Below are 72,089 nucleotides of genomic sequence, written 5' to 3'. Positions count from 1 at the left end.
AGACTACATTTCATAACATGACATAACATACATGTAATAGATGGCATACGTAATGTGACATACTTGAAACAAATAGTAACATGTGATAGAATATATTATGTAATAGATACTTATCAAAAAAAATATATTATGTAATAGATAAGTATTTCGTGACAGAATAATTCGTGTAATAGATTTTTTTTTATAAGTACTAAGCAATTGTATTGATAAAGATAGGCATAGCACAAGTACACCGGAGGTATACATATGAGTAAACTCCAAAAGTCTTCCAATGAGCGTTCATGATCCTCAAAGAATCTACCATTCCTTTCACTCCAAATACACCAGAAAATACAAATAGGCGCTATCTTCCACACTGCTACAATCTGTGGTGTCCCTGTGATCCCTCTCCAGCTAGCTAGTAATTCCACCACCATTCCTAGCATTACCCATGCGACTCCCAAATTGCTGAAAAAGTAAGTCCATATGTCTCTTGCAAAATCACAATGTAATAGTAAATGATCTACCGTTTCTCCACTATTTCTGCACATACAACACCAATCCGTAATTATGAGTCCACGCCTTCTTAAGTTGTCCATGGTTAGTATCTTCCCTAAAGCTGCTGTCCAAACAAAGAACGCAGCCTTGGGAGGTGCCTTACTCCTCCATATGTTCTTCCAAGGAAAATAGAGCCTATCTTGAGCGGTAAGAATGTCATAAAAAGAGTGTACCGAAAATTTCCCATTCTTGGAAAACCTCCATTCCATCATGTCGTCAGCTGGACCTGCGGTAGTGATGTTATATAATAAGCTGAAAAAATCCACCAGCTCACTTACTTCCCAATCTTGTGCCTCCCTAGTGAGATTAATGTTCCACTCCTATGAACCTTGTCTAACCACCCTCACATCAGCCACCATAGCTTCCTTTTCTCTTGCAGTTCTGAAAATGTTAGGATAAGCATTTTTGAAGGCCATATCTCCCACCCACACACCATTCCAAAAGCTGATTCTACTGTCCTCCCCCAAACACAGCCTAGTATTATTCGAGAAAGTCCCCCACCCTTGCCTTATGTGCTTCCACAACCCAACCCCATAAGCCCCCCTCCCCTCATTAGAACACCAACTCCCCCTTGCACACCCATACTTCGCATCAATTACCCATTTTCATAAGGCTTCCCTCTCATGATTATAACACCACAACCATTTTCCTAGTAGAGCCTTGTTAAAGAATCTAACATTGCGAACCCCCAACCCACCAGCGCTCAAGGGAGTACATACCTTATCCCATCCAACTAAGTGAAATTTAAACTCATCCCCTAGTCCACTCCACAAAAAGTCACGTTGGAGTTTCTCAATTCTGGATGCAATACTTACCGGGAGGGGAAAGAAAGAAAAGTATGTGGGAAGCTTAGATAGCGTGCTCTTGATAAGTGTGATCTTTCCCCCTTTCGATAAGTATAACCTTTTCCACCCGGCCAGCCTACGCTCTAGTTTCTCTAACAACTCCTCCCAAATTGTGTTGGCTTTAAAATTTGCACCCAACGGAAGACCAAGATACTTTAACGGCAATGAGGAGAGCACACATCCCAATAAGCTGGCCAACCCACTAATATTTCTCACCGCACCCACTGCAACCATCTCTGTTTTAGCAAGATTGATCTTTAACCCGGAAACTGCTTCAAAACAAAGTAAGATAGCTTTTAGAGATTGAATATGTCCTGCATTATCCTCACAAAACAGTAACGTATCATCAGCAAACAAAAGATGAGAAATAGTGATGGAGCCATGGTTAGAAGCCCCCGCTGAAAAACCTGAGAAAAACCCCCCCTCTACAGCCGCCAGCACCATTCTACTAAGTGCCTCCATCACGAGGACAAATAAGAGTGCTGAAAGTGGATCTCCTTGTCGTAGTCCTAGCGAACTATTAAAGAAGCCCACCGGGTCACCATTTACCAAAACTGAAAAGCGAGTCGTCGACACACAATGCATTATCCACCCCTTCCATTTTTCCCCGAATCCACATCTACCTAACAAATAAAATAGAAAATCCCAATTGACATGGTCATAGGCCTTCTCTATGTCCAACTTACATAAAATATCTGGTACCCCCAACTTAAGCCTACTGTCTAGACATTCATTGGCTACAAGAACTGAATCCAGTATTTGTCTACCTCTCACAAAGGCATTTTGAGACTTAGAAATGATCTTATCCATTACTATGCTCATCCTATTGGCAAGTACCATGGCTATTATCTTGTATATGCCGCCCACAAGACTAATCGGCCTGAAATCTTGCACCTCTATGGCACCCACCTTTTTACGGACAAGTGCAATAAAAGTAGCTTTTAAACTTTTCTCAAATTTTCCAAACAAGAAAAATTCCTGAAACACCTGCATGACATCTCCTCCCATCACCTCCCAGCAAGTTTGAAAAAATGCCATAGTAAAGCCGTCTGGACCTAGCGCTTTGTCCTTGTTCATTTTTTTGACAACGAGTGGTACCTCTTTCTCTTCAAATGGTCTCTCCAACGAAGTCATGCTGTTTTGATCAATGGCCTCAAAAACTAGACCATCCACTTTTGGCCTCTATTCATGGGGTTTTGTCAACAATCGTTCGAAATGTACAGCAACATGATCTTTAATTATGCTTGATCTGAGGATATACCTTCATCTACTGTCATGGACTCTGTGGCATTAAACCTCCTGTGTGAGTTTGCAACTCGATGAAAGAATTTTGTGCATCTATCCCCCTCCTTGAGCCACAAAGCTCTTGACTTTTGGCTCCACGAGATCTCTTCCATTAATATCAACTTTTCTAACTCGGATAATACTTGGCCTTTGTGTTCATTCTCATCTTCAACATCCTCCAAACTTTGTAGTTCTTGTAGGAGATTTTTTTTTTGTAATATTACATTTCCAAAAATCTGGTCATTCCATGACTTTAATTCCACTTTCAAAGCTTTCAATTTTCCAGCCAATATCTTACTTGGAGTGCCCTCTAGTTGATATGAATTCCACCAGTGCCTAACCAGTTCCACAAACCCTTCCGTCTTTAACCACATATTCTCAAATTTAAAAGGTCTTCTCCCCTCGGAATACCTCCACAGTCTAACATTATAGGAAAGTGATTAGAACATACCCGTGGAATTCTCTTTTGGCATACATCTGGAAATTGCGTTTCCTATAAAGGAGATATGAGAAATCTGTCCAGCCTTGACCAAGCTTGGTTATTAGACCACGTATAATCACCTCCCATAAGAGGAAGGTCCATAAGTTCTAGCTCAGATATTAGGTCAGAAAATTCCAACATTGCGTGATTATTTCTCCCCTCCCCGGATCTTTCACTGGAAAACCTTATCACATTAAAGTCTCCACCAATGCACCAAGGAACCTCCCAACAAGAACATAAACCAGCCAACTCATCCCAAAGCAAACGTCTTTCGCTATCTAAGTTAGGTCCATACACCCCAGCAAAGGCCCATACAAAACCATCTACAGTATTTTTTAAAAAACATCCCACCGAGTATTCTCCCACAAATTCTTCCATATTCTCCACCACCCTTTTGTCCCACATAAGCAATATACCACCCGAAGCCCCTATGAAGGTAAGTATGACCATCCTACATATTGACAACTCCAAATATTCCATATGGTTTTTCTTGTAATAAGTTTCAGCTTCGTTTCTTGCAAACAAATAATATTCATCTTCCATTGTATTAATAAGGATCTTATTTAGAGGCGTTTGTTAATCTCATTCAACCCCCTTACATTCCATATCAGAATTTTTGGCATCATTTAACAATCATAACAGCCCTCCCTTTATTCCTACCACGACTTGCACTCCCCTCCTTACTGTCATAATTAATAGACCAATCCAGCCGCTGCAGTTCTCTGTTTCTTTTTGACATTGCTTCCTGTTGATAATGGCCTGCCTCAATGGTTGTTAACAATGCCCTAAACTGATCTGCATATCCCACACAGGAAATCCCCACACAACTCTGTAATTCTTCCACCTTTTTCATAACCCAATCTACAGGTAAAGGATGCATAATTCTTATCGGAGAGGGATCCTCCCGTGCAGGCTCTTCAGTCTCGGATTCAGCATTGAATAAAACCAAGGAGCCTTCACCTTCCCCCTCCCTCTGCTCCTTCTCCTTTACAGTCACCAGTGTTCCCATATCTTCACTATCAAACCCTTTCTCACCCTCCCTCCGCATGTTCTGTATTGGCCCGATATTCTCTAGCTCTCCATTGATCTGCGACTCGTGGTATTTCACCAGCATGATCCCTTCCTTCATCTCCTACCTTACTCCCCAAAAATTCCCCCTCTTCCATTTCCAGCTCCAGCAAAACCACCACAGGCCCTATCGGCTCACTATTTTTTTTTCTTCTTCCTCCGGGGACGGCATCGGCTCTGACGGGCCACCGGATGACTCCCCACGGGGTAGTGACACTTTCTGTGTAAGTGGTGGCTCCGTCGTGTGCGTTGACGCCATCGTGTGAAGCCCTCCCGAAATGCCGATTTCATTTTGGCTTTTGGGTCTCCAAACCAGATACAGGCCTTCCTCCTTAACCGGGCCTTACAACTGCCCAGCTCCCTTTCCCTTCACCACCCCTCCAACAGGCCTTACTCTTGACCCAAGCCCACCCCAGCCCACGCCATTATCAATTAATGATCCACACCGTTTTGCTTCCTGCCCCCTGCCCCCCACTCCGCACTGATTCTTTCCCTCCTCTTTATCCTCCTCTATATACCGAATTAAGCCAAACATCTGCCTCTGCCACTCTCCCACTTAAGCCTGCATCTCTGCCAGCACCCGAAGTATTTCTTCCTTATTTGGGCAAACAACTCCCCTACCATCGCCCCCTCTATGTTGTACCTCTGCAAAAATGGCATCCTCACACCTGCTAGGGTTAGCAACAGGCGTCAGTTTGGGTTTCTATAAAGCCTCCTTATACGACTACGACGAAGGTTGAGCTACCGACGTCTCTGCCATCTTCATTGAGGCCACTCCAACGTGACGGCCTCCTCTACCCTCCACCTTCAAAACCTCCACCATTTTCCTCCACGCCTTCCCCTCTCTACCTTCAGGAATGATAATGCAGTTGCGCCGGCCCCCATGTTTGTATTCCACCAGGGCCATGAAAACCCCTTGTGCATTGGAGCTTCTTTGAGCTATGAAGCCCCTATCACCTTCTCTGTGTGCTGAGTAAAAACTCTTTCTCCCTGACTTTAAGCAATCCTCCAGTGCTTTTGTGAACCACCATGTCGTGGCTAACTCCAGATGCAGATTCTTAACCCACTTCCATCCCCTCTCAGCAATATGCACCCATCTTCCCTTCCTTACTACCTCAAAATTTTTAAAATCAATACTAACAACATTCAATGTAACCATGTTCTTTCCTACACTTTCTAAAATCACTCACTCGGTCTCCCATGAATAGAGGTGAAAAAATTTCGTGTAAAAACATGTGATGATACGGCATGGCATATATAACAACATACGAACAAAAACTGCAGTTCCCTTAGCCATCACCCATACACAGTAAACTGATAGTAAGTTAAGAGCTAACTTATCTCAATCGTTGTGTTCTACGAGAATAAAGTGCGAAACATAAGGAATTGAAAATAGTGATTCTAAAAATTAGAAATTTAATTACTAACAATTAGAAGCATATAAAACAAGCTAACTTAAAGTAAAATTACCATTTAATCCTCTATAAGTGAGAAAATGACTATTTTACCCCAAATTTAAGGATTTTACATCCTAAATCTAAAAATTTCTAAATTCCTCATGTAAATTTTGTCCGAAACTCAAATATTAATTCAGAAAAATTTAAAACAAATCACAACTATAGAAAACACATTATGGCCGAAACATCCATAGGATTTTTCCCTTGATTTTTGTCACACTTCTTCTAATTTCAAAACTCATGATCAAACCAAATTTTTACAACAAATATCTTCCTATCCTAAGTTTAAAAACATACTTAAAACATCAAACAAGAACTTACTAATCATCAACCCAAAACTTATTAGTAAAAAAATCCAAACTTTTTAACTAAAAACAAACATTTGAATCATAAGTTTTGATCTTATTCAAAACATCTCCAAGAGTTCCAAAAAATCAAATCTTACTTCTTATATATTTATAACATCATCTTAAGATCAACCATGTTTTAAATGATCAAACAAAAGTCACCAAAAATCACAAAATAACACTTGGAGTTTTTTATTTTACACTTAGTCCAAAAACAGAAACTTTTCTCTCAACTAACTTTGATCAATCGCTTGATCCATGGCTTAAAGACATGTGATCTTCAAACTAAAACATCACATGGATTAAAAATGTGTCCTAAAAAGATCCAACCATCAAATTTAAAATCACATGGTTAAAACTCAATAAAACATAGATCTAACCGAAAAAATCAAATCTTAGGCCTAACCGAAATCCTCTTGCATAGAAAAATCATATCTTTAAAACTAATATTAAATATTTTCAAAATAACATCATAACATGTATATAAGAGGCATAGAATCATCAAATAAAAATATCAAAGCCCTTGAAGTAAGATTAAACCACGAAATAATCAAACTTTCTCAAAACAAAAACTGTTTTTCCACTTCCAGTTTTCAAGTTTCTAGATCTAAGTAAATCTATCATAAAAAACTTTAGTCATGCAATAAAACCTCAATGAACATTCATAAACACATGCTAACAACACTCCATTAAATTTTCAGACCAAAATATGTCCATTAGCTTGGTCAAAAAGTCCAAAACATAACATACTCTCCAGTTTCACGCTCAAAATGACATTTTCATAGTTAAAAATACTTTTGACTGATTAAATGAGTATGGAATGAGACTAATAAGATATCCACGGAAACTACACTTAAATATGAACAACTTTTATGAAAGAGTTATCGTGCCAAAATACTTACAAAAAGTCAAAAATCTCCATGCAAAAAGACTCAGAAATCTGTCCGAGAGAGCTCTTTTGAGTTTCTCTCTAAAAAGGGATGAAGAAGTGATAAAAATGAGTGAAATGTGTCTTGTACGGCTTTAAACTCCTGGAGGGAAAAGTTACGGGCTTGAATGACCCTTAATTGGAGGTGGCTATGTGACATAGAGTGGAGAATAGAAAGGGGCAAGGACTGCCTAAAGCAGCTGTGAGATATGGAGGTTGATGGAGGTAGATTTCTCCTTCACATCAAGACACTATTGCGTGCAGCCAATGACAGTGGATGGTCTACCATGTGAGGGAGGAAACTTCTTCAAGAAGCTTTGCCAAGGTGGCCAAATTCGTGGGCCTCAACCAAGTGGGCTTCAATTTGGGGTTTAAAGGGGGTTTGGTTAGGGTTCAAGATGCTATCAAGCCCAAATTCAATTTTTCTTAACCCAATCAAATTTTCAAGGTTTAAAAGGTTGGATAATGATGTCATAATAATGATTTAATTAATTAATAGCATTTGGAAGTAATTTAATCTAGTGATTAAACACAATGCTATAAATCGGATTAAAAAGGGTTTAAAGAACAACTTTAGGGTTTGGGAAACCGTTTAGGGTTTCGGTTTCAACCAAGTTTTTGAGGTTTCAATTGGATCCCAACCATTTAGGATTTCGCTAGGATTGAAACTCTCTTTAGTCTGGCACAATTTAGTTGATCAGATGAAACAAAGTTTTGCTTAGGTGACATGATCTCACACCTTGATTTCCTTCACAAATATATTTAATGGTTCCTCTTTGTGCCAAGTATCTAATATTATTCACTATGTGTGCCTAAGATCTTGTCAATTATCTAAATAAAACTTCTCTAACCTAATTTAGACATTTCACACTGTGATTTTAAAAACACTGCACTGGGTGCGCTTATCGAGGTTACTATTCACTCCCAAGAAAAATGCATAATAAACTTAATACTAAAAAATCCTAAATATTCATATTAATCTATAGTGAAAATCGTTTACCGAAATTCAACCCCGAAGTATCCCTAAAAATAATTTCACAATTTTGAACAGGCATTTCGTCCGAAATTATGAAAATGGGCTATTACCCCATAAAATCCTAAATAATCAACCGAGTCTAATGGCGTAGATCAAAACACATTCTAACATTTCTAACTACCTCAAATAATTAAACTCATATTTCTAGTACCATAGTAAATGATAACACTAACTATGTTGACAGACTAAAACCTGTGCGATTGGTTTATTCGTAAAAACTTATGGGATTTTCACGAGATTCCTAAAGTCAATAGAAATTCTACCAGTGAATTTCTAGTGGGTTGTTACAGTATAGGCCCAAATATGACTTAGACGTCCCTTGGAGTGTTACAGTAACTTTCTTTATCCAATCTAATCGCATCAGGTCCCTTTTATGTTTTGTGAATGCCTGAAGCACTTTAAGTTTACCCTTTAACCAGCTAATGATACTAGGTCTTTACAAGAGATGGTAGGAAGTCTTTTGTGATAATCAATCGCATGGGTGCCACTAGTCTCAGTCAGTACTATTGATACCAACACAGAAGAATGCTAACCAGAAAATTATGTCATATATCACTCAATAGAGTCAATGGCAACAAACAAACACTTCAACAGACAATGGAATCTGACATAAAATGTCAAGGTAAGACTTCAATATTTAGAGAATTAGGCGGAGGATTTGCAAAATACCCTGGAATAGGTGAAGTTGGTTTAAAAATAAGGGCTAGCAGATTTGGTTACACTTACTATAAATCAGATCCATACAACGGAAAACAGAAAAGCAACTAGTAGTATCACACCAAGTAGATTCCTAGGAACCACTTCGAGTGTGAGAAAGAAGTAAACATTCTAGGTTGCTAAATCTGACTTTTCTTGTTCTCCTATACCCCATGAACTTTAAGTGACCGGTTTTGATCAAAACCTCTAGTAGATACAATCACAGAAATTGACTGGCTCACTATCAAGATTCATTGAGGAATGAAGCTTATGATCATTTTGCGTATATTATAGGCCAATTTTCATCTAGCTTTGTGAACCTATTCTGTTCACACGATTGCTCCCTTCTTTCTACAAAATGCAGTGCTCATGAAAATAAATAACAAAACCAAGAAAAGATGGACTAACCGGAGCCCATCTAAAAACAATGGAGCAGCGTCGTGAAAATATCTCCTCAAACAATCCGGGCCCTTTCTGGAGAGATACACTCCTAGAGTCATTTGGTTGACCATTAAGGTAGCTATCGCCCAAATGAGCACCTCTGCTGCCATACCGCTGGAGTCGTCTCCTAACATTGTCAGCCTGACCAAGGTAAACCACGACTATGCGGTCTCGATTAAGTCTGCCAACCTCACGCCCTAACCCGGTCCGAGACACAGCAATCCCAAGCTCATATACTCCAGGGCCAAAACTTTTAGGAAGGTTGTGAACCCTGTACCTTTCAGCTCCTTCCTTTCCCAGTGAATGGTCTTCCCAATCGGAAGGACCTACAAGAATCTAAAAAAGTTGAACCAAAAATGAAAATATTGCACCTAAAAGAGCTAGTACGCCCAATTTAAACTAACATATATATACGTAGAAAGCACAATTTGACGACCCTCCCTCCAGCATTGGACCAGCATGTTTGATAATATGTTTAGAGGTTTGTTATTCATAATTCCGCACATCACATCACAGTTTTTTTATTTTTTAAATTTTTTTTAATTTTTTTTATTTTATTTTTCTTAAATTTATTAAATTCTTTTATTCTTCTATGAACCTTTGATAAATGAAAAAAAATTAAAAATATAAAATAAATATAATGCGTAGAGGTGATGAATAGAATTTTTTATATTTAATAAAAAAGAAAATAATCCAAGACGGAATCAGAGTTCAATAGGCAATTCTCAACAAATTTAATAAAGTGAAGAGTCGAGATTTGAGCAGTGCTACAGATAATGAGTGCAAGTCGAAAAGGTACACGTGATGTTGAAAATAATGCGCATAAACATCGGGTTTAGGGCATGTCGAACTCACGTTTTTTAAATCGGGAAAAAAGACAGTAAAATTCCCATTGATTTCATGGAGAGAGAGAGACTTTTGAAGTTTGAACCTGCCATTCGGAGAAGACGGGGTCGTGCTTAGTCCGATTCCAGTCCTCCCTCTTCAACCTGGCGGCAGCGACTGACGACTCGTCGCTTGCTACCATTTTCGTTGGCCCGGCGATCGAAATGACCACTGTTGGTCATGCTGTTTTGTAACCGGTGAGAAATTATTACTACGAGGGCCACTTTATGAAAAAGCTAATTCCGCTGTTGGTACGACAATTTTTTTTTTATTTTTTTTAATTTAATGATTAAGAAATTATTTCTTTAAAGATATTGTAGATTTTTTTAAAAAGTTTAAGGATATAAAAAACTAATTAAAAAATTAAAATAAAAAGCGCTGGGCCTTATGGTAACCCCCACCTTTGGGCTACACCCTCGATGGTACAGCGCACACCACTTCATCCATGGGCATTGCCTCCTTTGAAAAACGAGGTGATAGAAATCTATATATAGAAATAAAATAATTTATAAATAATAATAAAATAATTTATAGATAATAATGAAATCATTTAAATTAATATATTTTATTAAATTTTTAAAAATATGAGAGAAAATATTGAATAAAAATATTATAAAATTATAATATTGTTAGACTATAATTTTTTAATATTATTTTTATTTTCAAAATTAAAAAAGTTGAATTTTTTTTGTCCTTCGTTTGAAAGTTTGGGTGAGCTATAATGATTAAATAAAAAAGTTAAATATTTGAAATTAAAAAATATTTTTATTTGAATGATATTTCAAAAAGAAATGAGATGGGATGGGTTCCCAAACGAGACTTAATGAATGTTGAAAGTTTGGTTACACATATGAGATGAAAGTTAAATAAAATATTATTAGAATATTATTTTTTAATATTATTTTTATTTTTATATTTGAGAAAGTTGAATTATTTATTGTATTTTGTGTGAGTGTTTGAAAAAATTGTAATGATTAGATAATATGAGATAAAATGATTTGTATAATCAAACTAGGCCTAAGTCTTGATTTGGTGGGTGAGCACCTGCACCTTGCCTGCCCGGCCCATCCAACCGCACCCGTAGGCTACCGAACAGGCTACTTGCAGCCAGTAAGTTTAAAACATAAAAGCTTACTAGGGACAAGCCTAAAAAAAATCCTAATTTTAACCTCATTTTTATTCTCTCCCAAGTCTTCTGCTACTCAGCCTTCCTTTTCTTTTTTGTCTCCTCCGACTCTCTATTTCTTCTTTATCTCCTTCTCATCTTTTTCTAGTTTCTTCTCGTAAACCCATGGCCATAGCAGTGGGTCACTCAAGTTGGTTATGGTCGAGAGACCCACAATCAAGCCGTAATCGAGTTTCTGTGATCCACGGCCATGGTTTGGCTGTCCTTCTCTTTGTGAGGTCCACAATGGGTGGACTTCAAGAACCACCATGGCCACAACAAGACGTGGCTTTGGGTAAGATGTTCTTTATCGCAAATCTAGTTTTTTTTTTCTTTTTTTTTTTTAATTTCTAGGTGGTTATATGCATTTGAAGTTTGATCTACAATTTGAGATTTGAATGTGAGGGTTTGGGGTTAAATTTGTGGGTTTATATATTTGGAATTTGGCTAGGCAAAGTACGGATGGTGGGTTGAAATATCCGCTAGTTGTTTGATGGGGACAGGTGGACAGTGGCTTAGGGCAGGGTGGAAAATGACCACCCTGTCCAAGTAGGTGTGGGGGTTGGGGGATAATTCTACCCGCAGCACCCTAGGAAGTTTCCATGTATTCTTTTTTATTGGCATTGGGTGTCTAAGAACAAAGTTTTGATGAATTTCGTGAGTGCATAGACTATCTAAGCGAAGTTTTCCACAAATGCACTAAAGACAATGTGCACACAAAGTGTTTGTAAAACACCTTAGTAATTGTGAGTATCTGAGAGTCTTTTTGTTATCTATTTTATAGTAGAGTATAATATTACAAGAAGTATATTGTCGTTAGACACATTGATTTATACATGGAAAGTGTAAATGCAAGAATATGAATATTGAACTAAAAAAGGAATTATCTAGCCGTTGCATGTGATGGACTTTCCTTTGAGAATTTGGGTAGTTGTTGCATGAGATGGTAAGTCTTCTAATTGTGTGGATTCTATAGTTGTTGCATATGCTTCACTTGGTAACTCTTGTGATTGTGTGGTTTGAGTTGATGATGGTTGACTATTGTTAATATGCCTCCACAAACTGTGCCAAGGTACGAGGCCAAGTTTAGTGCAAAAAGAAAAGAGAGCCGGGCATCCAAGTGGTTTGGTAAAGAGATCAGCAAGTTGTAAAGAGATAGGTACATGACGAGTATGAAGAAGACCAAGGGCAACACGTTCACGAATATAGTGGTAGTCAATCTCAATGTATTTGCTTCGAGCATGAAAAACTAGGCTAACGGTCATGTAAAGGGTGCTAAGATTATCACAAAGCAATAAAGGCGGTGTGTTAGCTTGATGTTGAGGTCACAAAGCAAGAAGGAAATCCAAGTGAGTTTAGCAGTGGTTTGAGTCATAGCTCTATATTTAGCTTTAGTACTCGAGCGAGAAATAGTATGTTGCTTCTTTGCAGACCAAAAAAAAAAACAGTTACTGTCGAGAAAGACACAATAACCAGTCGTGGAGCATCGGGTTGTGACGCCCCGACTCCCACGTACAAAAAAATAAGGGAATCGTGACGTCAGGATGGTGACAACACGGTCACGCATCCCAACGAAATGTGCTCAAGTGTGTGTGCAACATGCAAAGGTGCACAATAAAAGTCGCAGCGGATAATATAAATAAGTCAACTAAGTATCAAAAATTTAAATACAAATATTCAACACAATTTATCTTTAAAAATATACAGTCATCCCAAATATAATACAAAAGGTAAATACATAAATTGATAAAAACATAACTCACTAAACAGGAGCAATCCCAGATCACTCCTCCAAGGGAGCCAAGCTAAGGCTCGTCATCATCATCTGCATCAAAATCTGCGATACCATAAAATGGTACCACAGGTAAGTATAAACCAAACAACTCTCGGGATAAAAATACATTAATGCAACCAACAATACGACAAAATACATTTAGTCATAAAATACCATTTTTTCCCAAAAAAATGATTATTTCCAACACACGCCAAAAATCCCATTTTGGCCCAAAATATCCTTAAAACATTTTCCCATAAAATGATTCACACAAACACCCCATTTATCGGACACTGTAGGCGGGAATCGCAGGCGGGACTCTACCACCGTCCCTGCTTACCACCATCCCTACCACGTGCACCGTAGGCGGGAATCACAGGCGGGACACAACCACCATCCCTGCTTACCACCATCCCTATGGCGTGCACCGTAGGCAGGAATCACAGGCGGGACTCTACCACCATCCCTGCTTACCACCATCCCTACAGTTCCTTTATACACAATGAATACTTAACAGAGCACTGTAGGCGGGAATCACAGGCGGGACACAACCACCATCCCTGCTTACCACCATCCATACAGTCTCTTTTCGTTTTACTCACATGAGAATCCAATTCCAATAAACACATGAACATGTATGCAATCATGCGAAAACCCAGTTTTCTTTACAAGCATGATCATGCATGCAATATGCGATGTACATGAACAAGCCATAACCAACAACCAACAACCACAATTCACAATGCAAACAAACACACAACTCCGTCCACAATCCATCCGACCCCCGAAACTCCTCGGACTCAGTCCGGCAAAACAAACCAATTCACAGATAATATGTGTTAGTGCAAAAATATATTTAAATCACGAAAGTTCTTTAAGGAAAATACTTACAGTGCAATATAACAATTTTCGAAGGATCACGAAGTTGCAAGTGGTGATGTCTGAGCAACACTACAGTGTAAAATACACTGTGGCCGTGGGTCACAGATACCCACTTTTCAACGAGGACAAACGAAGACCCAAAAATGGTAGGATAGAGCCTAGGGAGGTCGGTGAAGCCAATGGTGGTGGTGGTTTGCCGTGGGTGGCGGCGAAATGGGCGGTAGAAGACCAAAATGCCCAAATCGGAAATGTAGATGGTGGAGCTTCACCGGTGACGGATCAGAGCTGGGGTTGGGTCCAATGGGTTGCCAAGAGGTCGGGGATGAAGTGGTAGGAAGATGGTGGCTAATGGTGGTGCGACGGCGGCGCAACGGCGGAAAGAGTGCCGTGGCTTCGAAGGGCTACTGGTGGTTAACGGCGGCACGGATGGAGGTGAGGTTGGTGGGGTGAGGTCGCCGGCGGCTGGGGAAGTTAGCGGGCTGGGCGGTGAAGGCCACCGCCGGCTCACGGCGGCGCTGGCGTGAAAGTGGCCCGCGGCTTCGTGGGGTGCGTGTGGGCTACCGGCGGCGAGGTAGGGGCTGAGATTTGGGAGGTGAGGTCGCCGGAGGGAGGGGGAGCTGGTCGGCCGGGCGGTGTCGCGCACGGCGGCGCGACGGCGGCGGGCTGGGGGAGAGGAAGAACGGACGGAGAGAGAGGGAGGGAGAGGGAGTTGCGCGCGGGAAGGAGAAAAATAAAGAAGAAAAAAGAAAAGAAAGAAAAGAAAAAGGAAGGAAAGAAAAATGGAGGGAAAAGAAATGAGGTCCAATCCTCATAACTTGGGTCACAAAAATGATCCAACGGAGATGATTTTAAAACCACAAGTTAAACAAAATAATTTAAACGTAATGGTAAAGTCAAATTGAAATAATTAAATCCCACAGTAATTAATTTAAATATTAAAAGCAATTTAAATGCATAACAATAAATAAATATTTGGAAAGCATATAAAAATAATTTTCACCAAATTAAAATCATAGAAATAAACTTACTAAAATTCCAACCAATTTTAAAATAAGAGGATAAATTTTTGAACAATAAAAAAAATAATCCTTCAGTAAAAATACACTGAAATACGGGGTGTTATACGGGTGAGGGAGCAACCAGCCCAATCTGCATCAGAAAAGGCATAAAGACCAAGTGTAGAGTTGGAACTGAAATGAAGTCCAAAATCAATTGTACCTTTCACATATCTAAAAATACATTTGACCATTTTAAAATGAGCTTTAGTAGGAGAGTGCATAAATTGAGATACAAAATTAACATTGTATGCAAGGTCAAGACAAGTAGGAGTAAGATACTGGAAAGCATCAACAAGGCTGCGATAATGGGTTGGGTCAGAGAAAGGCGTTGTTGATTGAAGGCGTTTGATTTTAGCCATCATGGGAGTGCCCATGGGCTTATAGTCAGTCATTTGAGCACAGTCTAAAATGTCTAGAGCATATTTAGCTTGGGTCAAGGTAAGGCCATTAGCAGTTTGAGCAATCTAAATGCCCAAAAAGTAATGGAGAGAACCTAGATCTTTCATCGAAAACTCACTGCTAAGAGTTAAAATAAATTCATGTAGGAAATCAATGGAGGAACCAGTGAGTAAAATATCATCAACATAGAGTAACATAAGACAACCACAAGCAGAACGATAAATAAATAAAGAGGAATCAGCAGTGTTGCAATGAAAACCATAAGTGAGTGAAAAATTGCTAAACTTATCAAACCATACACGTGGGACTTGTTTTAAGCTATACAAAGCTTTGTTTAACTTACAAACATAGAAGAGTGAATTAGGTGAACAAAACCTGGAGGTTGATCCATGTAGATGGTTTCATGGAGGTCTCCATGGAGAAACGTATTTTTGACATCCAACTGACGAATGTTCCAATGGTTGATCAGAGCAAGCGTGATAACAATCCAGATAGTGCTTAGATAAATTACCAGAGAAAGAGTTTCATGGTAGTTGATACCATCTATTTGGTGAAATCATTTTGCTATTAAACAAGCTTTCAATCGATCAAGGGTTCCATCTGCATTGACTTTAGTCTTAAAAACTCATTTGCAACCAATAACAGCCATAAAGGAATCACGAGGAACAAGAGTCCATGTATTGTTAGCATACAAAACTTGCAATTCATCAAGCATAGATTGGGTTCAACGAGGGTGAGTGAGAGCAGAGCATATGGTTTTGGGTTCTTTTGGTATATTGGAGAGGTCATGGAGGTTGGCATACTTGGGATTGGGTTTGTAAATACCGGCATGGGAGCGGGTGATTATGGAAGTAGTAGGGGATGGTGGACCGTAGGAGGCGTCACCCAAAGGTCAAAAATAGACAAGGTCGGGTTAGAGGGTGGGGGTAAATGAAGGTTCCCGACTGTTTATAAGAAAAATTAAGTTCATCAAAATAACATGACGAGAAATGTAAGTACGACAAGTAGGTGGGTGATAGCATTTATACCCACGATGCCGATCGCTAGAGCCTAAAAAGACACATGGCAAGGTTTTTGGATCAAATTTATTGTGCTTGGTGTCCTAAGTACATGGATAACATTTGGAGCCAAAAACACACAATGACCTGTAATCAAGGAAAGTTTCATAAAGAATTGAAAATAGTGATTGTAAATCTAGAGCAGTAGTGGGAAGACAGTTAAGTGAAAAGGTAACAGTGGCAAAAGCTTCAACCCAAAAATGTCTTGAAACACCATTGTGGAAGAGCATCGTCATTCCAAGTTCCCGAATGGTATGGTGACGATGTTCCACAGCACCATTTTGTTCAGTGGCATAAAAGCATGAAAACTGGTGAATAATGCCTTATTTTTTAAATGAGAGGTAAACTAAGTATTAGCAAATTCACTACCCCCATCGGTTTGAAAAATTTTGATTTTTTTATTAAATTGACGTTCTACATATTTTTCGAAAAATAAAAAGGCTGGGAAAAAATCATATTTTTTTTGAACCAGAATAAATCACATAAATTTAGAAGTGACATCAACTAGACATGCATAACAATGAAATTTACCAACAGAAATAACAGAGGCAGTTCCCCACAAGTCATGATAAACTCAAAAATAGCATGAGTTAAACTAGAAGAGGATAAAAAAAGAAATTTGCTCAATTTGCCTAACTGACAACTTTCACAAACAGACTGAGATTTATTGGAGCCAGTAATTTGAATAAGTTCTTTGGATTTTAGGATTTGGATAGTAGAGGCCTAAAGGTGACCCAAACGTTGATGCCACATGTCTTCAGAGGTAGTCTGGAAACGGGTGGAGAAGTGCACTTCGTAAGGTGCAAATAAGATGTAAAGATTACCCTTTCGATGTCTGCCCATTAGGACATGGTTGGTCTCTCGTTCCTTAACAACAAAACAAACACCATAAAATTCACAGTTATATAGATAATCATTGGTAAGTTGCCCAATAGATAACAAATTTTTTGCAAGTGCCGGCACTAAAAGAACATCATGTAACTTAATTCTAGTGTTACCATGATTTGTGTGATACATGAGTAATAGCATGGGAGCTACCATCCCCAATAATAACAGCATCAGTACCAAAATAGTGGCGTAAATTTTTAAGTATACCTGGATTACCTGTCATGTGAGCAGACACTCCAGTGTCTGCAATCCATTCATTATTAGGAGAAAAATTTTCCAAGTCATTGCTGCTAGAGCTTGAGGAATATCATCAGGGTGGTACAAGTGATTAAATCGATTCCAGCACTTAAGAGCAACATGGTCCTTCTTACCACATATTTGACAGATATCTTATGGGTCTCGGGCCTTAGCATCATTGAGCCTATTGTTAGGCTCATGTGTAAAGGAAGCATTTGAGGAGCCCACGGTTTGAGAGCCCACATTTGGAGAGGTTCTACCGGATTGAGTGGTGGGATGAAACCCACGACCCCGAGAGGTGAACCCTCTCTACTGCGAGCGACCACCACCTCCACGGTGATCCTTATAAGTCGACGCACCTGTCCGATGACCATAGAAAGTGAAAGAACTGTTAGATTTATGGAGAGAGGTGCAGATTTCTTACCCGTGAAGAAGAGGAAGAATCTCGGCATAAATGGGCATAGGGGGTTTTAGCATTGAGGTGGTGAACGGTTCGTAATAGGCACCAAGACTGTTCAAGAGGAAGAAAACTTTCATCTTGTCTACAATGGGCCGTTCGATTGAAGCTAGGCTGTCACACAAGCCCTTGAAGGTTTGAAGGTGATCTGCAAGAGGCGTCATGGGCTCCTTCTTGAGGTATGTCAATTGTTGAGTGAGATGAAACTCTCACTCCTAAGAGTCATGAGCACACGCCACCTTGAGTGTCGCCCAAACCTGGGGGGTAGAATCCAAACCCACGATGAGGCCAAGTGCCTCTTCCGAGAGGGTGCCAATAATCCACCCCGTAAAAGTCTATCAGACTTGCGCCACTGGAGGTAGGGCTCTGTGTTTTGTTCAAGGTTGATGATCCATCGGGAGGGATCTCAAATTCTAGAGGGGCAAAGTCTGCTTGTAGCAGATGGTGGACTAGATCTTGGCTCTCAACCAAGACAAGTATTTGTTCACACCATAGTGGATAGTTACTGTTGGAGAGATGCAAGATCACAAAATTTCCTACGTTCAAGGCAATGGTGGCCATGGGGGAAAACTCTCTTCACTCACACGGTCTCTGATACCATAAAGACAATATACACACAAAGTGTTTGTAAAAAGACCTCAGTAACCATGAGTATCTGAGAGTCTTCTTGTTATCTATTTTATAGTAGAGTACAATATTATAATATGTATATTATCGTTAGATACATTGATTTATACATGAAAAGTGTAAATGCAGGGACATGAATATTGAACAAAAAAAAGAATTATCTAGTCGTTGCATGTGATGGACTTTCCTTTGACGATTTGGGTAGCTGTTGCATGAGATGGTAAGTCTTCTGATTGTGTGGATTCTATAGTCGTTGCATGTGCTTCACTTGGTAACTCTTGTGTGGTTTGAGTTGATGATGGTTGGTTATTGTTAATATGCACCTCATAATATTGTCACTCTTATGACTAAAAATCATTTCCATGTTTCCTTAACAGATATCCCTCTCATTCCTTTTATGAATAGCCTTTATTCGAAGGGAGATATAACTTCAACAATTATGTTACTCATCATATTTTTCATCTTTTGTTAATGTTATCTCTTGTCAGGCTTTGACAAGTTCTATTGGTTGATAAATTTGTGTTATTTAAGTCAAAATCAACTCAATACTCCAAACGAGCGATTCATGTTAGTCACACGATTCGACGAGTCAAAAGATCTCATTGAGCATCTCAAGACATATAGGACCCGCTTGATGCTACGTACATGGGATTGAAAATGACTAGTTTGCATATGGTTTTGAGACTCTACATATGAGATTGATAGCATCCTCTTGATAAATTGGGTACCATTACAATATTGGCTAAGAAAAGGAAGAGGCATATATGCAGGCCAACTCCCTACCTATTAAGCCTTAAGCAAAGGGAGAATGATTCCCTGAAAGATTTTATATTAGGAAGGCACAACTTTAAAAAGTGTATTGCATAGACACAGACAAGAGAAGGTGCATACTACAATGTGTGTGTGTGTGTATGTATATATATTTGCATTTGTTGCTACAATGTTATGATTCCGAGGATTAACTGACAATGCTTTTTGATCTTTAACCCATGCCCATTCATCAATCAAAAAATATGCTTGCACAGCTAAACTAATAACCCTCAATTGTGTCCTCTCGAAGGAACTTATACTCCCAGTCAAAAGAGATTCTCTCCTGAGCAAGAAAAAATAGAAAAAATAAAATAAAAGCATCTTCATGATTTTTCCTAGTTAGAGATGAGAAGGTGTCTACTCATGTCATTGACAGTGTAAGCCTGAAATTTCATGTCCTCTTTTGCTGCTTAAATCACAAGATTGAAAGTTTGATGATGTCCATTCGCTAATTTTTTTGTTGATTTTTTTTTTTTTTTGCAAACTTTATTTTTTACTAACTCAACACCTTGGTCGATGTGGAAATCTTCCATGTTAGCTATGTTAAAAAATTAGTAGTGTTTTAACGTTTTTAAATTGTAATGGATCCCATAACAAATAGTATATCATGTGTTAGCACACCAACTTGTATATAACAAAACTATTTTTTTTAGCCTTTAATACCCTTAATAGGGGTGCTACCTGCACTCCCCAAACAGGGGGTGCCCCGGTCCCTTCCCTCCCCCACCCCCCCCCCCCCCAGTCTGTCCGCCACCCCATTTACCATTGCATTATAGAATCATAGATCTTACAAATCTTATAAAAAATTTTAATAAAATTGCATAACTCATTACAAATCTTAAAAATCTAAATAAAAACCAAAATAAACTTACAAATCAAACCAAATAAGCTTACAGATCAGAAAAATCTCACAAATTCAGCAAAAAATAAAAACAAACATACAAAGTTACAAAGTTACAAATCAAACTAAAGAAATAAACAAAACCTAGAATTGGCGAATCGCACAAATCTTTAGATCTATGCACAAACCCACGGGCCACGACTGCTGTCATGGGTCATACAAATATGTGCACAGATCTCCAGAGATATGTGGGCAGATCTGTATGGTCCATGATTGAGACCGTGGATCATTAAACTCGTAAATCCGTCACGATGTCACCCACGACAATGGAGAGAAGTTATCTGTCGACTTAAAGGAGGAAGAGGACAAGAAGGGAAGAGGAAATGGAAGATAAAGGAGAAAGAAGAAAGGATGGTGGCCACTGGCAGTCTGGCACTGTGGCATGAAAACTTGAAAGAAGGGGGAGGGGATAGAAGGGGTGAAGGTGGCTAGGAAGAGGGAATGAAAGAAATGAGAGGAGAGAGAAAATGTCATATTTATAGTTAGAGTTTTGTTTTGAAATGACGTTATTTCATTATAAATTTATTATATATATATATATATATATATATTAGATGTGGGTCGGAAGAGGTATATCCGTGGCAAACGGGGGCCCAACTCGCGCCCTGTCCTCGCAAGTCATCAACATGTAGGTGAATGCCCCGTAGCTCGCATCTAATGGGTGGGAGTGGGGGCAGGCAGTGGCGAACCTATTAAGGGGCAGGAGGGCACGGCCTCCTAAATGTTTGAAACAAAAAATAATATATATTAATTTTTATAATTTAATAAGATTATATTAATCTTATTTTGTGTTGGCCCCCTCTATAAAATTATTTTAATTTTATAGATTAATTACTTATAAGTCTAATTTTAAAAAAATTAATCTAATTTAAAAATAAAATAAATAAAATACATCTCACATAAAATAAAATGATCTAATAACCTAATCACACGTTTTTACTCTCAATAAAAACAAAAAAGAATTCAAATCGTCTCCTTCACTACCGCTCTACACTGCAGACTGCAGTTCTCTTTTCAAATTCTAAAAGTTTAAATTTTTGTCTTGTCTATATATCTGCCAAACAGCCAAAGGCTAGTTTTGAGGCTTACAAGTTACAAGGTACATGTTCACACTTTGCAACTGCCAAGAAAAGGGATGCACTTTGAAGTAATTTAAAGTTTTTCGCCAGTGCGTCATTTGCTACACAGTTTTATTTTTTTCAAATTTTGTTTTCTCTTTTTTCGATTTTAATGTTCATCTATATATATAATTATATTGAATCTATTAAATTTGATGCAGTGTTTTTAAAGTTTTTTTTTTTTTTTATTTACTTTTCCTCTTTTTTCATGTATTGATGCATCATGCAATTGTATTTTTGTTTAAATTTTTTTTCTTTTTGAAATAGATTGATTACTACTTAGTTTGGCTTATATATAATTATGTCTATTGAATAATTATTTATTTTGTGCTTAAAGATTAACTTGAAATTCATGTTTCATGAGTAATTGAATTCATATATATCTAACTTTATTTTATATGTTTCAATTTGATTTTAAATTTAGGTTTATGAATTACGTCTAAATTGAGAACTATCGACTCATTCTTCAAAAGAAAAGAAGTTGATACTCTAGAAAATACTTCTAAAATTCCAAGGATTGAACCTGAGAAAAATCCTGATCTTAACTCTCCAATTATGGAGTCTAAAGAGATTCATTTTACATCATCAACTCTTGATTCTAAAGAGATTGATATATTTTCTCTACAACGAAATCTAGGATTATGTCCTCCTTTGTGGGACTATCCAGTCAATCAACGTGATAAAATAAGAAGAGCTTACTTGAAAATAAGTCCATATCAAATACATCTCTCAAAATATCCATTTTCTGGTTCTGAAAAGCATTCTCACCACTTTCAAGCTTCTTGGTTTGTACAATTTGCATCTTGGCTAGAGTATTCTCTATCAAAAGATGCTACATATTGTTTACCTTGTTATCTTTTTACAATGAAAGCATCTCAACGTTCTGGATGTGATGTATTTACTATCATAGGATTTAGAAATTGGAAGAAGATTAATGATGGAAAATATTGTGTCTTTTTGAATCATATTGGGGAGGATCCTTGCTCTTGTCATAATAATGATGTGAAAGCTTGTGAGGATTTATTAAAACAATCACAACATATTGATAAAGTAATGAATGCACAAAGTTCCGAGCAAATTCTCAACAATCGACTCCGAGTAAAAACATCTATTGATGTTGTTCGATGGCTTGCATTTCAAGGATGTGCCTTTAGAGGTCATGATGAGACCCTTGATTCAAAAAATCGAGGTAATTTTCTTGAGATGCTTAAACTCTTGGTTTCTTATAATGACAAGGTTGGAAAACTTGTTTTAGAAAGTGCTCCTAAATCTTTAAAGTATACTTCACCCACAATTCAAAAAGAGATTTTGGATGTTCTTGTAAAGAAAGTGAGAAATAAAATTCATGAAGATGTTGAAAATTCTAAATTTTGTATTATTTTTGATGAGGCACGAGATGAGTCTAAGAGGGAGCAAATGGCTATAATCTTGAGATTTGTTGATGATGATGGTTTTATACAAGAAAGATTTTTTGGTCTTGTACATGTTAAAGATACATCGGCATTGACTCTAAAATATGAAATATCTGTTGTTCTTTCTCATCATTGTCATGATATTCAAAATATTCGTGGGCAAAGATATGATGGTGCTAGTAATATGCATGGTAAATAGAAATGATTGCAATCATTATTTCTTAAAGATTGCCTATATGTATACTATATTCATTGTTTTGCTCACCGATTACAGTTAACATTAGTTGCTACATCTAGAGATGTAGTTTCTGTTCATGAGTTTTTCTCAAATTTGAATTTCATTATCAATGTGGTGGGCGCTTCATGTAAATGTCATGATGAACTGCAAGCTGCTCAGACAACACAAATTGCACATATGATAGCTATTGATGAACTTGAAAGTAGCAAATGAGCAAACCAAATTGGCACTATCAAATGAGCAGGTGATTCTCGTTGAGATTCTCATTTTTATTCTATTTGCAGTCTACTACATACGTTTGGAGCCACTTGCTCAGTGCTTGAAAACATAATAAAAGAAGGATCCACTTACTCTCAACGCGGGGATGCGAATGCTGCTTATAAAATGATTACATCATTCCAATTTATATTTATTTTACATTTTTAATGAAGGAAATCATGGGTATTACTGATGTTCTTAGTCAAGTTTTGCAGCAAAAATCTCAAGATATCTTGAATGCCATGAATATGGTTTCTACTACAAAATGACTCATTCAAAAATTGAGAAATGAAGGTTGGGAAAATCTGCTTGAGAATGTTGTCTCTTTCTCCAAAAAATTTGATATTAACATCCCAGAATTGAGCTCTCGTTATGTACAAGGTCATGGTCGTCATCAACAAGATCACATTACGATAGAGCATCATTATCATTTTGAAATATTTAATGCTACTATAAATTTTCAAATGCAAGAGCTTGCCAGTAGGTTTGGTGAAGGAGCAACAAAGCTTTTGGCCCTTAGCTCAGCTTTGGATCCAAAGGATGCTTATAGATCCTTTAATATTGATGATATCTATTGTCTTACAGAAAAGTATTATCCTCTTAATTTTTTTTGAGAACGAGAAAATTAATTTAAGGTTTCAATTGAAACATTTTAAAGTTGATGTGCTTAGTAATCCGAAGTTTCAAAGTTTGTCATCCAGATTTATGTCGAAGATTGGTAGAGATAAAGAAATAAAAAACATACTATCTTATTGATAGATTGATTCATCTTATTTTGACTCTTTTGGTATCTACATCGACCAGTGAACGGGTATTTTCAGCTATGAAGATTGTTAAAATAAGACTTCGTAAAAAACTTGAATATGAGTTTCTAGCAAATAATTTAGTTGTCTATATTGAAAAAGAAATAACTAAGAATTTTGATTTAGATTCAATACTTGATGATTTTGTTTCTTTAAAAGAGAGCAAGTTACAATTTTAGACATTCTGTGTTTCTTTTGTTTGATATATTTGTTGTATATCAAACAATTTGTTTCTTTTGTTTGATAATAAATTTTAGATCTTACTATTAGATTGTTCTATACTGCATAAAAAATTGTATAGAAATACAACAAAAAATATTTTATTATAGTTTTAGTTTTGCTTGGCCCTTCCTAAAACAAATTTATGGTTCCACCACTAGGGGCAGGCAGATGGGCGAGCCCTTAATCCTAGGTAACCTTTCTTTATAATCATAAGTAGCAATTCTCTTTCTGCTATCTTTCCCAAAGGGCCTATGGGATGCAGCTTCTCTTGTTGAGGCAAGCCTAGTTCCTTCGCTCTAACTCTCGCAAGAATTGTATGGGAGTTGTCCTTGGAGGGACTTCCTGAATGACTATACCAAGGAATTCTACCATACTCCATGCAGCTATTGTTGTTGATCCTTCTATAAATGGTGATCAGACTTGTTAAAGTTTTTTTTATACTGAGAATTATTTGTGAATCCCAACTTTGATGACACCTAAGGCTAGTCAGTTTGCAAAGGGGATCCTGGGAGTAACATAAAAAACCACAACTTTATTTTTCTAGTAAATTAAGTTGGTAAAAGCTGCCATTTTTATGAAGTGAGATGGGTTGATAACATCTCATCTCTTCTCAAAACTTCTCATAATTTTATTTTCAAACATTACTTAAACTCAAAACACTTTCAATTTTAACTTTTTAAATTTTTCATAATTTAGTTTTTTACTTAATCATTACAATTTTATCAAACTTCTAAACCAAACACAAAAAATAATACAATTTTTTTCAAATTTCAAAACAAAAATAAGATTAAAAATTATATTCACAGATTTTTAACTTTTATTCATTTTTTTTTCTCTCATTTCCCAAAACCAAATAAAATATCTTAACTCAAACAATTTGATTAATATTCACAAACTATTTTACTACTATTTACAAAAATTTTATCTCGTCTCACTTTCCAAACATGAAACACTGTACAAGGAATATATTGGGATATGGAAGTAAACTTCAAGGTTACACGCTATTTTTCACTTATTTGTCATGTTTCAAAATTGAACAGAATAAAACTAAAATAATGGCAGACAGCAGAAATATATATCTTCACATATACATCATTTGCAATATGAAAATTAATTTACCATATGCTAAGAGAATTAAAGGTTAATACTCATTTTGTCATGGTTTTCTTTCTAAAAAATGTTCAAGTTGGTCACATATAAAATGAGTCATCGAACATTTATTGTTGTTCATATTGATTATTCAAGTATTTGTTAAATGCTTAATAAATATGATAGATCTTACGGTGTCTATATCTTCAAATTATCTTACATTTGAAGATAAATTAACAACGCTGCTCTTTATTCTAAATATTATCGTCCTTAACTATACTAGTTGGTGATGTAATATATTTTAAATGTCTTAAATAGATAACCTATGTACAATTATTTAAAAGGTGAAAAATATTTTAGTTATAAAAAAATTTTAAAAAAATAAATTTACAAACTGACACGATTTGATATAATAAGTTAAATTATAAAATTATTTTTATTATAAATTAAAATTAAAATTATATCAATTGACTGAATTTATTTTTATAAAATGGATATCACAAAACAGACGAATAAAGAGTACTATTTTGCTGGAATATAGTACTGTAATTTTGAGAGCATGCATGAGTTTAGTGGGTTCCGTTACTATGCCGCCCACCTTGACTGCTGGGCGGTAAAAAGTGTTTTTTTAATATATTTAAAAAATAAAAAAATATATTAATACATTTAAAATTATTTTTTTAATTAATAAAAAAAAATTGATCAGCAATTAAATGAAAATGTAAAAAAAAAAAAGGCATAGTAGTGTTTTCCGAGTTTATCTAATTTGGGTGCTTTTGGCATGCAGCATGCCCTCAGACACGATTTTGGTTGCCATTGTCTGCTCAAGGGTCAGTGTCTCTGAAACCGACCATTTCTGATGAATGTAGTAGCAATGTCTGTTAGCAGTGAATACAGGGAGGCAGATGTACAAGCTAGCTAGAATCCAAGAAAATGGATTACAGACAATACACAGCTTACAGGAATCTGTCTGCATGAATATTGACGTGAAATGAGGTAAAAAAAAAATTTCAAAAGTCGCTCGATCGCTTGCTGGTTAGCTTTATGTTCGGTTGGTGTTTAAAGACGTACCATGCCCGAGATAGATAAAGAAACAAGCTGCTGCAGTAGTCGTATTGTATTGGTCAATATATCACAGATGAGTTTAGGTCCCACCCAAGTTAGCTTAACAACTAAATAGGGTTTTTCCTTGTCATGTAGCCAAAAGGGAGTTGAATTATTTTCATGGTGGTACCCATAACCATGAATTTTGCGTCTTTCCTGTTTTCATCTTTGTGTATGTATGGCTCCCAGCAGGGATTGATGGCCATTTCTCATTGCAATAATTAATGCATTATTTTCAAGCTGCATGCAGGCCACTGTTTCAATTTCATTTTTTTACTTTTTTTTTTGTTCTTTCCAAAAGGACTAGCTAGTTTGAAACTTTCAATTTCATAGGTGCTAAATTAGTTTATAGTTTTCCATTTTTCAAACCTATAAGCTGCCATTTTATTTTGGGTTTGTCCAATTAAGGTGGTAAGTGATGATAGGAAGCTAGTCCAGACGTTGTTTAATTAAAGAATCGAAGGTTTTTTTTAGATTTTTTTTTTGTCTGCATTTTTATGATCTGTACATATATATATATATATATATATATATGTATATGTTGCATGTTCATTCAAGACAAAGCTCCAATACAAATAAGTATATAGACGAGAGGTATTTGGTCAGCTCCATGCATGAATATGGTTGTTGTATTCGATCTCCTTTAACGAGGGAAACACTTGTTTTGTGTTGCTCTCCAACATGCATGCGCTTAATTAATTAGGAGAAAGTCTTTGGAATCGAAGTGAGTCGAGGAGCCGATGTTACTTATTAATTGAGTGCCTAGCTAGTGTGTAACCACAACAATGAATCGTGATGAACCCTTGGACGACTTATATAATATGAGTAATATGATGTACAAGTTTTAAATAGACAAATTTTACATAAATCTTTTATAAAAAAGAGAATCTCATTAAAAAAAAATATTTTTTTTTTTTGCATTTTTTCAAGGTGGGGTCTATTTTTTATTTTACAAAATTTTGCGTAAAACTTGTCTATTTAAGATTTATCTATTTAGAACTTGTACAAATCATTTTTCATATAAAGATTAGGAGGATATATATCCTAAAGAGTACTGGTGACCCTTTCGCTCTTCTACGGATTGATACATATATCAATTGCTAATATAGATCTAAGTTTATTTTTATATAATTCTTTTATACATAACATCAGTACTTCTCATATACTTTACTGAGAATTTAATTTTATACCCATTGAATGTGTTATAACCAAGCTCATTTTAGGAAGTTTTTTTCACATTTTTCAAGAAGTAAAGTTTCAAAAACTTTTGGATATCAAGAGACTTTTTTATTTTATAACTTTCGTTTTATATCCAACCATTATTAATTTTTTTTTGAATTTAGAGTTTTGGGGCATGGCCCCCTGCCCCCACCCAAGTAATGTCAAAGTTATTAGTTGTACCAATTCAAGCTTTGTCTCATGAATGATTTTTGAACGATGAATTATGAATGTGAGCGTATGCTTTGTGCGTTCATGAAATCCAAAGGCTGGCATCGGCTGAATTATAAACCTACAGATTATTTATAATTTTAAAACCCCACACACACTCTGTCACCTCTTTTAAAATAATAACAGATGTCACCGTCCGGCCGTAGAGTTTGACACATCTTTTAATTGATGGTAAACATAAAATATCATGTTTTCAATTAAAGATATATTTTTTTAAAAAAATTATATTATTTTTATAAATTATTTTATAAAGATACCTCCACTAAAAATAATAAATATGATTATAAATAGAATTATATGTATATCATTTTCCCTTTTTATTTTTAAAAACTGAAGATCAATTTAGATGTTGCCCTTCATCTTATATTTTATTATTTTCACTTACATATATAATATAATTTAACTGATTTTATAAATCAAATATTGAAAAGATAAGCTATTTAAAATGTAAAATATTAGCCAATATCATTATAAATAACAAAAATTAAGATTAAAAACAATATTGCACTGTTTAGTACGTATAAAATAATTTGGCTTATACTTTGCCCTTTCACTTGTTTTAATAGAAAAGATTTTATCCACAATTTTTTAATTATTATTTTTTTGTCATCTTTTATTTTACTATTGGATAATAAATAATGAGTGATAAATAATTTTATAATTATTTAATGATAATAAAAAAATGATGATAAAAAAGAGTTTTACTACACAATCTCCCCACATTCCATACTTCACATTTTTTTAGATTTTTAAATTTTTTAATATTTTTTTTAAATTTTTTTTTGAGTTTATTTTTTTTAAATTATTTAAATTATTTTATTCATTATTTATATAATAAATATTTGATAAAAAAATAAAAAAATTATAAAAAATATGGAATGTAGAGTGCGAGAGGTTGTAAAAATTTATTTAAAAAAAAAAAATGGTTGTCAAATTTCTTTTAATAAATAGATTGACAGTCCAGTTTCTTCTCTCACAACGTTTCTTTCTTTCGGGGAAAGATGCCGTGGGTCCAAATACTGCTTTATGACTCTATAACAAGCAATTAATGGGTTAACAATGAGAGAGAGATCCAATCATTGATCCTATTTTCTCACTAATGGCAATTCTACCTAAAGCTGTCTGTTTCTTCGTCACGTTTTTGCTTTCTTCTTTGGCGGTTCTTTCTTGTAGTTTTGCACAAGCTGGATGAGAGTCTCGTAAGCTACTGCCACTACCTCAACCTGATTCGTTTTTCTAGAACTCATTCATTCCTTATGATATGGGTACGTTTCAATTTCTGTGAAAAATGTAAAAAAATTCTCGTGCTTGTAAAATTTGTTGCTGTGGGTTCTTTTGTTTTTTTTTTTCTTGAGTCGAATGCTTTTACAGTTTAACCTTTTCCTTTTAACTTGAGGTTAGGGAGCAATCAAGTCGGTAAAAGTACGTACCTTGAAGTGTGCGTCTTCTTCTATACCTTTTGTTAATTTCAACCTTTCAAGTTTCATGTGGTGTACCAAAAAGTTCTTGGTTTCCGTGACACTTGTCTCTGACCTACTAGTCATTGCAGTGGTAATGCAACTTTTGCTGTTTAAAGTTTGTATTTTTTTCGTTGAACTTTGTGGCATCTGATTGGTAAAATAAAATCTCATGTGGGTTTAAAAGACCAAAAAATAAAAAAGAGATCTTTCGTGGGTTTGAGCCAGAGGGTGTGGTGAAGACAGGTGAGGTTTGGAATTTGGTTGGGTGGGCTGAATATGAAAGAGAAGGGTGGTAAGGGATATGGTTCTTCAGATGTGGGTGGGAAGGTGGTGGTGGTTGCTGTTAAAGCATCAAAGGAAATTCCAAAGACTGCTTTGGTGTGGGCTCTGACTCATGTTGTTCAACCTGGTGATTGCATTAAGCTGCTGGTGGTCATTCCTGTCCTCTCCTCAAGTAACTTCCATTGTCTTTCATATTTTTAGAAGAAGTCTCAAATTGTTGAAATTATCTTATGATCCGTTTCTTTGTTTTTGTTTTTTGAGCTTAATTATGTTCCTTATTTTGTTTTTGTTTAAATTTATGCTTTATTCTCTCGATTGGAGGATATCTTTTTTACTCCATCTTGCTACTCTGCTCGTGCTTCATGGATATACTTTGTGCGAAAATTTCTTCTGTTCGAAATTGCATCTTGTAGAATTGAATGCTCATTTCTAGCTTAGATATTTTATTCCGCCTTTGATTTCCTCCTGTAACTACAAAGTCTTTTTTCTTTGCCTTTTTTTTAATGAAACAATTAGTTATATAGCTGGGTATTGGGGATTCTATAATGAGACATGAGAAAGTTGCAGGACATTGTTGTTTTTCATGGACGTTTTCCTTTTTCGCTTCATTTGCATTGAATTTCAAGGGTAAGCAGAATTGGTGCCGTGATGGTTACTTAAAAAATCTAAGGACTGAGGCAATGGAAGGAATTTAGTCTCACGGACTGTAGGGAGTGCTTGAATTGTTGAGGTGCCCAGTTTTTCTTGATCTATGCGTATAAGTAAAATGAGCGTCTATGTAGGACAGCTTCTTCAACTTTGATCTTGGCCCTTGCGATATCATTGAATTTATAAACCTATTCAGAAAGTAGAGTACATACCTTCTACTTAGCTTGCAAATATGGTCCGGTCTTCCTTGGACTCACCACGTTTGTATCTCATGGTCATACCCGAGCCAGATTGTGTCCAATATAGGTGCTTCACAAACTCGAAGTGTTGCTGAGTTTAGGCCTGCAAAATCAAATGATCCCCAGTTATTTGAGTATTCATATATGGTAGCTATGATATAGTGCAACATTCTATTGCAGTCTGTGCCACGTTCGTTCCTTCTCTCTTTTGGGGCTTTTTTTTCCTACCTAGTTATATTGGGATGTATATCTTGATATTGATGAGAAGGCTGTACATTTTTAGGTAAAAGGACATGGGGCTTCTCAAGATTTACCAGTGATTGCACCACTCGTCACTGGTCTCTTCAAGGAACCAGTTCGGATCAGAAGGATGATATTGCAGATTCATGCTCTCATATGGTGCAACAACTCCATGATGTTTATGACACGGAGAAGGTTGGTGGCCAGTGCATTGATTTTCGTGTCTACAATTTATTCTGATGTACTTCATGTCTAGTTTTAATTGTTTCACACCTGATTTTTCTTCACAGATAAAGGTCAGGGTAAAGATTGTGTGTGGCGTGCCATGTGGAGTGGTAGCTTCTGAAGCCAAGAGAGCGAGATCAAACTGGGTTATATTGGATAAGTAAGAAATACTGATCTCACAAAAGATGTTGACTGATCTCTTACGTGCTTTTAAATTTTCTTTCCTATTATATGACTTCCTTCTACTTCTGTTTGTTCATTGCTACATTTTGCAATTTGAATAGACGATTGAAAAATGAAAAGAAATACTGCATGGAAGAGCTTCAATGCAATCTTGTGGTTATGAAGCGATCTCAGCCAAAAATTCTTCGTATAAATTTGGCACATTTACCGAAGATAGAATCTGAAGTGACTTTGGATTTATCTTCTGAATTAGAAACATCTCCAGAGCATCTGAAAAGTAAGTTTGAGCAATTGAATTTGATTAAAGGACCTGCTGTGACTCCAGCAAGTAGTCCAGACCATGAGTCACCATTGACTACAACTGATGTTGGAACGTCATCAATATCTAGCTCAGATCCTGGGGCTTCACCATTTATTCTTTCTGGAATATCCGGGAGGAAAAAGCTCAAATTTACCACTAAAGAAGATGAAAATCTTGATGATTGTGACTCCGACACAGATAGTGACAGACAGAGTACTTGCTCCACAAGTTCATATTTCCAGCCATGGATGACAAACATTCTCAGTGCTAGTGGTGAATATTCAAAACATATGGTGAAAGGGTTAGAAAGGCATAAGGGGAAGGCTTTGACTTCCACGTATGGAGCCTTACTGGAAAAATTGTCTAAATTAGGTCAGGATCCTTGTATTGGAGTCCTGAATTATAGGCTTGATCTGGACTTAAGCAGAAGTGTGAGAGAAGCAATTTCATTATCCAGAAATCTACCTCTCGGCCCTCCTCCATTGTGTTCCATTTGTCAGCACAAGGCACCCACATTTGGGAATCCTCCAAGATGGTTCACTTTTGCTGAACTGGAATTTGCTACCGGTGGATTTTCACAGGCAAATTTCTTGGCTGAAGGTGGATTTGGTTCTGTACACCGAGGTGTTTTACCCGATGGCCAGGTTGTTGCTGTTAAGCAACACAAATTGGCTAGTTCCCAGGGTGACGTAGAATTTTGCTCAGAAGTTGAAGTCTTAAGCTGTGCACAGCATCGTAATGTTGTAATGCTAATTGGTTTCTGCGTGGAAGATGGAAGAAGATTGCTGGTATATGAATACATTTGCAATGGGTCTTTGGATTCTCACCTTTATGGTAATTTTCCCTTCCCCCATTTTATCGATAACTTTGTAACCTACAATAATGGTAATACTATCGTGGATGTGAATAGCAAGCATCTTTGTCTTATGCAAGATTTCCTCTTTACTTGAAGTTCAAAAATTTATTTCTGGATGTTAGTTTAAGCTGATCAAAATCTTCAGGATCACTACTGGCCTACGAAGACCAAATAATAAATCCTTACCTTCTTCACGTAAGTGTGGATTGGGAAATTTCAAAACTTCTCATAATTTCCGTCCCAAACATCACTCAAACACAATTTCAAATTTTCAACTTTTTCATCTAATCATTATCTAATCATTACAAATTTCCCAAACTTCTAAATAAAACACCAAAAATAATACTTTTTCAAAATTTTAAAAAAATATATATTCTAACAAAATTTTAACTTTATAATATTTTTAATCAACTTTTTTTTCTCTCCTTTCCCAAAATCCAATTAAACATCTTAACTCAAATCATTTCATTACTATTCACGAACCATTTTACTATTCACATAATTCTCATCTCATCTCATTATCTAGACATGCCCTTAGTTTCAAAGCTTGAATTTATTTTTTATTTTCACAAACCATTTATGTCATCACTTCTCTAACCAACGAAATAAAGTATTGTGCTTGGATATTGCAGGAAGAAAACGAGATCCACTAGAATGGTCTGCACGACAAAAAATTGCAATTGGAGCAGCTCGTGGGTTGAGATACCTTCATGAAGAATGTAGAGTTGGTTGTATTGTCCACCGTGATATGAGGCCTAACAACGTCCTCCTCACCCATGATTTTGAACCATTAGTATGTCATACCAGTTGTATATTGTCCTTAAGTGTCAAAGTATAAGCTGCATCAACAATGTGCTTTTAATGGCTATATCTGGACTTTAGGTGGGAGATTTCGGACTGGCAAGGTGGCAGCCAGATGGAGACATGGGGGTGGACACAAGAGTAATCGGGACTTTTGGGTAAATCCAGACAACGGTTATTTTCTTCTTGGTCATGCTATTTGAAAACAGTGACAAAAGAAACCATGGTTTGTGTAGGTACTTGGCTCCAGAATATGCTCAAAGTGGCCAAATCACAGAAAAAGCCGATGTGTATTCCTTTGGGGTAGTACTGGTGGAACTTGTTACTGGGAGGAAAGCAATTGACATAAACCGGCCCAAAGGCCAGCAGTGCCTCACCGAATGGGTATCAATTTAAATATTTGAGAAAATACTTAACACCTTATAGTTAAGATGCAAAATTGTCTTCCAGTTTATCTTATTCCTGCTGGCTAAGTGTACACATGTTTTCCAAACAGGAGTAAATCTAATTTTAGTTTTTTTTTTCTCCTTTGTCATTGTGTATGTTTCAAATTGGAGCAGGCAAGACCATTGCTAGAAAAACAAGCTATTCATGATCTGCTTGACCCATGCTTAAGGAACTGCTACTTAGAGCATGAAGTTTATCGCATGCTGCGATGTGCCTCATTGTGCATCCGGCGGGACCTTCATTCAAGGCCTCGCATGTCTCAGGTTTGATACTCAGAATTCACATTTGAAAAAATACTTCTCATCATAATATTTTATGATTCTTCGTGCACAGATTATTTGTTTTAATATATATCCTGGTATCAAAATTGATGTGATTTCTTGAACTAGTGGATAATAGTTGCTAATATTTTTTAGAATTAGCCACCAAGCCATGAATCTCCACCTGTACTAACTTGTGTGAGAGAAGAACCTGTAAGAAATTTACATCTGCAAATTATGGGGTAGCAGCAGGTCTCATACATTCAGCTTATGTGAATATACTCATTTGAAGGATGCTTCTAATTTAATAGTATTTCTCACCACCACTCTTGAGATTACATTTGGATGCTGAGGTGATCTTAGATGATCTGAGTAGATTTGTGAATAGTAGTGTTCTGTGAGTCATATTGAGATGTGTTTGAATATAAATAGATCGAGATATGTGTTTGAATAAATGAAGTAGGCTGAGATGGATTTAACTTTTTTATGAGAATTTGAAAAATAGTGGGTCCCATCAATGAGTTGAGATCATTTTAACAACCAAACATAGCCTAAGACTGTCACGAACAACTGTCCGATATGCATTCGTCGTTTTCTTATTTTCTTTATACATTGTCTTCTTGTAGGTGCTTCGGATACTGGAGGGGTGACATCTTCATTGTAATCAATAAGTGACATTTCAGCCTACTGAACAAAGGAGGGGAAAGATCCGATGACCAGAGAAGCAAAGGCATTGCATTAGTATAATCTTGAACGAGGCATTACAATGATTAGTTAGGATGCTTCCTATAATGATTAAAAAAGAATGAAGGAAGCAGGAGTTCTTGACTTCTTGTATAAAGACAAAGACCATTTGTAAACACTGCACACGATGGAAGTACTTCAACTGCCTTTTTGCCTTTCTTATTGGCTGAAGCCTGAAACGTGACTCAGATAGAGAATATTGGGTGTATAGTTGTGAGAATACGAGCAAGTGTACATTGTTTCTCTATTTTTGTTCTTTTTCTTGGGGTAGAGGTTTAGCAAATTCCCTTGTGGTTATTCATTATTTGGTTGCGAGGAAATGTATCTTGTTCCCAATCAGCCCTAAGACTCCACTCTCTGTTGCTTTGTTTGTTTGTTTTTCTGTTTTTCTGTTTATGGTTTATCTTGGTTCTATTTCTTTCAAATAAAGGTCTTTTAACGTCAAGTGTTATAGCTACGAAGAGATTTTATAAAAAGTAAGTTCATAAATTAACATAATTTTATATAATACGTTATATCTACTTTACAATAAAAATAGTTTTATAATTTGATGTACTACATCAAGTGATATCAGTTTGTGGAATCTCTTTATGGTTAAATAATTTTTCTTTAATATCTCTTACCTTGACATTACACCTAGAGGTTATTTTACTATTTAATGGCAATCCACTTTAATTCTCTATCCAAATTAGACGGTCTAATTTGGTTTCGTTTGAATAGTAAAAGTGTTTCATCTCATTTTCTCTCATTATTATAATTTTTTTAAATTCTTACACAAAATATAATAAATAATTTAATTTTTTAAATTTTAAAACAATAATAATATTAAAAAATAGTATTATAATAATATTTTATTTAATTTTTAACTTTTATTTTAAATTATTTCATCTTAACTCACTATCCAAACAGTACTTAGAGATGTAGAGTGTAGACACATCATCCGTATTTTTTTATTTTTTTTAAATAATGTGAGTTTTGCTAGAATATTTCTATCTTTTTTTGAATTGGACCATTTAATTCAAACAGAAAACTGATGATGATTTCAATCCGTTTTTTATTATCTAAATCCAATTATCTTACAATTACTTCGTTTAAAAGAATAAAAAGGAAGTAATTATTAAATAATTTTGGATAAGTGATATTATTATGTTATTTTCAATATTTAGTGATATAATATCGTGTGATATAATAAGAATATCACCATTTTAGTAATCTAATACTGCCTAATAATTAATCATTAAAAAAATAAAACTAATGTATTTTGTTTTTTTAATATAATGGATAATTTTGAATCCAGATTTTTCATTTAGAGAATCGGGTTATATATCATTAGGCTATTAGGCTCTTGACAAAATTAATATTTTTTTTTAATTTTTTATTTATACGTAAAAAGCCAATATATATATATATTTTGAGAGATAAACCAATATCTTTCTTAAACTATATTTCTTCACAATCAATGTTATTTCAAAATAAAGTAATCATCATAATTTAGAAGTAATTATAAAATGGACCGTCCATTCTCGTAACATAATGAAGGCTAACGGTCCAGATAAAGCAAATTATCAAAGAAGCGGACGGTCCAGATCGACCGAGTAACCGTACCATACAAATACACTGAACCGTCTATATATAAGGAAGTATGCCCAATAGAAGCAGAGCAGCGTCAAGGTAAAAGTCACGGACCGACGCCGAAGAGGGAGTTTCGCTGATGTCGGGTAGCGCACAGCACCAAGTATGCGCTTGCTCCTGAAACTTCGCAGCCCTTTCGGCTCTTCTCTCAGCATCGCCTCACTCTCTTTGCAGCGGTTCTCTTCCACCCTCACCTGTACCTCTCTCTCTCTCGTTACTGTAAATTCTTAGATCGTTTTTTCTTTGTACGTATTAATTTTGATTGATTGTATGAAGATGTAGCGGAGGATAAGAAAGCGGAAGCTTCAGAGAGCTTTGTTCACCCTTCTGCAATTGTTCACCCCAATGCTGTCATCGGACGGGTACCTTTTACTACCTTTTTTTCTGTTCATTTTAGTTCGTTCTTTTTTTTTTTTTTTCTTTCTTTTCATCTTCTCTCTCTCTCTCTCTCTCTCTCTCTCTCTCTCTCTCTCCCCCCCCTTAAATGTTCTTGACTTGGGATTCGATTCTTTGTCATTAGAGAATGAAGCAGTTATAGTAAGAGTAGATTGGAATTAGTTTCATCCAGATTTAAAACATTGATGGTTTTATGTTTTTTATCTTTCAACCAAAATGCTGCTAAGCTTCACTTGCAATTGTGTGTTTGAAAAATACCCTGTTGGCTATTTTCCTAAAGATTTTCAATTCTCTGTTTGACAAATAGACGACGTGAAACTTCACCAAGAGGAGTACACCCCATATAGACGACCCTACTCAGGACAAATTATCATGTGATCCAGTGGAATTCTTAGTGAGGAATCGAACTCAGTATATCTGCGTCTACATCTCATCTCAAGCTGCCCTTTGACCACTAGGATACAACTCGTCCAGTGACTTGTAATAATGATGGTCAAAATTTGAACTTTGACTAAATCAGTTCTTATTTAGGTTTCTGCTTAGTTTCTTAGTTTGAGTAGTTGATATAAGTGCAAAGTCTGCTCAGAAGCTATGAAATTCTAGCAATCAGATTGGCTAGCTGTTTACTTGCTTATTGATTCATATAGGGTTCAGAAAACTACTGTTTAATGATGCAGGGTGTTTCAATTGGTCCTTTCTGTACCGTTGGATCCTCTGCAAGGCTTGGAAATGGCTGCGAATTATATCCCGGGAGCCATATATCTGGGAACTCGGAATTGGGGGAGCATTGCGTCTTAATGACGTAAGTTCAGATGATGGTTTTACTAGTTTGGGTTTTTACTGGGGTGATGCGTACTTCTTGTTTTTCTGTACTTACTTGCTTAAATTTGTCAGGCAGTGGTGCTGTGGTTGGTGATGATTTTCCAGGACATACAGTCATTGGATGCAATAACATTATAGGGCATCATGCCGTGGTTGGTATTAAGTGCCAAGACTTGAAGTACAAGGTGAGCTTTCACTGGCATTGATGTTAACTTATCTGCTTTGGCTTGTAATGGTAACTAGATGTACGCCATCCGGGAAATTTGTTTCATCAACTTGATTAATTGCTTTCCTTGAATATAACTTATGATTGTTACTAGTTTGTTTGAAATGAAAAACTGTCTCTGAATGGTTACATTAGAATTAGTTTTTACAAACTAATTGATAATGTGTGGCGCATATTTTGGTAGGTGATTTTTACTATTGCCGTGGACTTGTCACTAATACAACTCATGCACTCTGCTTGGTTTTCAAGAAAAGATTGATGGAATTAATAAAAATGCCCTGATATTTATTGCATATTTACTTGATAAATCGGTATTACTGTTGCAACATAAATATACGTGTGGCTGTTTTGTGGACAGGATTACCACTCTTATTTGTATGTCTATCTTTTAGTCAGGGGATGAGTGTTTCCTTGATATTGGGGACAACAATGACATCAGAGAGCATACCTCAATTCATCGATCTTCAATGTCGAGTGATCGAACGGTATGGGGTGGCTGAGGCTGATATATGCTTTTATTTTTTATATATGAAGTTAGAAACTAGTGTATTAAATTTAGATTACTTTATATTCTGATCATCATGATATAATCAGGTAATTGGTGATAACAATCTTATTATGGGATCCTGTCATATTGCCCATGATTGCAAGATTGGTAACAACAACATCTTTGCAAATAATACTCTCCTTGCAGGCCATGTTGTGGTGGAAGTAAGTCCTTTGCGTGCTTTGCATATTTTATCTTTTCATGATGTTATTTCTTATGCATTTCATCCGATTATAATCTAATTCAAGAGCTCCAAATGTAGGACTATGTTCACACTGCTGGTGCCATCGTTATTCATCAATTCTGCAGTGTTGGTTCTTTCTCTTTTATTGGTGGGGGTTCTGTGGTAATGATCTCCTCATTATAGGCCTTGAGTTGTCCTCATGCCCTTTCTGTTTAATTACAAGGAATCTAATATGGGTGTCCGTGTATAAAATGGACTTGAGGCATTGGGCATGCTTTAAGGCAAACTAAACTGTGACACTGGTGTCACTTCCAGGAAGAGTGTCTAGAATATAACTGTTGATGTGTCTAACACTAAGAAAAGCTGAAGTGAGAGTTTTCTTTACTTCTATCGTGTGCCATCCATGAAAGTCTAATGTCTGTATCTTATATGCCTAAAGGTTTCCCAAGATGTCCCGAAGTACGTGATGGTTGCTGGTGAAAGAGCTGAGCTTCGTGGCTTAAATCTGGAGGGTCTTCGGCGTCGTGGATTCACAGTTACAGAGGTTCCCTTAAAGTAGCATTACAATTCAGGGTTTAAAGTTACGAGTAGATATTGCTTATGTGTATGTTTGAAAAGAGCTGATTTATTCCTTTTGGAAAACGATTTAGATAAATAGCCTGAGAATGGCTTATCGAAAGATATTCATGCCTATCGATGCAAAGTCAAATGGTTTTGAAGAGCGTCTTGCTGAAGTGGTATTTGCTCTCTCTCTCTCTCTCTCTCTCTCTCTCTCTCTCTCTCAAAGCTTGCATTTAATATGGAGCAAAATCATTTTGCAGGAGCAGCATGAGGACTTGTCTCGTATTCCTGCTGTTTGTTCCATGGTGCGGTCTATTCGTGACTCTCTTGAAGAAAGTCGACGCGGAATATGCAAATTCAGACATTGGAGTGGCTCTTGAAAGCATGCTGTAGTGAGTTATAGTGAGTTATGGTTTCTTCTTCCCCCCCTTCCCAATGGTTCTGGAGAACTTTCATAGTCCTAAACCTAGTCTAAGTTATTTTGTAGTTTAAACAATTCTTTTGGCTGATGTTGTTATAAAGGTTAAATTTGTTGCCCTTCAGCTTATCTTTTAGAAGAATGTTTGTATTAGTTGAGGCTGTAATATGGAGAGGGAAGTTGGTGATGCAAATATATTAGGTAGAATCGGATTAGAACAGAAGAAAGCAATGTAACCTATAAAAAAAAAACAGAAGAAAGCAATGTATCCATATGAATTATGCCAAAGCATATATATTTCGTGTGACTTGTAATTTTGATTGTTCTGCAAATTGGATTAGGATCGTGTTTTTACTTTTCCAATACTACACTGAGTGTTCTTTTTGCGTTCCTTGACTGATCTATTTGACAAGCCATGCTAGACTTTTTGCTTTCCTGAAAGCAAAATCATGGAAGATCTTATACTTATATAGCATATGCACTGTTTATTTGTTTTTGTTGTATTGGCCCTCAAGATTTTTGGGTTACTTCCTTGGATTGATTGTTCATTGCCAAAACCCAACTCCAAGGTCCTTAAAAGACACACCGACACAACTAAGACACTGCCAATTTTTTAATCTTTCAGTGGCTTTGACTGCAAATTGGTGCTTTGGAGATTTTAATGGGATTATCTTACGTATTGAGAGAGCAGCGGTTGGATGGGAGAACATAAGCGCCCATGGTTATAGCATATTCTGATGCATATACTGCAAATGGAGCCCATTCTTCTTCCTTTTCAATTCTCCATACGCTTCAGATAAATTCCTGGAAATAACAAAGCAAAACACCAGCATAATTGTTCCATGTAATATGCTTGCTGTGACCATTTCAATGCCAGGTCATTTTGAGTTGCACATTACTGATATCAATATCGTGTTAAAAATGCTTTTGGTTTTGGAAACAAGCAACTCCCTTCTTATAGTATGTTGTAAAGGTTTTATTCTCAAAAGTTACAGTATTTCTAGTTAGAGAAATATTACGAATCGCCGTCCTTTTAACCATGATATTTTTATCATCTCAAAATATGATATTAAATGATTGGAAAACTACTTATAATTTTTCTCTTATCTATCGAAAATTGACGAAAGGATGATAAACAAATGATGATAAATATCTAATTTTTTCTGGTTATATGTATTGATAGAACAGCAGGGGTTTTCTCTGCAAGAGATTCTTCTGACTATCTAGAGAGTCAGTCCAGATTGTCTAACACAGCAAGTTTTATCATATTCTTAAGAATTCTTATTTCCTTAAATTTTTCTGTTTTCCTTTTGACCTAAATAAGTGATCATGACTTGGAATGATACCTCTCTGTCGAATCAGAAAGTCAATTCTTTGTGTAATGAAGTATAATAATAATAATAATAATAATAATAATAAATAAATAAATAAATAATAATAAGAAGAAGAAGAAGAAGAAGAAGAAGATATCCATATCCTCCAAATAATTCCTTTGAATTTAGATGCAACCAAAAAGGTTAAATTATTACAAAATGGGTCTTCCCTTCATATTAAGTTGGTACACATGTTCACCGACCAATGAATTACTCCTACAACAAACTTTTTTACCGTCTAATATCTACACTGTATCTAATGTCTTGAGGTATTTGTTGGGCCCCATTCCTCCTTATGCATTTTTTTTTCTTTAGTAATGAATTTATCTTGACTATAAAAAACTTTTGGGCAATTAAACATGATAATATGATCAATAATGCTAAGTGCAAATCTTGCATAAAAAAATGGATCCCCTTAACAAAAATTAGATCTTTTTACATTTTTTTATGGTGTGACTCACTTTTTTACAAAAAATTTGCACTGAACTTATCTGTTAACGTCGTGTTTCGTATGCATTTGGGCCAGGTTTCGGCAATTTAGGTCTTCAAAGCTGGGCTTGCGAAAACGAAAAAGAAAGAAGCTGGGAGAGGGTGACTTTGGGGTCAGGGAGTCTCCGATGCCAAAGTCAGTAGAATATTTTGAAAGTTTGAAAATAATGTGAGAGTCTAGAGCTTTTTTATATCTGAAAATTGCTATTTATACCGGAAGTCTGATGGGACAGATCGTGCCTGCCCCCGTGGAGCGTATGTCCTTTTTACTGTTTCTTTTGTCAGAATCTTTTAAATGTGGCATGCCTTTGCGATGACGCCATTCAGTGGCGTGTTGCTCGGGTAATGGTGTTATTAATGCGGCGTGATTTTCCGATTTGCTTTACTCTACCGGTGTCTTCAGTGGCCCGTCGATGTTCCCTTATCAGAAGATCAAAAGTTTTCCGTCTTTCCCGTTCTACCTTGTATGAGTCTCCATTAGTGGGGTGCGGTTGAGTGGCGTCAGGCCTATCTATCCTATCAAACATCATTACTTACTTCTCCTTGCAGGCGAGTTGCTTTGTGGACAAGTTTGAGCCCTAGGGCCGGATATGGGAGTGAAACCCATTACGCTCGTCCAAGTGTTTCGTAGGCTTATGAGTAAGGGCGAAAATCCCCTTAAGAGTCTATTTGCAATTCGTATAAAAGAAAGATGACATGACATTCATTAGCCAAAGACGAATATGACACTTACAATAGTTACTCCACAATTCAATTAATTAATATAGGATACGAAAAAAAAGGAACTAGTTATGATATTATGGTATATATTTTTAGTATTTTATATGGCTAATGGACAGAACAAGGAAGGAGATAATTATATAATCAACAAATATCAGCAAAGACTGTAGTTTTCCCATTAAAAACAAATAAATAAACCATATTTTCCAGATCAATGATAATGATATAATTTTATAAATAAATAAATAAATAAAATCAAAGTGCCGATACATTGGACATTCCGCAAGATTGTATATATTCTAATTCTGGATTATGATCTGTGATGTAATCTTTGTTTATAATATTAGTGGCACAGTTGATGCTAATTAAGTAGCCCATAAATATAATATTATATAATATGATATGATATGATAATGCAAAAGGAGAAAATATGAGGCCAAATCCAATGAAAGGTTCCAATCAGTGTCAGAGATCCTTAACTTGAATATGACCCAAGCTGCAACCTTGCCCGTTCTTTACCTTTTCTTTATCCAAACCTTGAATTCATTTGCTTCCTTTACGTGTTAACCAAAAGACTTGCAATACGTGGTTGCTAATATTTTAGTAGGTTTTGGAAAGTATTCTTTATTTTATGCAACTTGGTGAGAGATCCTCTAAAGGGGAGGTTTATTAATTCGAATTGTGTATAAAAAGTGGTGAATGAGATCGCACGATATTTAAAAATGAGAAGTTATTATCTTTTATAATGAATTTCAAGAGTTTTTTTTTTTTAATGGGCAAAATAATGACGATTTCACCATCTGGGTGTGACCATAGTAGCACCCTACCTACTAGGAACTTAATGGATAAGATCTAAATGATGAGAAGTCTTCTCATCGACACTCTCTCAAGTCGGGTTGAGAGCATAGCTTATCTTATAATTAGGGAATTCAATGAATCTTGAAATGACTAATACCGATAGTTTAAAGTGAATCCATATTCAGATTTATTGAAAGTAGTACATGTCAAACCACGATTACAAGCTATCCTAATTGATATATGGGAGTCACGTGTGATTTAAACCTTTCTTTAATTCGATATATATATATATATATATATATATATATATGCAGTCAACAGTAACAGGAGGTGTGGGGCTGGTTGCAAATGGGTTGGAAATGTTTTAAACTGCAAAAGCATTAGTGTAGTACGTTGAACTAAAATATATTTGTTAATTGTAGGTAGGAATTGGCTAGTACAAAGTGGTGTGTCTTGTACTTTGAAATTGTGGAAATGATCCGGAACTGCTTTTAGAAGCACTGCTTTTTTACTTCAGCTAATTAATGGTACACTTCTGCCCATTTGCTTATCTTTAAAGTTGATAACTTTTAGGCATGTGTGGAAGCAACTGTGAGAATATGAATATAGCATAATTATTTTAAAAAAAGTGAAATTTATTATTAAAAAATTATTTTTTTATATATAATTTATTTATTTATTTTTTAAAAATAATTACACAATACATGCACATAATATCAAATATTATTTCTCAAAAGAATTTGTTATCAAATCTTGCATCAATATTTTGCATAAATTAAGTACACAGTACTGGTATGGAAACATGATACAGCCTTGCAGATACCAGTCTCATCCAAGTTGCAGAATAAGTCATCTTGAAACTGTCCAGGGAAAATATCAAGTAGCCGACAAATATGCCAACTTGGGAATTGAATGCAGAACCAGATTCAGACTCCAGATTCAGAGTCTGTGGTGCAAATACATAAATTATCTGGATAACAACAGTAAAACCCAGAAAAAGTTTCATAAAAAACACTTAAACAAAGACCTTGACACGGTAAATTTGTTGAAACTTGTCAAAGTTTAAAGAGTTTGGTCATGATTAATATATTCAATTCCCTTGATGATCTCACAGTTATTGAGCTTAGATTGATTTCTTCCAAATGTTCCGATTGGTATGTTTTCTAACTAAATGAAAAATACTAAATGTATTTAAAAAAAATCTATAAAAAAACTTATTTATTCACGTATTAGTTATTAATATGTTGAAAATTATAAAATTTAAAATTTAAAATTTGAAATTAAAAAAATAAAAATAACAAAATTAATTTTAAAAGTAAAATTGTAAGTAAAAATATAAGTACATATAACACTACTCCTAACTAAATACAACATATGGATTATATTCAACAAAAGAATAAGCAAGTGACCAACGTGTTGATCACAAGGTTTATAAAACTAAAGAAATTGTTTTTTCTCTTTTTTTTTTTTTTTTTTTCAATGGGTTGAGTTTACTTTCATTTTTTAATGCCAAATGAGCCTGGAATAATTGACCAATGGGGGTGCTTGCTTGTCCAGACAGTGAAAATGGCTAAAAACATCCCTGAAATTGGCTTCCAGATGCATTAATGACATGAGAAGTCCCATACTCAACAGCTAATCAATATTATAACAAACATATGATTAAAAAAGACAAAAGCTAGTTGGGTGAGGTATCTACAAATATATTGCATCTCAATCCCCATCTTGTATGAATTATTGAAGTATATGTTATTTTCCCACACAGGAAAGAGAATATCCTGTTCTCACTCTATTATCATCCCCACAGGATATTATTTATGACTATGAGTCTATGATCTTTAGCCAAGTACCATAATAATCAATTTGAATAGTTATAATAACAGTATCATAGATTATGTGAGAAGTCAAACAATCCAAATCTTGTGTTTCTTGGGAAAATCTCATTAGCTTTTAAAACCAGAAAGAATTATGGGTATTGTGAAAAAGGAAATAAAAAAACCATCTCTATCTAAATATTTAAATATGAATGTTTAAATAGAAAGATAAAAATAATAAATTATATATTGGTATGTGGTGTAAAAGATGATAAGTAGAATTTTTCATCCAAAAATTCATTCACAAATGAAGTAAAACTAGTCGTACACCCGGCATGCCGGGTGGAGGAAGATTCCCTCCTTTGTTTGGTGGCGGCCAGAATCTCAGCCTTCCCATCATAAGTGAGAGTTTTGTCATGCAAAAATAAAAACTTTAAAAATGGCATTATTTTACATTATTTATAATGAGGGATACAAGTGAGCACATGATATCTTTGATTTCAATGTTATCTCTTAAGTTTAAAAAGATCTAATCAAATTGATATTAAACAAATATAGAGGTTTTGAATCAATGGTTAGACACCTAATAGTTAGTATCAAAGTATGCATCATGTGAACGGAAGGGTCAACTAATAAGTTAGATTAAAATATCTCGGCATTACGTATAACCATGGTGTTAAGTTATTCTCTATTATTAAATGATCAATCATGATTTTAACCTCATAAGAATTAAGGCTTAATCAAATAAGTATTCAATAATAATACTAAAATTTTAGATTTTAAAAGTCGAAAATTGACAACTCTAATTTCTAAATTCAAAATTTTCAAAGAATGGGAAAGTGTTTGTATTGCTTTCGTTCTTTTTTCTTGGAACTTATGTGGAATGATCAAATGATGGATCATCGTATGAAATTACCACTTATTTCAAAAGTTTAAACTGATGGAAAGTGATATATTTTATTATTTATTTTATATCTTAACATTTTCCGTCTTGCGTGAGCCAGACTCACCCTTAATGAATAACCCAACACGCAAAATATTTAATTAAATAGAGTATAGTATATAAACAGGATTTGAACTCAGAACTTCTACTCTGATATTATATGAAATCACTATTTGTCCTAAAAATTTAAACTGATGGAAAGAGATAGATTTTATTATTTATTTTATATCTTATCACATCGATATATTCAAACTTTTTTTTTTTTTTTCCTCTACCTCTTCATTTTTCAACCCTTTTGATCAAACGGTGTACATCAGTCTTTGCCTTCGAGAATTTAGCTTTTTGATTGGAGTTGACATGACTTATTGGAAACTTGTCTTTACAAAAACTTGGTGGGTACTCATAATCTTCTACATCACGTTTTAAGTATTTTTATTGACTTACAACAAGAAGATAGATGAAGAATCTGACTTCCCAAGGTCTTTTGTTTGGTAGAACTAATGTGAAATTCAATTCAAAGCTATTTTCTTTCCCAGCCATCTTTCCTACTTATAATAAACCATGGATATAATTGTAGTAAATTTCCCATGAATTGGTGTAGGCTGATCAGAATCACTTTTCAAAGTTCTCATTTTCGGTGATGTTTCTTCTTCCCTCTCAAGTCTCAAGGCATCTACCTAACCCCCTAACTATTGAGGCCGATCCTCTCTCTCTCTCTCTCCGTTGATACCATGAAAATTCAAGGCTTATACGAAAGTATTATCTGAAACTGAAAATACAGATGAGTACCTATATATAAATTATAGAGAACTCACACAAAAAAATTATACAAAATAAAGCCACTAATGTAGATTTACTTTATAATAAAAGTAATTTTACAATCTGACGTATTATATCGAACTACATCAGTTTGTGAATTTCTTAAATTATATTCTAAATAGATAAAAATGAATTCAAAACGTCCCCATCAACAGAGTAGTAGTAGTAGTAGTAGTATGGCTACAAAACTCCAGAGGACAAAATATACCCTGTATTACTCCAGAGGACAAAACTAATCCCATTAAGATAAGCTTTTCAAGAGAGAAAAAGAGAAGGAGAGAGAGTACTTATAATTTGCTTTTGTTTTAGAACCCAAGTTGAAAAAAAAATATCCTACAATAAACAATGTCCATCCAATCATCTTCTCTTGCTGTGCATCCATTTTCATGAGCCCCACCCCTCCCCCATCATGTTATATACTACCAAACATATTAGTTATTTGTGCTCTCTCTCTCTCTCTCCTCTCTCTCTCTCTCTCTCTCTGCGTTTGGTATTGTGGGGGTGCTGGTCGTTAATCTGAGGTTGAGCTTGTCCGGGTGAACATGGGCAGAAAGTGCTCACATTGTGGAAACATAGGCCATAATTCAAGGACCTGCACAACTTACAGAGGGAATTCTTCTGCTGGTCTTAGGCTCTTTGGAGTGCAGCTTGACTTATCCTCATCTTCTGTTGCCATGAAGAAGAGTTTCAGCATGGATTGCTTGTACTCATCTCCCTCCCCATCTTCTTCATTTTCCTCCGGAATTTCCATCGATGAAAACTCTGATAAAACCACCATTGGTTATCTTTCTGATGGTCTCATTGGTCGACCCCAAGAGAGGAAGAAGGGTTAGTAACTTCCCTGCAAAATGGCATTTTTTTTTTTTTTCTGTTCTTTACAATGGAACTGTTTCAACTTCTTAACAAGAATCTTTGAGCAACCTTTTCTTCTTCAGTTTATTATTATTATTATTGTTATTTTTTGGCTAAGTAGTTCCTAGCGGAAACAAATTTTGTCTTGCATCAAGTTAACAAATATAGATATGATCCCTATGGACGTTCAGGAGTTCCATGGACAGAAGACGAGCACCGGACATTTCTGATTGGGCTTGAGAAGCTAGGAAAGGGTGACTGGAGAGGCATATCTAGAAACTATGTGACAACAAGAACCCCAACCCAAGTTGCAAGCCATGCTCAGAAGTATTTTCTGAGACAAGCAAGCCTTGACAAGAAGAAGCGGCGTTCAAGCCTCTTTGACATGGTACGTGCTCTCTCTTTAGCTAATATAAATTAGATTTTCCTTGCACCCTTTGATTTCCACACCCTCTAGCTTTGTCAATTGAGTAACAGTTTCTTTTCTTTCCTTTTTCCCTGGAATGAACATAAAAGGTTGGGCGCAGCAACATGTGTGGTCAGCCTGCTAAAAGTTCTAATTCCAAGCTAAGTGATCCAGTTCGTACTCAATATAACCCTGATCATCAGCATAAACTTCACCAAGATAGCAATCTTCCTGATCTGCAAGGTCTCACTTCCTCCGAACATGTCAAATCAGAGAACCAAGAAATTGACCGTCTTCAATTAGCTTCACGCAATCAGGCCGTACCCGTTTGGCTATATGGATTACTTGATTCCCGGCTGAACACTTCAAATGCAGCAAAACCCAGTTCCTCCAATGCAGCACCTAATCTAGAGCTCACCCTTGCCGCCCCAAGGCCTTTGGAACAGAATAAATCATCCCCAGAACCCCTTGTTCTCGGCCCCATCAGCGTACAAATTCATGGATAAACCATGGAAATGATTATCTTGATGATGCATGTCAACCACTAGCAGAAGAATATCAAATAATATGTTACATATTTTAGGTGTTATTATTAGTATAATGGTAATTAATCTTAAATGGGAAAATTTTGTTCCTTTTTTCTCTTCTCTTCTCTTTTCTGAATAAATGATCTATTATATATGCTTACTCTGAAAAGTAGCCAAAACAGTTGATTCTAGATATTTCTATTGTCCTCTAATGGGCTTTAAGTGGTTTCATTCATTATAGATATAACAGGCTCAAACACACAAGCATCTCTCATATTGTTCATATAGATATGGAATATATGTGGTTTACATGTAATTGCGCCTATCTCTTGGAATTAGTTCTAACTCATTTTGGGATGAAAATTATTCTCATTAATCATTATTCACCATTTCACACTCCACACTTAAAAACGCTTACACATTCTATGAAAAATATCCTCATACTCTATATAAAAGTTATAGATGTGAACTGTGAAAGTGAATAGTGACTAATACATAGAATTTTTCGGTATCCCAAATGCCTCGGCGTAGACATAAAAAAAGAAAAAGAAAAAAAAAAAAAGGAAATGGCCTTTTACTCACCACTATGCACTAGCTTCGGAACCCCATGTAATTATCGACATCAGTACCTAACGGCTTTTGTGTCTTTTGGCTAAGTCTATTATATTAAACTGCTGCATGCCTAAAGTAATTTTGTTAAAGTCTCGAACTTTCGATTACTTGAAGTGTCTTTAGTAATATTTAACAGCGACGTACAGCCGAAGAACCAAAGTGAGTTGAGAACAAAGGTTCTTTGGGATGCCCACTTTTAAATATAAAATGATAGTGCTCTTTAGAATATAGGGGGAGAAGGGGAATGAAAAGTTGGCATCTTAATTAATAGTACTTGGAGTACTTGGAATGTTTGTCTCTAATCTCAAACTTTATAAATCATTGCTCCAAAATCTGGAATTCTGGATTCTAGCTCCAGCTAGCATTTTATACTACTCTCTGCTCCTGATCTTTCATGATTTTTGGAGCTCTATTTACTTGTTTATGCCTCTTTTTCACTCCAAATTTAGAGTCAAATGTTGATAAAGGTACCACAATGAAAGCCATATTCTCGATCATTAGTTTTTCTTAGCTTGAAACTTAGCCAGAGCTATGAATCTGAATCGAGCTAGGCATATTCTAGTGTTTTGTCCTACTTTTTGTAATGACAAAATGATTGTGCAGCCAAAGTTGAAGTAAGGCCTGCACTTGCTTCACAACCCTACAGCCAAAATTAAACTGGTTGCCTTCCACTGACAGAAACACATTGATATCAAAACCCGCTTTTGAGGATAAGATTGATATAATGATCAGGAAATTGGTCTTCGTGTGATCTTAATGACCATCCCCGATGCATGCACATCCCACAAAAGAGAAAAAAAAGAAAAGAAAAGACACACACACTCTTGATATATATCAAGTTGCAGAACTGCATAATATTGATCAATTAGTACCGACAGGAATCCAAATACGATAATAAGACACAAGTTAAACTGTGTGACCAGAAAACTGACACATCTCTTAGCATTCTCATCACTGCTGGCTAAACACACCAAGATAATGAAGAGATGAAGCTTGTCCTCGAATAAGTTATGGAATTTAGTTTGCAAGGATTTTGGAGGCTGGAGAAAGAAGATATTCTCTTCGATCTCCAGTTTTGTACTCAAATTCGGATAAGAATTTAAGGGTTCAAGTGAACAAAAAGATAGATACCAGTTTTATGATATTTATTTAATATTAGTCGAAAATTAATATGAACAACAAAAAATGCTAGCTGGTAGTACTACTGCATGTTTAACTCTAAAATCTGAATAAACTGTATCATCCTGAGGCCGCGTGGGCTCGGGCAAAGAGATTTTTCTCAATATGTATATAATAATAGTGTACGCGCGTCGACAAAAACAAAACTGGTCGATCGGTATTCTACGCTTTTCTAGAATTGCATGGCTTTTGTTTGATCTGTGACAGTACGTACTGTTTGTTAGTAGATTTCGTATGGATACGATTTGTCCCATTTATGACCACTTTTAATAAACAGTGACTCTTCAACTGGCACTGTACGTCTTTCTTTACTACCTGTATCTATCTGCTGAGGTGTCGTCTTATTTTTTGGATCTTTATTCCTCTCATGTTACTTGTATAGCTACTTTAATGTTCACAGGATTTGTGTGGAGGATAGCTTCCATCTGGGTCATGAAATTCGAATTTATCCTAGCCTTCTTCTTTTTTTGACCTTGTCATCATCCTTATCATCATCAAACTCATTTGTTTTTCTTTTTTCTTTTCCTTTTCTGTTTATATGTGTTTTAAGAGTTGTTTTGAAGTTTTAGTAATTAGATTACAGGTTCTCCGATAAGTTAAACTAACATTTTAGTACAGCAACAAGTGTGAAAAGAGGGGAAAAAATGATGTCATGTAGAAGTATCAAAGCCAATTGATCAGTAATAGATGGCTCTTTGAATGTGAGCCCCAACTAATAAAGTGCATGAAGATAACAACTGCAGTTTTTACACCAGTTCATGAATCAATAATGCTAGCTGAGATCTTGATCATCGATCCTATTTCTCAGACCACTGCTAACATCCGCTTACATGCATTTTTTGAAACAAAAGATCAGAATATATATGTATATATTATATTATATATATACACACACATAGACACACAAACATGCACAGACGATATATCAGAAATGGTACTGGTAAACGTGTTTAATTAATTCTTCTTTTGCTGCCACGTTGAAAAATGATCATGTCGTCAATGACGTCGCATCAGGCTAGCTGGAGACGATGATCTTTCAAGACAAAAGTGCAACTTCTATGAAAAAGCAGTTTTTCCCTCAACATTCTATATCAACCATTGGTACTGGGATGACTACATGATTTCCAACTGTGAGCTGGTCCCTAGTACCGGCATTTTCTACAGTAAAAAAACTCAAACGTGTGTTTCATACCTGAAAATGATGGGATACAAAAGCTAATTAAGATCGACTTGAGTACTAACAATTAATTAATGTCTAAGTTGTTTAATTAATGTTAATAATGAAGTAAGATCCGTAGGCTTGGACCATCAAAGTAGGAACCCTTGGGAGCCTAGCTAGAAGAAGATGTAGCTGTTTGACGTGCCGAATGATTGAATTTTGCTACTTGCAAGCCTGGTGGGAATCACTACTTCAGTACATAGTATCATGTGCTAGCTGGGCGTGTAAAAAATAAGTTTGTAAATAAAATCTTTCTAACAGTTAAGAAGTACTGCATGCTAGAATGGTGTGGAAAAGTGAGCTAGCTAGCTAGGAAGGTGGGCGCTGGGGACCTTAGCTTGAGGCCGGAACTAGTACTACTTGCTCTGGTGCCATGCATTCATTTTTACACCATTTGGAGTTTTGTAGAGCTTTTTGAGCAGAAAGAGGGACCATTTCTTTGAGTGGGACGGGGTGGGCACCAACAATGTTAACGTGTATGAACGTACCTTTCTGCATAAATCAATTTGTCATCGACACAAACAGACAAGATACGCATGTGAAGAAGATCTGCAATTTCAGCAGGTAATAACCATGCATTCATTCATTCGATCTACTGATCTTCGTCTTTTTGTGCATGCCATTCTCTCGTTATCTAGAATGCTAGTTATATATATATATATATATATATATATATGATAGCTACACCAAGTGGACTTTTGGCTATGTTTAGATGTTGAGGTGATGATACGTAAATAGTAATGAAAAAGTACGTAATGAAAAATAGTAAATAGTAATAAATTGTTTGCACGTGAATAGTAATGAATTAGTGACTACTTCACTTTGTTTGGTAAGTGAAGTAGTTTTTAAGTGAAGTAGTATGAGACTAATTCAAAAGTACTATTCATAAACTATTCACAAATAGTTAATTACTATTCATAAACTATTTACTACTTTTTCACTATTATTCATTGTTTGTTCATTATTATTCACAAATCATTCATCCGAGATATATAACCTCAGAACCAAAACGTAACCCGTAGAAACATGATATTACATGGTTACCCAAAAAAAAAAAAAAAAAAAAAAAACAAGAAGATAAGGGGACAAACAATTAGGTCCCATTTATATTCGAAAAAGTGTTTCATTTTATCTTATTTATTTCATCTCATCATTACAACTTTTTTGAATTCTCATACAAAATATAATAAACAATTCAACTTTTTCAAATCCTAATTCAATTTTTTTAAATCTTAAAACAATAATAATATTAAAAAATAATATTCTAACAATATTTTTTTAACTTTCATCTTTCATTTAAAACCATTTCATTTCATCTCTAAATCCCAACTAGCCCTTAAATTTATTTTCTTGGCATTTTACACGTTTGAAAGGAATTTTTTTTCTCAAGGAAAATGGTTGGAGGGGATGACCACAGATGGCTTCCCTAGCAGGATGTGATCATATTAACACCCAATCTGCTAGAGAGCCAGACAGGAGGGGCAGTGACGATGAGAACCACATGCAATTCTTACAAGTCGAACTTGAGCCATAACCTGACCCTAGCCCCACGAGAGCATATATGGTCCATGAGCTAATAAGTCACCAATAATCCTGAGAGCTTCGGATTCGACCCTAGGACCTAGTGCCCACTACCTAACTTATGGACCACTAAGCCACCACCCTAAGTGGTGTTTGAAGGATTTGCTTGTTCCTTTCATACATATTAACCTTCCTTTGAAAAAAGGAAAAAAAAAGAAAAAGAAAAAAGAAAATTAGAGCTAGTTGCCCATGCCCAAGAGCCACCCGTGCATTGCGCGGGGGAATATTGTTAATTTTAAATTCTATTTTATTTTTAATTTTGTTTATAACTTGAATGTAAAATTGTTTGAATATGACATTTTTATTATCAACTAATTTAATGAAATATATGTAAATGAAAGAAGATTAGATAGGTTTTATAGATAAAAGAAGATGATCAAACGTTGTTAACTTTAGAATTATTTTAGCTCTTATATGACCCTTTAATTAACACAATATGGATAATTGATGGCATGACTTGACGTGAACAAAATTGTTGCTTCGTAAATTATATATAGAAAAAAAAAATGTCATAGATGAAAGACTACAGTATTTTAGATCACCTTTAAGATTTCATGTCCTTTCAAATTATTTAAATTTATTCTCATTTAATACATGAATGGATATTGATGTCTAAGATAATATTGGATTCATCATTTTCATCTTCAAATTTTGATAAAAAGTACATAATATTTTTCATAAATCTAAAACCTCTCTATCCATAACCTCATATTAGATTAGCTATTGGATTCATTAAAATAATAATATAATATTATTTTGTTAATAATAATATTTTTAATTTATTTTTTTATATTTTACAATTACACTAACTATATGTTAATTAATAATTTAATTTGATACTTAAATTATTATTCTCAAATTTAAATATATTGTGGCTCAAAATTGGGAAACAATAATTTAAATAAATAAAATAATAGTTATAGAGTGTGAATAGTAAGTCTTCAAATTTGAAGATGAAGAAAAATGTACTGTAGCTAAAAGCTTGACATTTGAGCATATAGTGAATCCAATGCTAGGATTTTAAAGCTAAAATCATTAAATTTTGAAGACTGGACTCATTTGATGAGTCCAAATGCTAGTGCTCCCAAAGACGACAAAATTAATGTATAAATATGAAAGAAGGTGAAGTGTTTCTAACCTTTAAAATTAATTTGAATTTATTGTCATTTATTTTTATAAGTAGAAATTGAAGAATCTTTTGAGAATAGGAGCCCAAATAGTTTTTTTTAAGGTTATTTATATAAAATAAAGTGAGAAGTAACAAAACTCATGTAAGAATCAAAATTGTTTGAATAATTGTAATATAATTAAATTAGAAAATGGAAGACATTAGTACTTAATATGGGTAAATAAAATGCTTCAAAAATTATTCAAATAATAGATTCTTTTATTTCCAAATAATTACATCACTTACTCTATAATTTATTAGAGAAATGAAATTTACAATCATAAAATATGCTGTAAGCGCTGTATACTAATTTTAAAAAAAATGAATAAATTTGAAATTAATATGAAAAAAAAATTAATTTTTTAATAATAAATCTTATTTTAAAAAAAAAAATTATGTAATACTTACATAACTCATAATTGTAAGCAGTAGGTGAAATGATTTGGTACCACAAAAGAGAATAACACGTGATTGAACACTTACAGATAATAATAGTGAACTTTGAACTACACCATACCCGTGCTTTGTTTCAACCACCGCGTGTTTTGTTTCATGTTTGCAGCAATGCTACGCAATCTCCAACCTCCCAATACTATATTTCTTTTAATTTTTTAATATATATTTTTTTAATTGTTTTTGAGTTTATTCTTTTCAAACTAATTCAATTATTTTATTCATTATTCATATATTAAATATTTGATAAAAGAAAAAAAATAATAAAAATTAAAAAAAATATGGTGTGTGGAGGTTGTGTAAATTGTAAGAAGTTGTGTAGATTTTTTCTTATATATATAGTAGATCTCATTTATTAATTTTCATATGTGATTTAATTTCTTGTTTCAAAAGAGTTAATGAAAAGATGTAAATTTTATTATTTATATTATATTTTTAATATTTTCCTTGCATGTGAGTCGGTCTTTTTCTTAATGTGTGAGTTCAACATATAGAATAATTGATTAAATGAGATAAAGTGTAGAGTCAAAATTTAAATTCAAGATTTCTACTCTTTTTTTTTTTTCGAAGGAGGATGGTATCTCCGGACTTTATTAAAAAACCCTAACTTTTAGCAGAAAAATATCGTGGTGGTTACATAGACCAAAAGAATAACACAAATAAATAAATACCCAAAATAAAAACCACAACCGCATAGCAGGTAAACCTGCTTTATCAATTTGCTAGAGGTCCCTAATTTGTAATGGAATAGAAGATCCACAAGCATGAATGACCATTAGCCCTCAACTTTGCCAAACCATCCGCCGCAGCATTCCCCTCTCTGAAAACATATTTTATCCTATAAGAATAAGCAACACAACAACCTCCTCCCAAATATCTTGTAAGTTCCAAAGACCACAACTGCCATTACCTAGCCATTTAATCAGGATAGCATACTCAGTTCAAGATTTCTACTCTCATATTCCACAAAATAACCACTTATATCAAAAATTTAAATTAATAAAAAATATAGAAATTTAATTATTTTTATTATATTTGTAACAAATAGAATTATATACGGCAGAATCAACGTCGTCATTATTAAACGTTTATTATATTTCAACTTAAACTGACATTTTATTGGGTTAGTCAGTCAATCAATCAATCAATCTACTTCACCCAAACCTATCAAAACCTACTTTTAATTAAAGAAAAATACTATTTTACCCTCTCATTTGTATCACGACCGCTTGGCAAAAAATTTATTTATTTATTTATTAATTAAAGAAATGATTTTAAGTGTACTGATATTTTTTTTTATTTTTTAAAAATATTTAAATGTATTAAAAAAAAGTAAAATAAAAATAAAAATAAAAATAACGCTGGGCGGGTACCCACTCTTAATTAAAAGTTGTTCAAAGATACATAGGTAAAGTGCATTTTTCGTGGAAGATTAGTTCTAGCTGCTAATTTGTTAAATTAAATTAGTTTAATTTTTTTTTACAGATGAAATGAGAGGAGTTGAGATAAAAATTAAAAATAAAAATATTATTAGAATAAATTTTTTTAATATTAATCTTATGTTAAAATTTAAAAAAAAATAAATTGTTTATTTTATTTTATATAAGAATTTAAAAAAAAAATTATAATAATTAGATTAGATGAGATGAGAATGATTATGAAAATAAATCACTACAAAATAAATTGACTAAGCCATACTCCAGACACATAAATTTTTCCATATGACATCAATCTTTTAATCAATCCTTGGTGCATACTTCATAAAACGTGTATGGTAATGTGAATGTTCATAGAATGGACTTGACCTCAAGCTTACATTTAAAAAAAAAAAAAAAAGGTTGTTAATTAGTTAATTTAATGCATGCTTAACTTGCATCAAACGACATTTAAGTGCATTCATATAAAAGGTGACAAATCCCCATTACCTATTGACTGAAGAAATTAGAAGAGTTTGAATTGATTAATATATTTGTAGTTGCAAGCATCAAAGATATATAATTTACCCTGTATGCATGGACGTTAATTAATTAGGTGCTTATCTTTTCATATTTATATATATATATATATTATATAATATATTGCTGCATCGAATGCGCATTGTTAATGTCATATAATATAAATTCAAGCATCACTTTCTATGATCTCCACATCATATCATGTGACTTTCTGTCTGCTATATATGTTTCTCTTGTATTTTGTATTGATATGATCCCCAAGTTGCTTTCCTCATAGAAAGGAAGGAAAAAAAAAAAGTGCAAATTTATTATTATTAAGAGATGAGATCAGGGAGATCAAATCCCTTTCATCAAGATTTTTAGGGTAGATCCTGTCTTTTAATTTGATAACAATTCCCTCATATAGATCATGTAAATTATATGAACCTTATAATTACCTGATTAATATGGCATATTAATCATAAGTTATATCATCCACTTGATCTCATTTGTGTTATTATTATATAATATGCATATATTATTAAGTTAAACTTACAAAATTAAAAATGATCTATCAAATAAAATCATAAATTTTATTTAGAATTATGAAATGAAAATTAATATGCTTGATTAAATATTAATTTAATTTAAAATTAAAAGTCCTTTAGTTTTCTTAATGTGTACTTTTTGTATTCTCTTGACTTATATCATTTGAAAAAGCTGAATTGTTTATTATATTTTGTGTAAGAATTTGAAAAAGTTGTAATAATGAGATGAGTTGAGATGATTTATGTATCCAAACGAGCCCTTAGATAATATATAATAAGGCATAACTAATTATTCTATTATGACATTTAATTACAGAAACATTAGTGGTTAATGAGCATTGCTCTTGTTCAATATCAATGTCAGCTAGCCATTTCGTTCCTATCTACACTCCCAATTGTTGCAAGGGTAAAAAGTAAAAACACCTCTATTTATTATATGGCTAATGGTCAACATCGTGTCATTGGCTAGCCATGCCTAACTACCTAGCACTGGAAATATACATGCATGATACTCATGGGTGTCACATTTTCTTTCTTGGTTTTTGTCCTGCTAGCAAAAATGCTAATGTTTTCCCATTCTTGTAGAGGGAATATGGAAGATATGATGGTCATCCCTTCAGCCCACCCCATTTTGTTTAGTCCAGCCCATTTTGTTTCTTATGAATTGTTACCATTATCAAACCAATGATGTTGCACTGGTAAAGCAGCTTTCAAATCTCCTGATAAAGAATTGCATACTCAAAACAATGGAACCTATATAACAGTGCAAAACAATATTACCAAAATGATCATACAAAGTCCCCAAAATGGTCCTAGCTAATACATTTAGATCACAAAAACGAAAAAAAAAAAAAAAGGTTTTAGAAGAACTTGATCTAATTGTATGCACCGAGGATTGCTGAAGTTCATAGGAACAACAAGAATCCAGAGATTATCATTCAATATCTACAAATGAGCCAGCTTAGATAATATAGATTTGGTCACTAGAGTACTAGTCTGCTCAACAGCATCAACCAATGAGAGCTTATGAGAGTTCAATAATGGAGAGCATTTGGTGACCAAGCACAACAAAAAGTTCCCAAATTTTAGAGAATTGGAAAAATGTACAGCCAATTGCTGAACCTGGTAAACAATATGATCAGCCGAATCTTGAGTTAAATGAACATTATGATTTAAGATGATTTGGAACAGGTTAAACAATGATTCTGTCCATACCAACTCATTAGATATTAAATGTTGGTGGCAGGGAAGACAGATAACCCTCCTTTCATCTTTATCTCCACACAATAGCTTTTGACAAAAAGCAGAAACATGAACTGGGTGCAAACATTCCCTAATGATCCTCGCAATCACATCGCAGATGGGGTTGTTGATTCCTTCTCTTCTGAGAACTAACGGAAACAAGAAAGCATACACGGCTGCTTTCTGATGAAGCTTGCAATACTCTGTTATTGCAGCCACAAGCACACGAGAAGCTGGTTCTAAGATAAGAACTTGGGAAGGATGACTGAGCATAGAACCTGGCTCGGCCAACTAAGTTCTTCTTCGCTTCCATTCGTGAGATGTGAAATTAAAACTGAAGCGGTTTCATCATCTGCCAGCCAAGGTTCAATGAGACCCAAAACCACAAAAGAATCCCTACCCTTGTCCAAGCAAAGTTGGCGAATTTCATTAGCTAAACCAACAGTTTTTGAAGAAGATTCGAAGTTCAGAGTCCTAGCTTTCAAAGAACTAGCCTTTTCTTGAATTTCAGATCCAACAGGAACATTTGTGGGACGATCAACCTCCATTTCCTCCATGACTGCATTCAACTCTTCTTCTCCATCCTCTCCATCGTACTTCGAAAAATCCAGACTATCTTCATTGGTGCCAAGAAATGTTTTTGCATTCAGTTTGTCCGGAGAAATAGGAAGCCAAGGGAGAAACACATCATTGGCACCCGCCGCCTCCTTAAGCCAACCCGGTACAGATTCGAACTCTTCATCCGCGCCTTCTTCCCCAGAATCCAAACTCAAACCAGAAATCCACTCGTACTTCGTATCAGACAACACCTCAAGCAGATTGTGGGCAGCTCTCCTGACCCAGAAATCGAGCTCCTGATCCAAACTCAAAACGTCCCGGGCCAGCCTTGACAAGTCACGCGTGCAAAACCTCTGACGCTCATAAGCCAGAAACGAGAGAACCCGAGCCTGGACCATACTCGGTAAAGTCTCTATGAACATGACCCTGTTGATCAAACAAAACAAGTCTAACAACACAACATCACGCAAAAAATTAAAAAAAAAATGGAGATAGATGTGTCGGTGTAAGTTACCGCTTGGTACGAGGAGGCGAGGAAGGCTTAGCAGATGAAGAGCCCTCGCCCACAATGGCGTCGGAGGGTTTTGTAAGCAACGAGAGGAAAGCGCTTGTGGTAACTGGGGTTGAAGACGATGACGCATTGAAAGCCTGGTGTAACCATTGAGATGCCTCGGTTTCAGGTGTCGGAGATTTCAGGAAGATCTCGAAGAGAGGTACCCATGATTCCATTTTTGCTCTCTTCCTCTCGGCTAAAGGAACTGGGGTTTGGGAAGGAGAGAACGTGGGAAGGGTTATTTGGGAAAATTACAAATGGACTTTTCCATATATTTTGGGAGAATTCTTGCTAGAGTGGTATCGGGTTTGGTTCCGATAAAATTTAAGATTGAATCGATATAACTATTTTATATTTTTGAAAATCGATTAATCTTTCAAATCGATACTTTTGATTTTATTAATTTTAATTATATTTGTTCCGATTTTTTGATTTTAATAAAATATAAATTTGTTAGGCCATAAAATCTTATTAGTATATAAATTTTATTTTTAAAGTATATGATTAAATAAATTTTAATGTTTAAAATTAAAATTTTATGTTATAAATTATAATAATATTATTTTTTATATATAATTATAATTTATATTATTATATATATCATATATAAAAATTATATATAATATAAAAAATGTTATATATAATATTAAAAAATTAATTTAAAATATATAAAATAGCGAGCCGGCCCGATCCTAAAAAACATAGAATCGGAACCAGACTGGTACCGGCTGGTTTTGGAACTAAGGGAACGGGTCCTGGACCGGACTGGTTCAGGCTGGTCCAGTTCGGTTTTTCGATTTTTCAGTTAAATTTTACACCTCTAATTCTTGCAATTACAAAGAAATTATATAACAGTAATCTCATAAATTGACGTGACTTCATAGTATTTTTAAATCTATTTTATAATAAAAATAATTTTACAATTTGATGAATTACATCAATATATAAGATTATTTTTATATAATTTCTTTGTGATTAGAATATTTCTCTTTGTGATTAAAGCAATCATATGATTTATGCAAAAGTCTTTAGGAAAATAATTTGTACATCAAGTACAAGTTTTTCTACAACATGCTAACAACAGCACGTAGACATGACACTAACCATGGTGTCCTTATGCTTAATTTCTTCTCCCTTGATGGACTAGATTGAGGAACTTAAAAAGGACTTAAGCTAAGGACAACTGTGTAACACCCCCATTCAGCAGGTTAGATATGTCATGTACTTTTATAAAAATAGCCCGGCAAAAGATTTTCTTAACAAAATAAAATAATTATTTAATTCATAAAGATAATTATTGAATGAAACATGTTTTGAAAAATATAACCGAAGTCTGAATAAAATTAACTAAAAAGTTTGGAATTAAATCAAACTGTACTTCTAAGCCTAGCCTGCGCACTTGTACTTATCATCCTTACTTAGGTGGTTAAAAAAATGAAAACAAACTAATGAGTCGATGACTCAGTAAAAAGCTCATAATAACGTAAGCATACTTAATATAAGGTTTTTCATAAAATATTTTATGCTAAGAATTAAAATTATGATTGTTCATAAATATACTGAAGACATATATGACTTGAAAATATTTATGGTATATTGACTTATCTGAATTATTTGACTTAACTAACTTGTCTGATTGGCCAACATATTTAATCATGTGTATAAGATTGTGTATCGGTCCCACATCATGTGACCATAAGAGGACCCGTTGATTTGATCTGATAAAATATTATGGTGGACCATGCTTGAGTTTGTGGCTTGCACATCCACCCTATCTACATTGATACCATGTATCTTAATGACCATCTAATTAATCTAATTTCTATCTTACAATTGGTCTTATAAAATTTTATATGTTTTATGCAACGTGAGATGTATGAGATGTATAGTACATATATAATTATAATATACGAAATAAAACATAATGAATATCGTGCTTGCAAATATCATAACATGTGTGGTATATAAATATTGATTTCCAAAGAACCGGCTTTAATAATATATATATATATATATATATATATAAGTAGCCGACGTATCGTAATCCTAATTTATGAACAACCTACTTATCTCGTAATGCCACTTTCAACTTTTTACTTCATGGCTCGTAACATATACAAAGTACCGTACGTTACTAAATTTTCTAGAAGAGCTCATCATAAATTTTATTTAATTAAATTCACACTACGTAGAGCAATTTAATAATTACTTCGATACTAAATCTAATAATTACTAATTTTATTTAAAACTTATAATATAGTATATCTTAGAAAATACTCGATCATAAATAAACTTAATAATACTTAAAAACTCTTCTAAATTATTACTATAATCTAATTTTTATTTAATACTTAATAATATAATTTTAACTTTATTAGTATAAAAAAGAGTCCAAACTCGAACTAGTTTACCTAAAGTCAAACCCACTTAAAAGAAATCACATGTTCCCATGATTTAGAAGGAAGGGCAATAACGTAATGACACAACATTTAAAATTGACCTACACCTAGTTAAAAAATGAGAAAAGCTTGGGGTCGGATGGGTGCCAAAATAATTTTCACACAAGCTAATAAGATATAGCCACGTAGACACTCCAAAAAAATAGAAATGAGCCCACATGCACAGAACAAAAGCTCTCCCTCTCCTTTCAGTTTCCTAACCTGTCTAAGCAGCCAAACAAAAAAAAAAAAAAAAAAAAAAAAAAAAAAAGAAAAAAAATAAACCAACCGACTCTGTAGAGGGACAAAAACCCAACCACCATCAGCACCCACCACCACACCACAACAACAACCACCATCGTCGTTAGAACCAGAAATGCTACCGCTTCGTACACTCATTGTTAGCGGCCCAATTTTGATTCTCCGTATCTCTTTTATTGGCTGTATAATATTTTGACTCATTGGATGAAGAGCTACGCCAACTACAACAAGCCCAACGGAAATTGCACCACCACCACCACCATCGACCACAACAAGCGCCGTCATGGCAATGGCTTTTTTCATACTTCTTTAAAATTCATCTCCTCCTGTCTCAAAATCGCCTCATCCGATGTCCACTCTGCCTCCACTTTCATCTTCGTTGATAACCTAGACCACAAAGACTAAGTCTGCCGCTTGCTTTTTACTTCATTTCCTCCGGGTTTCGATTAAGGGGTAATTTTTTTACGAGAAAATACGAGGATAATAAAAGTGAGGAAGATGAATTATTGAGAACATACGTGGTTTAACACCCCCCCCCCCCCCTTTTTTTTTTGGTTGCTTAGACATGTTAGAAAACTGAAAAGAGAGGGAAAGCGTTTGTTCTGTACATGCGGGCTCATTTCTGATTTTTTTGGAGTGTCTACACGGTTGTTTCTTATTGACCTGTGTGAAAATTATTTTGGCACCCATCCGGCTCTAAACTTTTTTCTTAAAAAATTTACTTTATTGGAAAAGGAAAAGCCACCATCTTTGTCTGCTAGTGTACGCATCTGATAAGGGAACAAACCAATAAATTATTGAGAGAGAGAGAAAAATATCCGGTTTGGATGCAAAAGTTTTCTCAATTTATCTCAACGCATTTCATTTAATAGTTATAATTTTTTCAAATTTTCACGTAAAATATAATAAACAATTCAACTTTTTCAAATCTTAAAATAATAATAATATTAAAAAATAATATTTTATTTAATTTTTAACTTTTATCTCATCTCAACTCACTATTTAAATATCTCCTAGAGAAGTCGAGAAAATGGAAAAGTGGTTAGGATTCAAATCAGGACTTCATAGAAAGCAAAAGGAAGCGAGCATATGGAGTACACAGGTCAGTGATAAGATTGTGAGATAGATAAGTGAGAGGAAACAAGAAGAACTCGAGAGAGGGCTCACCGAGAGGTTAAAACCATGTGACAGAGAGGTGAGGAACGTGCTGCGACGTTGGGGCCTAGACTATGGCAGGGCATCGACGGAGGAGCACGAACTGAGGCTGAGCTACTGGCAACGTTTCCTGTCTATTTCCTACGAATGGGTTTGGCTGGAAGATTTTATGGTTATCTCAGTCTGTGGAAGGGCTATGGTTTGGGTGTGACAAAATTATGGTTTGGGTGATCGATGTTGGGCGAGTTAGTAGTTGTTTACATTATGTCAAAGAATAAAGATTTTGTCGAGAATTTGCAGAGGATTGAGAATATATAAAGACAAAGAAAAGTGTTGAACGTGTTCAACTCAAAGCCGATCGCTAACTGTGATTTGGAATTGTTGCATATTTAGGATTGCCAAAGGGTAGGAATTTGAGGATGGAGAAGTGTTCGGCATGTTTGATTTAGTTTGAGAGTTTGATGTTTAATCTGTAGAAGGAAGGAACTGAATTGATGAGGTTGTAATTGAAAAGGACCGTGTGTGGTCGATTGGCTGATTATTATTATTTAATAACACAATATGTCATTGGACATTTGGGGATGAAATAGATATGTAAATTATATCTGATCAATGACTAAGGTTTTAATAAGCGGGAGAGTTTTAGATAAAAGTTGGTGGTAAATTTCAAGAGAAACTCATTCAATGGATTTGGATTCAACTTAATAAAATCTAAACTATAATTTAGAATGAAGAAGATTTCTAATTAAAGATTTGTCTACGTTTATCTACAAAAAATAAAATAATAGTATTATTAAAAATACTGTCCAATCTAATAGAAAATTCTCTTCCCTCCCACTGTACCTCTCAAGATGGCCTACTTTTTTGCAAGAGACTTTATATCTTTCAAGATGAGAGATTTAGAACTAACCTTTTAGAGCTATTACATAGTATCCCTTTGGGAGGACACTCATGGCTCGTTTAGATGATGAAATGAGATGGTTCTAGATGAGTTGAATAAAATATTATTAAAATATTATTTTTTAATATTATTATTGTTCTGAGATTTGAAAAAGTTAAATTGTTTATTATATTTTGTATGAGAATTTGAAAAAGTTATAATGATGAAATGATATGAGATGGGTTGAGAGTATTTTTGTATCCAAACAGGGCCTTAGGGTATGATAAAACCTTGTATCGAGCAAGGAGGAACTTCTTTTGGCTAGGTCTTAAGGCGCACGTTAATTTTTATTTGGGATGTGATCTATGTCAGAGTGTGAAGGCTGGGCAAAAAATACCATTCCTAGGGGATTGCTCCAACCCCTACTTATCCCCTCTCAACCATGGTTTTATCTTTCCATGGACTTCATTGAAGGCCTTCCCCATTTGCATGCACAAAAACCACCTTTGGGTGGTTATAGACCGACTCACAAAATACAATCACTTCACTCCTTATCCCATCCATTCATAGCCAAAACTATAGTTGAGTTGTTTCTCAAACATATCTTCAACTGCATGGCCTTCCCATCTATATAGTTTCATACGATGATGCTCTTATTAAAAGCTAGGACTTCAAGTCCTGTTAGCATTTATTTAGGCCTGAGTAATGCTAAGAATTAGTGGACCTTGGGGCCAGTGACAATTAGAGATTTCTTGTTAGAAGGTTTTTGAGAATTTTCCTTACACTTTGAAATGGATAGCTGCCCAAGCCCTTTAGGGCCTTTTGATTTTTGGTTTTTGTCCAAGAATGACATTTGGCATCTATAAGTGGAAGTCTTTTAGGGTTTTAGGAAGCTTTTATAAGGAAGATGAATAGATACACGGTATTGGATAGGGCTATGCCATTTGGCACACATGCAACCTATCCCTTAGAGTTCCAATGGACTAATGATAAACTAATGATAAGGTTGAGTGAAGGAGATCCATGTGTGGCCTAGGGAGCCAATTGAAATAGGCTTGGTCAAGAATTTAATGAAGTTTGAAAAGTGGAGGCAAGTTTGAGTGGAAAGGAATGGGCTCATCGAGGGCACACGTCACCTACATTGTTGCCACCTTCCATGTTGCCACTTGGCATCTATGCGGATGAGCCTATTAGATTTTTGAGATGCCCAATGATGAGGGAGGAGAAAGGGGTACTCGGCTTTGGCAAGAAGAGGTCAATTGCCACTCATGCATGGAGAGTCTCTTGGGGTTCCAAGGTGCCTATAGGACGAAGAAGGGAGAGAGGCATCGAGCTATGCCAATTGGCACCCATGCATGGTAAGTCTCTTAGACTTCGAAGCAGACCAATGACGAGGAAAGAGAGAGAGGTCTCAGTTGTTGTGAAAAGGGCCACTTGGCACACATGCAAGAGAGATTTTGGTGAGTAGTCTGAGAATGAGCAATGATAGAAGGGAAGAAGGGGATTTTGGCATGGGCAAGAAAAGGGTGCCATTTAACATCAATGCGTGAGTTAGTTTGTGGACTTCTTATAGTCTGAAGCAGAGTAATAATAAGAGAGAGAAATGTGGGAAAATGAGGGGGTATTTAAACCAAGCCATTAATGGCCAGCGGGATACACCCCAGAGAGACGGAAGCCGAATAGTCACTTTTGTTTCTTCTAATTTCCTCTACTCCTTTCTTTCTTGCCCACCTCTAGAAGAAACCTCATTCATTTTCTTTCTTTCCAAACACTCTTCCACATACAACCACATGAAGAATTTGGGGGAGCACCTATCTAAGAAGGCCATAGCTCGATAAGAAAGCTCTAACTCTACTCATTTTCTCCTCTATTTTTCTTGTCACAATAATACCATGGGTTGGGTGAACCTAAAGGTCTCGACTTGTAGGAGAAATGTTGTTTTCGTGACTCTATAATGTGGATTTATAAAGCCAGAAGGAAGAGATAAAAGAGTGTCCATGATGTTTATGAATCTCGGGCATGGAGACATAAACCATGTTTGAATCGGTTCATGTGCATGGTATATGGGTTTTTAATACTAGATTCTAGGAGCTGAAGTGGCTGAGGGAACCCTCTTGGATGAGCAAAATGCCATTCGGTCAGCAAGAGTTTTGTCCATGCAAGTGAAAAGGCTTGTTACAAACTTAGTGTTACTCGATCTCTTAGGGTTTTTGCCATGAAGGAAAAGCTTGGTGACAAAATAATTGTCATTTGGCCTACCTAGGGTTTTGTGGTGTGTGTTTGTGTGTAATCTTTGATTTAAAAGAAGAGGTTGGAAGGGTGGGTAAACCCTAAGGCCGATTAGGGTTGAGAGTTGCTAGTAAGTAGATTTTGAATCCTCTAGTGCACGGGTTACTGTGTAAGTTCGGGAACTTCATTCAAACCAAGTTCTAACTCTTAGAACCTATATTTTCAGCTTGCTTGATTCTTCAACATTCTTATTAAATCAAGAGTTTTGTAAATTAGTCTCTAACTTACTCTTAGATAATGTGATCATGTTTTTGAGTAAACGTTGCATGTGTATTAGTTGTGTCTATGTATGATTGTTGAGTCCTTGATTACGACATCACATATTCGGTTTCTTGCCATGTTGAATCATGTGTGTACTTGATTTGACATGCTATGTTCGAATCTTGTGCTTGCTGGAATCATGCCTATGTAACATGTTCGGTTATTGCAATTCTTGCTTAAGGGTCATGTTGGATTGTTATAAGTTGTGCACATATGGTGTACCCGAGTGTACAAGCCATGTTTATGTGATATATTTTCCTTGCCATGCTGACATGATACATGTATTTCACATGCCATGCTATGATTACATGTTATATTCACATGCCATACAAAGTCTACAGGTTGTGCATTAAAGTAGTTTTTGACACGACCCTAATACTAGGACGAGGAAAAAATCTTAGTGGAACTCCCGTATTCACTCTGTAGTGACTAAAAGTAGAGTGTTAGCCCTGGGTTGACGAAGTACCACCAACGAACTTTGAATGAGACTACAAGGTTTTCAGAACGAAATAATGGTGCCTAACACTATTGAGTGCAACATATGGTAAATACGATAAAGGCGTTATGAGCTGCTGTACCAATTATGAGCTTTTGGTGAAGGGTGTCGATCTGCCAAGGGTTTAAGAGAACTCGTAATGAAAGCGTGTCGTTCTTCCTGGTTGTCTCTTATGGCGTATTCACAACTGGTCGAAAGGCCTGCGATGTAGTGCGGTAACTAGCAGATGCACACAGTTTATAGGGGTGACTGTGAGATATCCATCATTGTTTGTACTTATTATGATTACATGCAACTGAATCTGTAATGGTAATATTGTACATGAAGCTATATCATTAACAGATAAATATTTTTCTATAAAGAGTAATCTAGATGGGAGAAAAATATGATTTTATGAAATTGCACATTCATGCTCATGCATCCGTGTTCATATTTACTTTATGCATGCTTATGTTATTTCTATATTTGTTCTTGGCATAACTAACTTATTTCTATATGTCACCCCGAAATAGTAGAAGTTGTGACAGGGTTAGAAGATAACGAGCATGATGGTGAAACGTAAGCACTATGAGCCCCAATAGTCAAAGAGAGTCCTACAATTGAGTCATCTATGAGCAGTTAAGAAGTTCATAAAAGATGTTTTGAAGTCGATTAAGGATATCCAGGAGATCTTAGAAAAGAAAGGATAATGCTTTTAACTATGTTGCACAAGACTATATTTGAACATGAAGGGTCAAAGTTTTGGGACTCTACTTTTGTATGGATGTTAAAAACTACTTATTTGGGATTAATAGAAGATGTTTTGGTATCATGATATATTGCTCAATTCTTTGTAAATTTTATTTTTTTTCACTGTGATTATTTCATACTATTAGAAATATGCTAGGTGCATTGCATGTTAACTGTCATATATAAGGGGTATGTAAGATTGTGTTGCATGTCACAACGCTTCAATCACCTCTAAATTCCAAGCAGAGGTTGGGGTGTCACACATACCATGATAGTTCTTTTACTAGTAGGTTTTGGCAAAAACTCTTTAAACTACAGAGAGTACAAATGACTTTATTGCCTATTATCCTCAATCAGATGGTCAATCAGAGGTAGTCAACAACAGTTTAGAGAACTATCTCAGGTGCTTCGCTAGAGACTGACCAAAAGACTAGTCTTAGTGGGTTCCCTTGGCTGAGTGGTGGTACAACACCATCTCACATGGTTCCACACAACTGACCCCATTCGAGGCCTTATATGTATACTTACCTCCTCTCCCTCTCCCTCTCCCACTCACCTATATTCCTAGAACATCCAAAGTAAAGTCAATAGAAAAAGTCCTTCAGCCTAGAGATCAAATTCTACAGATTTTGAAGCATAGTTTCCACAAAGCACAAGATTGGATGAAGAGATATGTAGACCTAAAGAGGAAGGAACAAGAGTATAACATTGGTGACTGGGTCAACTTACGACTCCAGCCATATAGGCAGCTATTAGGGGTGATCTCAGTCCGGTCCGGTCTTAGGCGGTTTTGTGGATCGGACTGGACCTATTCGGTCTAGGGATTTTCCACCCTGGACCAGATCGAGTAATGTATAGGATTGGTCAAGTCCGGTCCAGTCCAGGGTGATCCATTTGGTCTAGACCATGCCCAAAATGGGCCATTCAGCCCATCTAAATCTAGTTTTTTTGGATCAAATTTCAATTATTTTCGGCCCACTTCAAATTTTGTATATTTTTTAGCTAAAAATACTAAAAAAAACTTGATCTTGAAAAATACAATGATAAAAGAAAAATAATCTATATAAAAAACTAGAAAAACCAAAAAAAAAAAAAAATAATACAAAAGTTATTACAAATTACAATCCAAAACTTAATAACTTAACATATAATGGGTACATGGCATGAATGGGTACATATAATATATTAATATATACTAATCGTGGAATATATATTATATAATAATACTTTGATACTAAATTATTACTAATACTATATACTATATTATGCTATAACTCATAATATATGAATATATACTAATACTATATACTATTATAGTGTTACTGTTACTACTATGTATAGACTTATAGTGTGTGCGTGCGTGTGTGTATATATATATATATTATAATGATAAAGTGACTAATACTATATATAGATAATAATATCTTAATACTATAGACTTATAGTGATTAGTTATTATAAATCATGATTAGTATAACTATATAATAGTATTAGTATTAGACTATCAGTAATATAGTATAGAATATATTAGTAATATACTAATATTAGTTGTAGTGATTTAGTATAAGTTATAACTATATTAGTATAACTATAGTCTATATTAGACTATTAGTATTTTTTTTTTATACCATATTAGAGTCTAGAGTCTAGACTATTAATATAATACTTGTATTAGTATAAATATTAGTATTAGTATAAAATTATAAATATTAGTATTAGTTAATAATTACTTAATGATAGGTTAGTGATAGAGTTAGGTTAATTGGTTAAATGAAAATTATATAATTAATATATATAAATTATAAAATACTTTTTTTTTAATTTTCATTCGGTCCGGTCCGGTCTGAAAAAACCTTGGACCATGGACCGGACAGAATGAATTCGGTCCTATGAAATTCGGACCTAGATCGACCAGGACCATTCCTGGTTCGATTCGGTAGGTTTTTCCTGTCCAGACCACCCGATTCGGTCTAGTAGGTTTTTCCAGTCTGGACCACCCGATTCTCAACCCTAGCAGCTGTCAGTTGCACTTCGAAGGAATCTAAAGCTTGCACCTTGGTATTACGGCCCCTTCGAAGGCTTACAACTGCTTATATGGTTGGAGCCGTAAGTAGACCCAATCACCTCTAATCCTCTCCACATCTTTTGTCAATAGGCAGGCAACCTATCTTCCTAACGAGCTAAGCAAATAAACTATATATAAGCAAAAATCTTCAATCAATATTGCGTTTCATCTTTTCCTTCGTTGTTCTTCCTTATCTTCTTTATATCCTTTCTCTGCTTCTTTCTTTCTCTCCCATTTTAGGTTTCAACACACATATATTCTCACACAAACCTATGTTGGTGCTTATAATCATAGATTTGGATGTGAGGCAAGCTCTTTCTACTGATCCTCATGTGCAGCTCATTGTATAGATTTAATGTTGGATAATTTTTCTGATCTAAGATATTTTTTCCTTATTGATGATACTATAAAAAGGCAAAAAAGATAACAAAGTTCATCTATAACCATGGTTGGGTTTTGGCATTGATGAGAAAAGACTTTACCAAAGGTCATGATTTGTGTTATCCTGCAATTACAAGATTTGCGACAAATTTTTTAAGTATCCAATGCTTGCTCTTGTTTAAGAAAGAACTCAGACAAATGTTTACTTATGATAAATGGATTGCATCAAGTCATTCTAAGAGCAACATAGGGAAGGAGATAGCTGAGATCGTTTTAGAAGATAAAGAGTTGTGGGCTCAATGTCAATTTATTGTTAAAGTTAGTGAGCCTTTGATTCGTGTTCTACGACTTGTTGACAGGGATAAGAAGCCTGCAATGTGATATTTGTATGATGCAATGGAAAGAGCCAAAGAGAACATAAAAGCAAGATGCAATAACAAAGTTAGTTTATTCAGTCCATTCACCAGGATCATTGATTCTAGATGGGATAGGCAGCTTCATAGTCCATTACATGAAGCGGGTTGTTTTCTTAACCTCGGAATTTACTATAGCCCCAACTTTAAAAATACAAATGATGTTGTAAGAGGTTTCAACAGCTGTGTTATGAAGATGGAACTTGATCCCGATAATCAAGACAAGATCATTGCAGAACTTGACTTGTATAAGAATGCAGTAGGTGAGTTTGGACATTCTTTAGCAATCCACCAGCATGATAAGATTAATTCAATTATTATCATTTATCAAAATCATTTGTTAAATAGTGTGACTTTGTACTTTAAATTTTATCTTATTTTATTTTTACTTGTATTTAATTAATAATTTGTAATTGCATTATTGTTATAGTTGCATGGTGGACCCAATTTGGTTGCGAGGTTCCAACACTTCAAAGGTTTGCTGTTCGAGTACTAAGTTAATGTTGTAGTGCAACTGAATGTGAGAGAAACTGGAGCACATTTGATTTTATTCATTTGAAGAAGAGAAATAGATTAGTGCATAAACGTTTGAATGATTTAGTATTTGTTCGTTATAACTTGAAGTTGAGAGAGAGTTAAATTTTTCTAATACTAATGTTTTCATTGTTGAAAAATATATAACACTTTTACTTATGTTTGATTTTATTTTGACAGGAGTATAAAAAAGGGAAGAGATGCTTTAGATCCAATCAATCTTGAAAATATTGATTTGATGGAAGAATGAGTGGGTGAAGAATCTGAGCTTCTTGATAGAGAAGATTTGGATTGTGCAAGTATTGAGAAGCCATTAGCCTCACTAAATGAGGAAGACAATAATAATGTTGGTGTTGATGTTGATGACGATGATGACGTTGATGAAAATATTTTGATTAACATGTCGAATCTTAATCCTTATTGTCTTTTTTATGAGGATGAGTATTTTTGATGACGTGATGACGTTAATAATTTTATCATGATAATATTGGTATTTATAACTTTATGTTAATTGTAACTTAAAACTTAAGACTTATATTGAGAAGTATTGAGTTTATGACTTATTTTGTTGTTATTTTAGAATACAATTAATGCTTGTATATATATAATTTATCCAAGTATAAATTATTCCGAAATGGTATACGAAACGGTATCGGTATGGTACCTGTACCGAAACGGTATCGGTACCGAAATATTATTTCGAAACGGTACCGGTACTGAAATATTTCGTTCTAGTGCCTTGACCGGTATGGCTTCCGGTACGGTATTCAAAACATTGGCCGCGACGGATGGAACCCACAAAACTCCCCAAATCTTCTCCCAATGCCCTTTGAAACCCAAAGCTCAACCCCCTCACACTTCACAAGGTCTGAAGAATGCTAAAGCAGGTGCACTTGTTTCTTGCTCTATATATGGAGAAGATTGATGTTTTTGGAACTTGAAGATCAGATTGAGAGGAAGAAAACAAATTTCA

At 34.9% G+C, this 72,089-nt stretch overlaps 5 protein-coding genes and 1 long non-coding RNA gene across 8 annotated transcripts in view; 3 read left to right on the top strand and 3 right to left on the bottom strand.

The window, feature by feature from the left end:
• The window catches only part of LOC121250211 (protein EFFECTOR OF TRANSCRIPTION 2-like), a 15,041-nt gene extending 4,817 nt beyond the window's left edge, over positions 1–10,224 (bottom strand). Inside the window, exons 1-2 of one of the 2 annotated variants that reach the window (XM_041149233.1) lie at positions 10,052–10,224; positions 9,088–9,456 (exon numbers count right to left, since the gene is read on the bottom strand). In XM_041149233.1, coding sequence (XP_041005167.1) covers positions 9,088–9,456; positions 10,052–10,147 — 465 coding nt within the window. In that variant the 5' untranslated portion in view covers positions 10,148–10,224. The remainder of the gene's footprint in view (positions 1–9,087; positions 9,457–10,051) is intronic. The other variant, XM_041149234.1, reaches the window with a different exon arrangement.
• An 8,500-nt stretch (positions 10,225–18,724) lies between these two features.
• LOC121250510 lies at positions 18,725–30,492 on the bottom strand. The gene is made up of 3 exons (XR_005937801.1): positions 30,482–30,492; positions 26,353–26,356; positions 18,725–18,873 (listed from the first exon to the last, which is right to left on the bottom strand). It is a non-coding gene; the product is annotated as an uncharacterized LOC121250510 (long non-coding RNA).
• Positions 29,115–34,979, top strand: LOC121250509 (inactive protein kinase SELMODRAFT_444075-like). The gene is made up of 9 exons (XM_041149639.1): positions 29,115–29,868; positions 30,867–31,018; positions 31,114–31,208; positions 31,333–32,366; positions 33,021–33,181; positions 33,271–33,347; positions 33,426–33,573; positions 33,750–33,899; positions 34,523–34,979. Exons 1-9 carry the CDS (start codon positions 29,691–29,693, stop codon positions 34,544–34,546), a joined length of 2,019 nt encoding a protein of 672 aa, XP_041005573.1. The 5' UTR covers positions 29,115–29,690; the 3' UTR covers positions 34,547–34,979.
• A 1,306-nt stretch (positions 34,980–36,285) lies between these two features.
• Positions 36,286–39,663, top strand: LOC121250900 (probable acyl-[acyl-carrier-protein]--UDP-N-acetylglucosamine O-acyltransferase, mitochondrial). Of its 2 annotated transcripts, none has more exons than XM_041150142.1 (10): positions 36,286–36,468; positions 36,549–36,634; positions 37,346–37,470; positions 37,567–37,675; positions 38,109–38,201; positions 38,311–38,427; positions 38,526–38,609; positions 38,887–38,991; positions 39,098–39,184; positions 39,275–39,663. In XM_041150142.1, the coding sequence occupies exons 1-10, from the start codon at positions 36,378–36,380 to the stop codon at positions 39,386–39,388; spliced, it is 1,011 nt and encodes a 336-aa protein (XP_041006076.1). In that variant the 5' UTR covers positions 36,286–36,377; the 3' UTR covers positions 39,389–39,663. The 2 variants fall into 2 exon arrangements, with proteins under 2 accessions (XP_041006076.1, XP_041006075.1); XM_041150141.1 differs by having other exon boundaries at positions 36,287–36,468; positions 39,269–39,663.
• A 7,139-nt stretch (positions 39,664–46,802) lies between these two features.
• On the top strand, positions 46,803–48,402 carry LOC121250784 (transcription factor MYBS3). Its single transcript, XM_041150000.1, has 3 exons — positions 46,803–47,210; positions 47,426–47,622; positions 47,751–48,402. Exons 1-3 carry the CDS (start codon positions 46,925–46,927, stop codon positions 48,144–48,146), a joined length of 879 nt encoding a protein of 292 aa, XP_041005934.1. The 5' UTR covers positions 46,803–46,924; the 3' UTR covers positions 48,147–48,402.
• A 9,374-nt stretch (positions 48,403–57,776) lies between these two features.
• LOC121248074 lies at positions 57,777–59,458 on the bottom strand. The gene is given in 3 exon segments (XM_041146430.1): positions 57,777–58,345; positions 58,348–59,087; positions 59,176–59,458. Coding segments are annotated over 3 exon segments (1,494 nt in total). The 5' UTR covers positions 59,391–59,458; the 3' UTR covers positions 57,777–57,806.
• Positions 59,459–72,089: the final 12,631 nt, after the last annotated feature.

Source organism: Juglans microcarpa x Juglans regia, chromosome 2D (assembly GCF_004785595.1).
Source record: "Juglans microcarpa x Juglans regia isolate MS1-56 chromosome 2D, Jm3101_v1.0, whole genome shotgun sequence".
NCBI lineage: Eukaryota > Viridiplantae > Streptophyta > Magnoliopsida > Fagales > Juglandaceae > Juglans > Juglans microcarpa x Juglans regia.
The sequence above is the reverse complement of the archived record's forward strand: the minus strand, read 5'-3'. Positions and strand labels throughout refer to the sequence as shown.

Coding starts and splice junctions, on each gene's coding strand:
- LOC121250509 (XM_041149639.1), top strand. CDS start 29,691: ATGAAAGAGAAGGGTGGTAAGGGATATGGTTCTTCAGATGTGGGTGGG. Junction 32,367..33,020: donor TTTGGATTCTCACCTTTATG/GTAATTTTCCCT, acceptor TGGATATTGCAG/GAAGAAAACGAGATCCACTA. Junction 33,900..34,522: donor CAAGGCCTCGCATGTCTCAG/GTTTGATACTCA, acceptor GTCTTCTTGTAG/GTGCTTCGGATACTGGAGGG.
- LOC121250900 (XM_041150141.1), top strand. CDS start 36,378: ATGCGCTTGCTCCTGAAACTTCGCAGCCCTTTCGGCTCTTCTCTCAGC. Junction 38,202..38,310: donor CAATGTCGAGTGATCGAACG/GTATGGGGTGGC, acceptor TGATATAATCAG/GTAATTGGTGATAACAATCT. Junction 39,185..39,268: donor AAGAGCGTCTTGCTGAAGTG/GTATTTGCTCTC, acceptor ATCATTTTGCAG/GAGCAGCATGAGGACTTGTC.
- LOC121250784 (XM_041150000.1), top strand. CDS start 46,925: ATGGGCAGAAAGTGCTCACATTGTGGAAACATAGGCCATAATTCAAGG. Junction 47,211..47,425: donor ACCCCAAGAGAGGAAGAAGG/GTTAGTAACTTC, acceptor ATGGACGTTCAG/GAGTTCCATGGACAGAAGAC. Junction 47,623..47,750: donor GTTCAAGCCTCTTTGACATG/GTACGTGCTCTC, acceptor TGAACATAAAAG/GTTGGGCGCAGCAACATGTG.